Here is a 72,089-nt window from a genome sequence, read left to right on the forward strand (position 1 = left end):
TTTAATTTTACAAAAAGAATTGTTGTAAATAAATTCCCCTTACCTTAAGCCCAAATATAGAAACACGTACGAAACAGTCCAAAATAACGACCCGAGATCCTCAAAACCTAAAAACCACAAAACATTATTTCTCTACAATCTCGACTATTATACAACTACCTAATCGAAATCGAAATCAGATCCTTACCTCGATTTTTGGGAAAACCTAAAAATATTCAAAATGACAATTTGATCCACTAGAACTGTAGAGTTTCCTCCCCCAATCCACGCAAAAAGCTACGTTTGTAGAAACCGACAACAAATGGTGAAGGATCGTAGAGAGAAGAGAGGGAACCCGCTGGTTCTAGAGAGAGAGAGAGCTTTTGGGTTTTCTTAACCCTTAAGCAACTCAAAACGATATTTGTAGGGCCTTTGACTAAGTCAAACTCATCGACGAGGTGGCGCCTTCGTCGACGAGGTGGCACCTTCATTGACGAGCCAGCCACGAAGTTCATCAACAAAGCCATATCTTCGTCGATGAGCCCACTTGGAAAATTCTTTGGCCCGCTCGATATTCCCTCATCGACGACACTCTAAATTTCATCGATGAGGTACTGAAGGAACTTCGTCGACGAACCTTCTACCTTCGTCGACAAACCCTGCTGGAAAACCCCCTTTTTCTTATTTACAGGTTCGGGTCTCTACAATATACTTTAGTTTTCATGGCTTCCATGACTTTCTATCCTTCCGTGCATGCTAAATTTGATCATGTTCACAATCTCAATGCACAGATCAAATACCAAGTGATTTATCATTATCAAAACCGGATTTGACTCATAGAGTCAACATAGCCATTAAGAAAAGCGCTTTTAACATCCATTTGAAATAATTTGAAAATTTTAAAAGCGGCATAAGCAAGTAGCATACAAATGGCTTCCATCCTAGCAATAGGAGCATATGTTTCATCAAAATCAATTCCCTCTTCCTGATTATAACCCTTGGTAACTAGTCTAGCCTTATTCCCAGTTACTACTCCATTCTTATCTTTCTTATTTCCATGTACTCATTTAGTTCCAATAATTATATGATCATTAGGCCTAGGAATTAAGGTCCACACTTTGCTTCTTTCGAATTGATAAAGTTCTTCTTACATGGACATCACCCAAGACTTATCCTCTACGACTTCTTTAATATTTTTAGGTTCTTCTTGAGACAAGAAAGAATAATGACTCACTATGTTCTTCAAGGAAGATCTTATGGCTATACCACGGGATGGTTCACCTATGATTTGATCTATATAATGGTTTCTAATGAATTTCCAATCTCTAGGCAACTCCTGAACTTCATTTTCAGTGTCATTATCTTAAGATGATTTATCATTTATTTCTGAATTTCTACTTGCATTGTTTTCAATAGATAACTTATCTAAGCATTTTCTAATGTCAATATCATCTTCATCATCTTTCTTAGAAAATGGATTAGATTCATCAAATACGACATGAATAAATTCAATGACAGTCAATGTTCTTTTATTGAAAACTCTATATGCTTTACTATTAAGAGCATAGCCTAAGAAAATGCCTTCATTAGATTTAGAATCAAATTTCCCTAGATGTTCATTATCCCTAAGCAAAAAGCATTTACAACCAAAAACATGAAAATAAGAAATATTAGGTTTATGGTTGTTCCACAATTCATAAGGGGTTTTATTAAGTGACGGTCTAATCAACACCCTATGCACGACATAACATGCAGTATTTGTGGCCTAAACCCAAAAATATTTAAGTAGTTTATATTCATTCAACATAGTTCTACCCATTTCTTGTAATGACCTATTTTTTCTTTCTACCACGCCATTTTGTTGAGGGGTCCTAGGTGCACAAAAGTTATGTGATATGGCCTCTAGGTCACAATAATTTTCTATGCCTTCATTTTTAAATTCAGTGCCTCTATCACTTCTTATATGAGTTATCTTATAGCCTTTTTCATTTTGAATTCTCCTGCAAAGCTTAGTAAACTATTCATATTATTCATTTTTATGTGAGGGAAAAAACACTCATGTGAACTTAGAAAAGTCATCAACAATGACAAAAGCATATGATTTACCACCAAGACTTTGCACAAAATTAGGACCAAACAAATCCAAGTGAAGCATTTCAAGTGGTCTGGTAGTAGATATAAATTTCTTTTTCTTAAAACTTGATTTTGTTTGCTTACCCGATTGACATGCATCACAAATTTTATCTTTCACAAATGATGTTTTAGGCAAGCCTTTTACTAAATCTTTTCTTACTTGTTTTGACAATAAGTTCATGCTAGCATGTCCTAAGCGCCTATGTCATAACCAACTAGCTTCATTTATTGCAGAAAAACAAATTACTTGTTGTGAAGTTAAATTGTCAAAAGTAGTAGTATACACATTTTCATGTTAGTATGCAGTGCAAAGAATTTTATGATCTGATTTATTTTCAACTATACATTCATCATTTTCAAATGAAACCTTATATCTTTTATCACACAATTGGTTTATGCTCAATAAATTATGCTTCAACTTATCAACTAATAGAACATTATCGATAACCAAGGAAGGATCCTTACCGACCTTACCTACGCCAATAATGTGTCCCTTTGCATTGTCGCCAAATGCCACATATCCTCCATCCTCGGGAATGATAGACGCAAATTTTGCCTTGTCGGCGGTCATGTGCCATGAGCACTCGCTATCTAGGTACCACCTATCATTGGAGAAGGAAGATCTCAAGCACACCTGCAAGATAGACTAAGTAACTGACGATGGTCTCCAAATTTTGTTGGGTCCACAGGGGTTAGTAACTGGATCACCCTTAACTACCCACACCTTTCTAATTTTTGCATGCTTATTCCTAAGTGAACAATCAAATTGAATATGACCAATTTGTTTGCATTTAAAACATTTCATTCTACATTTAGGATCTTTAGGTGGGACTTGAGATTTTGATTCGTGTGTGAAATGTCCCAAGTAAAGATTAGGTCATCTAACATTTTCAATGCCATTAAAACCTAGACCCTATTTACTTAGAGAATTTATTTGGACACCAAGTAGTTTTTCAAAATTGCGTTTACCCTCGGTGAATTTAAAAACAATTTTGGAGCTATCCTCCATTTTTCTCTCAAGTTCAGCTATAGTCACATCTTTTTCTTTCAAAATTGAAGCATGAGAGGTTTTTACAATTCTAAACAATTTTGACCAATTTTTGTATTTCTTTTCCAAATCATCGTTTTCTTTGGTCATTTTATTCAATAGTTTAGATATACCAACATATTCAAATTGTAATTATCTAAACGTAGGCATGCAATTAGAATCACAATCATTAGACGAATAATATGAAGATAAAAAGCAAGAAGATGATACCTCATCATCATGTGCCATCAAGCACATATTAGAAACCTTTGAGTCGCTGTGGTATGAGTTTGAGTCACTGTTACTTAATTTATCCCATGAAGTGCATGCTTTCATGGCTTTCTTCTTTTTCCTAGCATCCTTTTTCAGTAGTGATCAGTCTGGCTTGATGTGCCCAACTTTGTCGCAATTATAACAAGTGGGAGCATTTAATTTTTCTTTTCTTTTACTAGACTCCCCCTTCTCAGATGCAGACTCCCTATATCTTTTGTAGGGCTTTCTATTCTTCCTAAAGAATCTGCTGAATTTTCTAGTTAGCATGGTCATATCATCCTCAGAGTCAGGTTCGCTACATTCACTAGATGTATTAGTGGAGGTTTTCAATGCAGTCACCTTTTTTGCCCTATTATGTTCATTGAGTCTCTAATTTATAGCTAATTCATAGGTAATTAGGGAACCTATCAATTCATCTAGAGTCAAGGTCTTAAGGTCTCTACCCTTAGAAATGGTCGTAGCCTTAGCTTCCCAAACAGGAGGCCTACCTCTAAGGATCTTCTTAATCATCTTATATGTAGGATAGGTCTTACCTAATGCATGTAGTGAGTTTATAATGTGTGTGAATCTAGTCTACATGCTCTGAATGGACTCACCTACATTCATCCTAAAGGCCTCATATTCACTAGTTAGCATATCTATCCTACTATCTTTCACATCCCTAGTACCTTCATATATGACTTCTAATTTATCCCAAATTTCTTTTGCAGTAGTACATGTCATTACTCTATTAAACTCATTCACATCAGGACCACAATACAAATTATTCATAGTAGTGACATTCAAACTAACAACTTTCATATCATCATCATTATATTCTTCCTCAATTTTAGGGATTCTAGTCTCACCCTGTGCTTTCATAGGAACATATTCTCCCTCAGAGATGATCCTCCACACCTTCCAATCTATATTTTGAAGGTAGATGCGCATCCTCTGTCTCCAGAAGGTGTAATTAACACCACTGAAAATCGGAGGTCGTGTGGAAGATGGTCCTTTAGGGAAAGGGGTCACAGTGCTATAAGTCATCTAAGATCTTTTGAAAAATAACTATTGTGAAACGACCTACTGATAAAATAAAATATTTTTCCCTAATTTTAAATTCAATCATTAACCTAAACAACGAAAGGCCAATCATATAAAATAAAACCGCACATAATACAATACCAAAGTGTCAAATCATCCCACAATGGTACAAACATTACTGTCCTCTCGAAAACTACCCTTATAGATACCAAGAGTTTACAAAACATGCCACTCAAAAATAATACTCACTCTCAAAAGGGCAGTATAATAGCCCCTCTACCTGCGAGCCTGCTCCACTCGCCTAGCTGGTTCACCTGAAAAAAAATTCAACACTGGGATAAGTTAACGCTTAGTAAAACGAAACATGTCATTACTAGGGTGTGGCTATTGAGCTATAGTTTGGTAAAAATAATTTGATTTAAGAATAATATGAATAATTGAATCCAAAAGTGCTGATCTTACATAACATATAATAAAACCATTAACTATATAACTAAACATGCCAATCTGTATGAAATTACTTTTCATATTAATACTACTATTTCTAAAAGTCTGATAATACTCATAATATCTGAGAAATTTCCCTAGATGGTTGTATGTCATGATTTAACCCCTCATAATAAGGTTGTGCGGCTTGAAGGCGGGACCTATCTTGGCTGGCCGATCAGGGTAAGTTAGCTGAACTCTGACAGTCTGATCGGCCCCCTCAATCCATATCTAATGGAGAGCTTGTCCCGACGTGGGCACGATCGACCTCATACCACTTACTGTCTAAGTAAAGTGGTTGCACTCTAAACTGAATATTTGTAGCTACGGTACCGTGCTTTGCTGTCTGATCCATCAGGGTCTGATATAAGTAATTGATATCTGTAATATACTATTTTTATTGTGGTTTCTAAAATAACCATAACCCCATAGAATTTATCTGAAATTCTAAATAAACTGACTGGAAATCTGTTTTCTGTATAACTGAACTACTTTCTAAATATCTGTATATTAGGGCGTTATGATATTGATAAACGTGTTATTCTGTATTTACTGAAAATGCATACTTCTAAGTATACTATACACTGAAAAATCCGCCATTCTATAACATGCAAATATCAGGGTATTTCTGTTAATAACTATAAACTTGGTATTCACAAATTCTATAAATATAGTACTGTTTTGTTAACAACTCAAGCCACACAAATAAATATTAATATTATCAGGTTTTGGAAACTGTAAATATATATAATCGGAATAATAACTTGGTAAAACATATAGTTCGTACTGAAATCATAAAAAGGTTTCCTAGCATAGCATGCTTCCCTTACCTGACAATTGAAAAGTCCTTATGGTATACTGGTCCAACACCCACAAGGCTTCCTAATCAACACCCAAAAAACAACATTTGCCAGAATAGAATATTATTGTTTCTTTGTCTCCATTATTTCCTACAACTACCAAAAGGCTAAAAATTGAATAGAAGGCCTTACCCTGATTTTGGGGAGAAATTCAACTTGATTCCACCGACGATCCGCCTCAATAAATTTGGAGAGAACTTCACCAGGAGTGTTGTGGTGGCCTTAGATCGTTGATCTAGTGACTAACGAGGCCAGAATCGAAGAGAGAAGAGGGAAGGACCATAGAAGAGAGAGAGAGAAAGGAACATTTTCGTTGATTTTTCTGCGATTAAACGAAGTTTAGGGCTATTTATACTACGGCCTTCATCGACGAGTCACGTCATCTCGTCGACGAGTCTAATAAGAAATTCGTCGACGAGCTCTCCCCTTCGTCGATGAAATTTAGAATCGCCCAAAACATTCTCTCGGTATCTTCTCGTCGACGAAACATGCCCTCGTCGATGAGACTCTCTTGTTCCCTCGTCGACGAATCCTCGATGTTTGTCGACGAGGCCATTAGAAAGTTCCTTGGGTTTTTATATCCAAAATGCAATGTCATCGACGAAGTCTATTGTCTCCTTCTATTCCTGTTTCCATTTTCCTTCCTCCTTATTATTTAAATAACATTATTCTTCAGGTCGTTACATATTGAGTCTATGCTACGTGACTCTTATACCAATTATTAGTTTTACCGTAATCCCGAGAGGGGGGGGGGAGAATTGGTATTTTCAAAAATTTATATCCTAGGTCAATACCCTAACTGCAGTATTACACAACCTTATGGTCAATCTAATGCAGAAAAATTAAATCAATTTAAATATGCTAGGGAAACTAAGTAGTGCGATAGAATTAACCAAGCATGCACTAGAAAGTGGTAAATAAGAAATAACTCCCAGAAATGTTATCAAGGTTCGGCAAACTGCCTACGTCCCTGCCTTGGCTAACAAGCATAAGGATTACCATTATAAGGCTCACTTAACAAATGGGGGCGGCACCAAAACAACCAGGTTAATTAGCACATGGCTAACGTCAACCTTTACAAACAATCCTTACCGGGATGGATTACCGCCCCCTTAGGCCACACCTAGAATACAATAGTATTTCTCAATAATGATATTGGTACAGTGATTATGCTTCTCAGTAAAGAAAATATGTACCCAATCTAATCAATACACCCCCGAATGATATAATGAAGTAAGCTCAATATGGTCTAAATGTCTACTCTCAAATATTTATACAAATGTTGCAATCAGTGCGTGAAAGTGAAAATGATGCGATCTTTGTGTCAAAATAATGATTTCAATTATATTGCACAAACAAAGATACTAGCCACACTTCAGATATCTCAACAAATGATTTTTCTCAAAGTATAAGCCTCAAGAGATATTCAGATGTTGTTTATAAAAATGGTTTGATCTTTGTGTTCAAAAGATAATGCTAATCAAGGAATATTGCAACAAAGATCTTTACAGTGTAAAAAAATATCTCTCCAAGTATTTTTCTCAAAATGAAACACACGAGATATTTGAAAATGAATTGAAAATATTTTTAGCAATCAAAATCGAATGAGAACTCCTTAAGATATTGCAATAACAATGTAACACTCAGAAGCTCAAATGAAGTTTTCTTAGGGAAGACTTATTGATAAAGTCTTCTAAGAAAAACTTGAGGTCTTACTCTCAAACAAAATAATCTCAATCAATAAAAAATTGGAGAGAGCAAACCTTTAAAGTAAGATCACTCAATTCACATTTACAAAGAGATTTTTGGCAATATGGCAAGGTAAGTATGAGTGTAGGATACTTGGAAGTGAGTATGAAAGATTTTGGTTTTCAGAGGATTTTCACTAATCAAGTTTGCTAATTTGTGCTAATCTTTTCAAATGAGGGGGTATATATAGACTACCCCATAATTATAACCGTTCAGGACACTTAGGGTATTATTAGTATTGTTTAACACAATCAACCCCGTTTAAAAAATTTAACAGTGGTAAAAATAATTTGCCAACCCAAAAGCACCGGTCAACCGAACTTGAGGTTCGATTGATTAGGTGACAAAGTTTGGTCGATCGGGAGAAATTTGAACTGAACGTTAGGTCGAATGGATTAGGGTTCCCAAAGTCGATTTTTTCATTTCGGTGTGGTTCGATCGACCGTGTGGATTTGAATTGAGTGGTTCAGTTGACCAGGTAGTTGGCTAAACCCACATGGGGATTCGGTCGACCAGGTGGTTGGCTTAAGCATTAAGTGCAGTCAACCGTATGGTCAAACATTTGACCTGGAGGGAGTTTGGTCGACCAGGTGACTTGAACTGGCAGGGTTCAGTCGACCATGTTATGGTCAAACTGTTGACTTGGTGACCGGTTCGGTCGACCGACAGATTTACACTGTGAAAGTACAATCGACCGAACATGCATTTTTAATGCATTTTGATTCTATTTCCTTATGCAATCACCCTATCCATATAAGCATATATGTTTATGCAGCATGAGTGTCCTCGGGTTATTCTAGGTCTTTTTCATTTAAGCTTACCTATCATATCATGCATGTGATGTATTTAATTATTACAACCCAGATCCTATTTACTATTACAGGCCCATATTAAATAATGAATTGAAATACAACACAAATAAAGTCTTTAGGGTCTTCAACCTCTATTTCTTGTGCCATCATTTTGATTTGCCAATTATATTCATGCACATATCCTCAGATAGCCATCAAATACAACAATTATTTGTCATGATCAAAATCGGGTGTGACCTATAAGGTCAATAGATATTCTGGAAGTTTAAATTCCAAAACTTCAATCTTGGATCATTGATCCCTGCAAATTTCATAGAAAAACAATAAAAAAAAAATGGAGGAAGAAAAGAAAAGAGGTGAATTGATAATTTCTTTGGACCTAGCAATCAAGAGGATGACTAACAGGTTGCTAGAATAATACCATGATGAAGGTTAATCAATCACTAAAGGATAAGGAAAGGGTATGCGATTCTTTTCTAGATAAAGAGATTGAAAGAGGTGGATACGAAACTCTGTCCTCCAAAGTGACGACAAATACATGTCTTGAGGGGTGTGTGTGTGTGTGTGTGTGTGTGTGGGAATAAAACCCTAGTGTTGGTGAAAAGAGGTCGACGTGAACTAATATGTGCTCCTTGCATGCCTACAAACTTGTAGAGTAAGCAAAAAAAAAAAAAAAAAAAAACAAAACAAAACAAAAAAAAACAAAACAAAAGTATTCACTATTCATTTAATGGTAAAAAATAAAAAAAGAAAGGGAAAATATATATATGAATTCAATGCTACAACACAAAAATTTGCCAAAAAATGTCGATACTTCAAATCCCAACCTTACTACAAGCAAACTTGTACACAACTCAATTTTGAAGTGGGGCATTTGCAAGATCAATGCTTAAAAATAATTTACTTAGTCAAATTACTACATATGATTAATTCTTTTAAAGAGCCAAATTATTAAAAATTTCTATTGGGCCTTATTGAGAAAGATGGACTTTTGGCTCAACATCTAAATATGAGTATAACTAACTAAATAAGAGTTTTTAGCCCAAGAATTTATGTCCTACACAAAGACATATGTCAAGATATTAAGAGTCCTAGGATTGAGTGAAACGTTAGCCCCTCCTATAAATAGTCTTCTTTGCTCCTAAAAAAGGGGGCTCCCAATAATGAGTTACACATTAACAAATGGATAAAATTCAAGCCTCCACTATTTGAAACTCTCCTAAAATCAAAGCCGCCAACATAATGAAGATTGGCACGTGATCAAAGAATAACAAGTCTATGACTATCCTTCCATGATTGATTCTACATTCAAACACCCACGCTTTGTGATTAAGTTCATGTATGAAGATTGAACACATATCCATCTTCCATCAATTGTTACCACTACCATGTTCGGTAATATGCTTCTTGAGCCCTTGAATCAACAAATCTCTTTAGAGGGATTAAAGATCAAAACAAAACATTATTGAAGATCATCATATTGATCATTTGGAAGATAAACCACCTCTTCATTCAAGAACACGCTCTTCAAGCCCTTAAATAAAAAAAATCTTGTCAAAATAGATTGAAGATCAAACTAATTCATCATCTCTATATGAACAAATTGATCTCTCAAAAGATCCATCACCACTTCATTCGGAAACATGCTCTTTGAGCCCTTGAATCAATAGTGTTGGCCTTACAAGACTTAACATCTTGTTTTGATGCTAACAAACAAGTAGAACTTAACATGCTTTGTTTAAGTGATGTATTTTCAGGACTCAATGATGAATGCAAGGTTAAAGAATTCATGAAAGCTTATATTTCAAAAAATGATGATCAATATGAAGCTTAAAGCATGGATTCAAAAATGGATTTAAAGATAAAGTTTGAAGATCATGAGAGCATGAGGATTAAAGAGAACTTGATGAAAGCTCAAAGAAAGATGAAGCAAGCATAAAGACCTCAAGGAATTCAAGAATTGAAAATTTGAAAGAATTTATAGGAAATTTCATGTAAGTACTTCAAATAATTTCAATATGGATACATGAAGCTCTTAGGTTAATTTATTAAACCTAGATACTTTTTAACATACTTGGAAAATATTTTTATAAGATCAAAAATTATTTCAAAAAAGTTAAAATCATTTTTGGAATGAAAAACACCAAAAATAGGATTTTCCAAATGCTGTTAATTTTTCTACATCCGCATTGAGATGCATTTTTCTCTATCAAAAACTATTTATTTTAAAATGTGTTCAACATAAAAGTTGTATAATTTTCTCTTAACTTTCATTTGAAACCAAGAGCATAAAATTTAGAGTTACATAGAAAAATTTATGACTGAAACACTGAAGGGTACTCGAAGTTGACAACAGCCTGACGGCAACCTGACAGCAGCCTGGGTGGTCAAGCCAGGCTGGCTGGTTGTGTCCTGGCAGGCGACTACCACCCTACTACCCCTGTTGCTCCTTTAAAAATAACATGGCAGGCGACTGCCACGAACATAATTTTAAAAAAAACCTCAACGGAAACATTTTTTAAATGGTTTGCTTGGGGCTTAAACTTTGTGAAAACTTGGGGAATACTCCAAGTCACTTAGGGACCAAGTTACATTCCTTTTAAAATCTATAAATAAGCCTCAAATATCATTGAATCAAAGCACCAAGAATTCAATTAAGCAGAAATTCAAAAATCTCTCTCAGTTGCTCTCAAATTCTCAAGGCTCTCTCTTACTTGCAACTAACACGAATTCAACTGAGTTTTTGCTTATTTTCTTCCATCAAAATTGTGCTACAAATTCTAAATCTTTTAATCATTGAAAGAATTAATCGGTGATATACTTCCTTGAGCTTCAAGTTAAATTTCATATTATTATTTACTTTGAAGTATATTAGTTTCGAAATTGTTGTACTAATCAGCTCTTTGTGTGAGCAAATTTTTGTACACAAATATTTGATTTGTATCTTGTAGATAGACTATTCCAAGGGTTTTTTGGATCATTGGCTAAGTAAGAGGATATTGCTTAGGGAGGCGGACCCTAGCCTAGTTAAGGAGTAACCGAATGAGGGAACATTATTTAGAGAAGGCGGACTCTAGCCTTAACCAAGGAGTGTTGTAAAGGTTTTTTCCGTCCGTTAAAGGAACATGTTTAGTGAATCCTTTGGTGGTTTTCCAATGGTGAGAACGTAGGCTCGATATAAGCTGAACCTCGAAAAAATCTCCGTCTCACTCTTTCTTTCCCTATTCTTTATTTTCAGTACATATTTAAATTGCTTGGATGGTTTAAATTGGCAATCATATATACTACGTATATTTGGGAATCAAGTAAACTTAAAGTTTAAATTTGATTTGGGTTGTGGAAACTGAAAGGGAGTACGTTGGTTAAACTATATCTTATGAAAACCATACGGGAGTACGTTATTTGGTTAAACATCCCAAAGATAAATTAACTGAGAGTTTATTTGGATTTTGAATATTGGGAAGAGTATGAATATTGTGTTGGATTTTATATTACACATCATATTAAGCAAATCAATTAATACAAAGCTTCACATCAGCAAACACAAATTATTATTTACTACAAGGATTAATTCAAATTTATATTTAGGGCTGACAACAAGAGCTATATTGTGATTGAATGGTTTAAAATTTGATATTGAGTGGCTTGTGTTTATATTTCAAAGAGTCTCGAATCTTGTAAATTTCCATCAATCTAAATTGTGCTACAGGTAACTTATGCTTTGCAAATCATTTGGTTGTTTGTTTTCAAATTGTAGATGATTGGCTTGGTTACTTGCATGATTGATTACTTGTTTGGCTAAGCAATAGTGTTGTTGATTGATTAAAGAAGTAAGTTCTTGTGTGATTAGTAAATCAAACAAACAAGTCAAGAATTGGTTAAAAGAAATAAAAGAAATTTAAGGATTCTTAAAAAGAATTAAAAGAAATTTTTATAATTAAATTCACCCCCCCTCTTGGGACTACACCTTGCTTTTCAAACAGATCTTATTAAAAAGATCGATGATCAAACAAATGCATCTTCTGTAGATCGCCAAATCAATTGTTTAAGAGATCCACCACTGTGCCCTCAAATCGACAAATTTTGTTAAATATTAAAAATCAAATTACTCAAATTTCGTAGATTGTAAAGTTGATCGTTCGGAAGATCCAACATCAACTTGTTTAGGAACAACCTCAAGCTCTCAAATTGGTAAATCTCATCAAATAGATCTAAGACTAAACAAATTCACCTTTCATATATCGTCAAATTGATCATTTGAAAGATTCATCACTCACTTTGTTAAACCAAGAGGTCTGGTCAAATTAATCTAAAATCAAGCAACTCCAACATTTGCAGATCATCAAATTAATCCTTCAGCAGATCCACCAGTGTCTTTGGGACACGTTCTTCAAGACCTCGAATCAATGGATCCACTCTTAAGGCAATTAATGAGTGGTATAACATTGAAAGATAAATTAAGAAATGAACATATTCATGGTAAGTTAGGTGTAACTCCTATAGAAGATAAAATAAGAGAGGGACGACTCAAATGATATGAACACTTGCAACGTAGACTGCATAGTGCACCTGTGAGGAAGAATGACTTAATTACTATGAGGGGCAGTAGAAGGAGTGTAAAGGTAGACCTAAAATAACTTAGGAGGAGATAGTGAGTAAAGATTTAATATCCTTGAATCTATCGATAGAAATGGTTGATGAAAGCATAAATTGACAAAAAAAGATTCATATAGCTGACCCCACTTAGTAAGACTAAGGTTTGATTTTGTTGTTGTTGCTATTTCATTGTAAATATACAAAGATTGTACTCATTGTTTCGTTCATTATAAAATTAACATTTGTTTCAATTTTACTGTCATAATTTTCAAGGTACAAATTTTGCCATTACAATGTACTTTTAGTAGATTTTGCGTAACAATATTATTTTAAAAATGGTATAACTTAAGTATATAAAAACTTTACTCTCTGGGGTGGCTCATGTAGTAAACTCAAAGCTCTCATGGTTAAAGGACCATGGTTCAAATCTTGTTGGGGGAGGGGGGGGGGGGTGCAACAACTTATCATTTGAGATAATACCTTAACATTTAAGTTGAGAAGAGTACAGAGGGGTGGATTAGTCGAGTGTTCAAAGGCCTCAGACACCATCGTTTCAAAAAAAAAAAAAATTATGTTTGTTTCATATTAATATATATAATTATAATTTTTTCTTGGATTCAAACTAAATATTTATATGAATGTTATAAAATTTATTTCGTCATTATTATTGAGGAAAGTATTGACATTTCTCAACCATTTTTTTCTTTAATTGTCTTTTTTAATAATGCCACAATGTACAATGTATCTTTATATTTACTAATTATAGATATATTAGTGTATAAATAATTCAAATTATTTTAATCTTTATAACTTCACATTATTTTTTAAACTTCCCATTATTCCCTAAAATATAGCAAGTTTAAAAATGCTAGGCACACATATAGTGTGTGCTTATTTTTTTTTTTTTTGACTGGATATTGGTGTTGTTCTTTGAGAGACCTTTAAAGTTTTGTCTTTTATTTCTCTCATTGATTGTCTTGTAATCACGATATTCCTCCACTAAAAGTGAGGGTTTATCAATAAATAAATGGAGGTGCCGCCCTTCTTTACAAAAAAAAAAAGATATAGTGTGTGCTTACATCTATGTATGAACAATAATATTACATTGAAATGAAATAATATTGTTGTCATAATATATGTATAGTAGCCTCGGGCACATGCGATGGGGATTTGATGCAAGGTACTCTCATTCTCTTAGAAGAAATCCTTTAGTGCATACCATCTTTTCTTTTTAGTGTCACACCATGGGGTCTGAAAAATTTGTTGATGATTGGAGTTTCTATGTAATCATAAAAAAAAAAAAAAGGAATGATGCATTTGATTTTTGGCAAATTAAAAGATAAAGATTGCAGTGAAATCTATAAAATAGTTTTCTTAAAAATAATTTGTATGTAACATTTAATTATAACCTTACTCTACATGTACTATATTTTTGAAATTGAACATCCATGTAGAAAGGAGGAAGGGTTTCGTGGGTATGTTTTGGCCAAAAATATATGAGTTAAAAACTACTTGTGGTCCCTTTGTGCGCACACCTGTGTGTATGTCCATAACACTTCATCCAATTTGATATATTTTTCTAGAAAAAATAAAAATAAAAAGAGAGGATGGAATTAAGGTACTTTATGTTGTTAAGCTTTATAAGGTAGATTATTTGAATTTTGAAAACTATTTGATAAATATAATATTATATATTGATAATTCTTTTTAAGTGAACTCGTAGAATGTTAGGAGCATCGAAAGAGTTTTATGAAAAGATGACTAAAGAAGAAAATATTCTAAACATAATAGGGAGTTAAGAACATCATATAAACTAAATACATTTTTAAAATTTAAATAAGTTTAATTTATTAAATTGCGTATACACTCATAATTTCTAAATAGTTTAAATAAAAATAATTTATGAATTAAGGACAATTTAGGAAGGATGATTGAATTAAAAAAAATGATTGAAAATCGTTTAAATTTTTTATTAGATAATATATATAATTACTAGCAACAATGTAAATAAATTTTTATATTTCTATTTTTAAAAAAACATGCTTGGAAATTATTGTTATTATTTCGACTATTAGTCAAGGAAAATATTGAAAGGTAAAAATATTTTTCCATTCAATTAAAAATTACATAAGTCGGTGTGACATGTATAAATTACATTTTTTTTCATATATTTATTATTTACAATGAAAATAGAATATGATTGTATGTCAATAGTGTTAGGACTAGAGAAGCCCATGGACGAGCATGATATATATGGGTGAACATCAACTTGACCCAAAAATTTAACCTATTGGGCTTTATTAAAAGCCCAAAGTCTAGCCCTTTAGGGTGATAGCCTAAAAGAAGTTATAAAAAGAGAGTGGAGAAGGGAGGAGCCGTCACTTCTCAAAAGAAAGAGAGAAACCGTGATTTTTCTCATGCTGCACAGATTTCATCAAAACTCCGATCCTACTTTGTTTGTGGTGTGATCAAGCTGAAATTTGGAGGAGAGGTTCACGACTCAAGTAGTTACAATTTGAACAGTGGAGATCGGATTTTGAGTTTGAGAGTTGGGATTTTTCCCGGTGAACAGTAACCGTGATTTTGGTATATTCTCTTTAATTTTCTTTGTATTTGCCAAGATTGATGATATTTTGATGAGATATATTTGTAGTCTCTAATTGCGATTAGAGAAGACTTTGTGTGCTCATTATTTAATTGATAGTGAAGATTTCAGTTAGACTAGGTCCCGTGATTTTTCTTCCTCACATTGGGGAAGTTTTCCACGTAAAAAATTGTTTGTGTTCTCGTGACTTGGTGTGATTGATTATTTTTCTTATTATTTTTAACACGTATAAAAATAGAAATACACTATATTTGCTTGCATATAAGGAAAATAATTATTTTACTATGGTTATTTATTGATGTCCCTCCCGACAGATGGTAAGTAATACGTCCATCTTTCGAGCTACATGCTCAAGTCTCCCCGCCCACAAAATTAGCACCTTTAACGGTAGATAAGAAAATTGATCAAAGTTAATCTTCAAGCAACAAAAATTAGAATTAAAACCAAATTAGTCAAACAACCAAATCAAATGGTCATATAAAATCAATTTGAATCAAAAAATTAATTTTAATTTTAGTTCAAAGTTTTCAGTTTTTTTGAGTTAGTTTTTACAAGTTATATGATCTAATTTTAAATTAACACTAAAGCATTATTTAGAACTTACAAAATCTTAGGATAAGGAGAGAAAAATGTAAACGAATTTACCTTTACATATTAGTTATCAGAAAAATAAAAAATAAATAAAAAATATATCAAATCAATCAATAAAAATATAATTTTACACATTATGTACATTTGATTTTTTTTAATTTTTAACCATATTAAAATAATAATAAAAAAATAGTAATGTTTGGTATAGAAGGAAAATAGTGGAAAAAGAGTTTTCTTCCTTTTTTTTTTTTTTTAATTCCTTTCCTTTTTCGAGCTAAAATTTTTTATTTGATTGAATCCTAAAGCAAACAAAAATATTCTCAGTGAACAAAGATCCTATTCTTGCAATAGAATATCCAAAGTCTTTCAAATGAGGCACCAGAAATTCTGCAAACCCAAATGCAACAAAAATATACAAATTACTTTTTTCATGGATTTATTTATTAACCACGTCGATATCAAACACAATATAATTAATTCTCATAACTTAAAAAAGAAGTGGAGGCAATTGTTTTTCAATTATCAATTTGTGTGCTTTCTTTCCCATATTGCTTTTTAGAAAGATTATCCTATCTTCACATATTCATATTTAAAATAAATTTTTTAAATGATAAGTAAAAAATGATAGTCTGGTGCACAACATTCTCGCACTCAAGCAGGGTCAACTCTTCATAATATGGGGCCTTAGGCGAGATTTAATCAGGGACCCTTTATTTCTTATTTAATATATTTCTTTTCTTTCTTCGTTTTTCATATCCGGATTCATATTTTCTTGTTGACATAATTAAATTTCAAAATTAACACTAATTATAAATTGACAAATTATGTAAACAAATAAAAATAAATTTAATAAATCTATAGAAATAATAGATTGAAACAATATAACATGATTATTATTATTATTACAAATCGATCAGCAAACGAGGCTTTAGAGATATTGGATTCTTGTCGGATATAACGTTATAACCTCAAAGCTTTCAAAATCTAAGAAAAAATAGAAAAAAAAAAAATTTAGAGTGAAAATAATAGAAAAATAATGCACAAACATTGAAATCAGAATTAGGATTTAAAATTACAGAGAATCAGAAGGCCGAAGATGATAAACACAATAGCTGAAACAAAAATTATAGAGAGACGGAGAGATGAAAGTGAGAGTGTGAGAGATAGAAAGATTTTTTTAGAGAGGTTGAAAGAGAGAGATGAGAGTAATAGATAGTTAGAAATATAATAAAATTGTTAATTGGGAAGTCAATGAGACTTGAAAAAAAAAAATTAAATTACATTTATTTGTTAGTTGGGAAGTCAATGTATGGGAAGAGAGTATAATAAATAATGTTAACATTATTTAATTAAAAAAAAAATTTGGAGCCCTAAAAATATATTATAATATTAAAAAAAATTTAGGAGCCCCAAAATTTTTGGGGCCCTAGGCAAGCACCTCGGCTGCTAAAGGAAGAGCCGGCCCTGCACTCAAGTCAATCAAATGACTCAAAATGGATCTCCTTGAGATTTTTATATTCCTTTTTCATTTTCTAAGAACTTTCGGTTTTATATTTTACATTATATATTTGACCAGTGCTACTAATGTGAAAACACGATCAGAAAAATATTTTATACTGAGTTTATAGAACACATTTAATAATTTATTTTTTTAATTGCGGTAAGTAAATTTATATACAATATCAAATCTATCATTACATTCTCTTTCGGAGTAATATAATTATTTTGGACTTTTGAAAATTATTCTATTTGTTTATGGCTTGAGCCTTATTTTTATTTTTTTTTTTCCAATGATCAAAGTTAAAAGCAAAGAAAGAATTTGAAACTTTGTCTAACAATATAGATTTTGAACCTTAAATTTGAATTGAGTGAATTTCAACAAATTTCAATACACAATTTTATATTATATCTTATCAAAATCTAATCTAAATCCGAATCCAAAGTCTTTCCAAACATAAAATAAGTATATTTTTAGGTATCAACCTTGAACTAGAATTTAGATGTGAATGAGTTCAAACAAAATTCAATATAATTTTGTACGTCAAAATCCATATAAATCTAAATTCAAAGTCTTCCCAAACATAAATTTAAATTTTTACCACTTTGCCTGGTCAATTTGTGTAAAATTAATATTATGCTTAATAAAATAAATTTGCTTTTTCTTTGTTTAAATTAAATGTTAAATTTGCCGTTATTTGTATGTTGGTAATTTTTTTCTTAATTCTTTTTAAACTATTTGAGTTTTATTTCGTTATCTTTTATCTTTGTTGAAAATATAACTTTTCTTTTAGGATGCATATAGTGCTACAAATGATGCTCAGGCTTGACTTGGTAGAGCTAGAGCTCAGCTCAGGCCAGACTCGACTCAATTCAAGCTCAGAAAGTTGGACTTAAGCTTGGCTCGAAATAAAAAATATTGGCTTGGGCTCGAGCTCGGGCTTGACTTGTTTGTAGGCTTGGTTCAAGCTCATGCTTGGGCTCAGGCTTGAGATGAAATTTTATATATGGTTTAATAATAACAATTTCATCCACCAATTGAATTTCTGTCTTTCTCTTTGACAATTTGGTCTATATTAAATTCTTAGGATTAGGCCAACTTAAAAAGCCCATTAAGGAGCTCATTATTAAGCTCCTAAACGAGTCTAATAAACAAGCCGATTTGAGACAGTTATCAAACTGTTCACAAGTCAAACGAGCTGTGCCCAACAATGCTCACACTTGGATCATTTACAAACAAAACCTAAAAATTAAGCCTAAAACTTGCTCGCTTGTTTGCTAGACGCATATATAGCATAACAAGAAGTTAATTTTTTAGATTGTCACAACACTATATTCTCAATTAAATGTATTTGTGAGATGAAAATAGAAGGATAAAAAAAAAAAAAAGGAAGACCTGATAAACTGCTACAAACATGAACCTTCACTGATTTTTTTGTCCTTCTATTTTTACTTCTTTATAAATAAATATAAGTTGTTCATACATAATTGAAACAATCTAGGAAAAAATACTAATGGTACTTTAGAATAAATACTTTTATTAAAAAAAAAAAGACGTTTGACTTGTATTATAACATACAAGTATTGCGAGTATTTTTTTAAAATCATTTTTTTTCTCTAAAAACTATTTAAGTAAATTTTCAGAAGCAATCTAAAATATGATGTTTTAAAATTCATAATATAAAAACTTTATCCCCATTATTTTTACTCATTGCAAAGCATCCACGCAGTGCCAGTAACATAGAAATCGCTGAGCAGTAGTTTAGGTGAGATTTCAAAACAGGACAATCAACCAAAGTTGCCACTGAAAATGAATTTGTAGCTAATAACATTAAATTAACATAACAAATTGCAGACACAACAGTGAAATTACTATAACCAAACAAATTGCAGACCAGAGGAGAGTTCATTCCAGCATTGTTGAGAACGGCTAGATGAAGTGGAGAACCAGCGCCCAAACAGGATAAACTAGCAGAAGGATTATTCCTACTGTGTTTGATATTCCATGGGTTTGTGTGAAGGAATTTCTGAATCCCCCTGATGCCCGGATGTGCTCTTGCAGCAAATAGCAACCTATAATGAGACATATTAAGACACCGACCCAGCTGTCCCGCAGAGTGTGTGCGAATAAGCTGGGGGCTACGACCACCAGAAGAATCAACGATCCCGGCATCTCCAGCCAGTCTGCACTTGGTCATAATAAAAAATATATAAGATAATCATAACCAATATGTGGTGCGTGTGACTCAACTTGAAGATAGCTATCATGCTAATCAGATGGCAGTTGCAGTTAGTTATTTTCTGTTATGACAGATGGAAAATCCTAACCAAATGGACTGCAGCCATTGGTTCTAAAGAAGGGTAATTCTGTCAGTTACTTGGGCTTGCTGTTTTATATAAGAGGTAAGAAAAAGTCATGTATAATATATACTGTTTTTCTTTCTACGTGAGATCGAAAGAAAATAGAGAGGGCTGGGAAACACTTGAGAGAATTCATTAGAAACTTACGTAGTTTTCTGGGATTGGGATGAGTGTTGCAAAGACCAGTTCTTGTATAGATGTATGCAGTAAACTTGTATTCTGTTACCCTCTTGATCACAATAGTGGATTAAGCTACAGCAGCAACTGATGTAAAGACACATGTTGCGTCTTGAAACAGTATAAATCTGTGTCAATCTTTTAGAGCTTTACAGTTTCTTTTTTACCACAGTTTTCTACTTGTTCCAGTTTGAAAGTTCGTCAAGTTAAGTCTTGGTCATGGCCTGCTGCTCAATGAAAGTGGTATCAGAGCCTCTTGTTGGTAAATCAAGATTGGTGAATAAAGAAAGATCAAGAAATGACAAGATACTTTCAAGAAAATGGCAGTTTCTTCAACAAAGTTTGAAATGGAAAAATTCAATGGCAACGACTTTGCATTATCGAAACTGAAGATGATGACTTTGCTAGGTAATCTTGGGTTAGATGAAGCACTTGTTGGTGAATCAAAGATGCCAACCTCTTACACGGAGGAAAAGAAGAGAGATATTACGAAGAGAGCCAACAACATGCTGATTTTGCGCTTTAGTGACAATGTTCTCTGGGAAGTTAAAAAGATGAAATCTGCAACAGAAATTTGGCTAAGGTTAGAAAGTCTATACATGACCAAGAATCTGTCCAGTAGACTTTATCTCAAAGCCAAATTTTTTACATTTAAAATGCTTGATGGAAAGATCATGAAAGATCACATTTCAGACTTCAATAAACTCTATGTTGACTTGGTAAATATGGGAGTAGAAGATGGAGATGAGGATAAAGCCCTTGTCTTGTTCCATTCACTGACAAAACAAAATGAGACTCTTGTTGATATTCTGAAACATGGTCGGGATACTATTTCTCTAGAAGATGTGGTTGGGGCTTTGAATTCAAAAGAATTACAAAAGAGAAATGATGGAATAGAGCAAACAGCTAAAGGATTGGTAGTAATGTTGGGGTTTTACCGATTGAGTAATTAATGGAGAAAAATAAACAAAGTGCGCACACACCAATATTGACACTAGAGTTACGTGGTTCGGAAAAATTCCGGCCTACATCCACGGGAGCGAAAGATTACTATGTACTGGGAAAAAAATACAGAGGAGGGGGAGTATACAATCACTCAACTCTCACTCAACTCTTACAGCTCTCTCTCTACACAATCTCTCTACTTCACGCAGCTTACACTGCAACACACTCTCTCACACTCTGCATTCTTATGCACGTTGCAACACACCACCACAATACACAACTCCACACACATGTCTATATATATACACAAGGGGAAGCAAAAAATTCAAAGGTCGGTGGCTAAATGTCAGCACGTCCGGCAGAGTAGGTGGAGCAGCAAAGGGTGACGGAGGAGCAGCCGGCGCCAAAGATGTTGAAGGAGCAGCAGCCGTCTGCTTTGACTGGGTATGGATCCATCAATTCTCCCCCTCCATACCCATAGGAGAAGAATAATATGTTAATCTTCAATTGACGTCCATCCCATCTATATCCCTACATAGCTGGAACTTCTCATAAGTTACCCCCTTTGTTAACATATTTGCCGGATTCTCTTTAGTATGAATTTTGACTAGCTTGAACAGTTGTTGTTCCTCGCTTCGCGTATCCAATGATAGCGAATGTCAATATGTTTTGTTCGGGAATGGTACATTGAATTCTTGCTCAAGTCCAGAGCACTCTAACTATCACAATGTACCTTGTATTCTTCCTGTTTGACTCCTAACTCTTGAAGAAACCGCTTTAACCACAACATCTCCTTCCCAGCTTCCGCTGCGGCAATATATTCTGCTTCTGTTGTGGATAGGGCAACACACTTTTGCAATTTTGACTGCCATGATACAGCTCCCCCTGCAAAGGTGAACAAAAAACTTGATGTGGACTTTCTTCCATCAAGATCACCAGCCATGTCTGCATCAGTGTAACCCTCCAAGATTGGTTCAGCTTCCCCGAAACATAAGCATAATCCCGATGTACCTTTCAAGTACTTGAGAATCCATTTCACGGCTTCCCAATGGTCTTTCCCTGGATTGGAAAGAAACCTGCTCACAACCCCTATAGCGTGGGCAATGTTTGGTCTCGTACACACCATTGCGTACATCAAGCTTCCAACTGCTGATGAGTATGGGACTATTGACATTTCTTCCCTTGATGAGTGAGACAACTTCTTGCTTAGCTTGAAATGATTAGCCAATGGAGTACTTACTAGCTTGACACTTTCCATGTTGAACTTTTTGATTACCCGTTCAATATACTTCTCTTGTGATAACCATAATTTTATGGCTTTCCTATTGCGACTGATCCTGATGAATAGGATCTGCTGAGCTGGGCCTAAGTCCTTCATTTCAAATGACTTAGACAACTCCATCTTTAACTTGTTGATCTTACTTGCATCCTGACCAATGATCAACATGTCATCAACATAGAGTAGTAGTATGACAAGACTACCATCCGGAAATATCTAAACATATGCACACTGATCTGCTGCAGTCCTCTTGTATCTGTGACTCACCATGAAAGAGTCAAATTTTCTATACCGTTGTCTCGGTGCTTGCTTAAGGCCGTAGAGACTTTTCTTCAACCTGTAGACTAGGTGTTCCTTCCCTGGAACTTCAAATCCTTTGGGTTGTTCCATGTAGATGTCTTCTTCCAAGTCTCCATGTAGGAAGGCTGTCTTTACATCCATTTTTTCAAACTCTAGATTTAACTTGGCTACTAATCCGAGTATGACTCGAATTGTTGTCATTTTCACTACTGGCGAAAATATCTCGTCAAAGTCAATGTCTTTCTTCTGTTCGAAACCTTTGACAACCAATCTGGCTTTATGCATCACTATGTGTCCACTACCATCTTTCTTAAGCTTGAACACTCATTTATTCCTTAGTGCTCTCTTCCCTTTGGGAAGTCTTACCAACTCATATGTTTGATTCTTATATAAAGAATTCACCTCTGCTTTCATAGCTTCCATCCATTTGGTTTTGTTAGTATGAGACTAGACCTCTTGGAAACTTTCTGGCTCCCCCTCATCAGTGAGTTAAAGATATTCTGATTCTGGATATCTTCTCGACGGAATCAGAACACGACCTCTTTCAGATCTTCTGGGCTCAACTTCTTCTGGAGGAGGAGATACTTCATCATCTGACTGATGTGATGATTTTGTAATTTCTGGTGAAGGGGGTTGTTGCTCCCCCTGCTCAACACTGTCTACATTTGTTTCCAAAGGATCATCCTGCAATTCTCCATGGTTTGTGGGAGAATATGATGGTGTAGGATCTGTTACAATGACTGGAGCACTGGAACTAGGCTGGTTAGACTTTGTTTTCGGTTCAAAGTCCTCAAACACTTGGTTTTCATGGAAAACCACATCTCTCGATCTGATCACCTGCTTCCTCTCTGGATCCCACAATCTGTAGCTGAATTCATCATCTCCATAGCCAATAAAGATACATGGAATGGTCTTCACGTCGAGCTTTTGCCTCTACTCATTAGATATATATGCAAAAGCTTTGCACCCAAACATTCTTAAATGAGTGTAAGAAACTTTTCTTCTAGTCCAATCTTTCTCTAGAATTCCAAAATTAAGTGGTGCTGACGGTGATCTATTGATAAGGTAACATGCAGCACGAATAGCTTCCCCCCAGAATGGCTTAGGTAATTTAGCCATACTGAGCATACTTCTAACTCTCTCCATAATGGTCTGATTCATTCTTTCAGCTACACCATTATGTTGTGGGGTACGTGGGACCGTCTTTTCATGCCTAATACCACGTTTAGTACAGTATGCTCTGAACTCGTTGGAAGTATACTCGCCTCCATTATCTGTATGGAGGCACTTCAATTTCTTCCCTGTTTGCCTCTCCACCATAGCATGAAATTCCTTGAAATATTTAAATACCTGGTCCTTTGTTTTCAGAAAATATACCCACACCTTCCTTGAAGCGTCGTCAATAAAGGTAACAAAATACCTGTTGCCGCCGATTGATTCTACTTCAATGGGTCCGCATACGTCAAAATGTACGAAACTCAATGACTTTGACCTTCTCTTCATAGAGGAACTAAATAAAACTCTATGCTGTTTCCAAAATAAGCAATGATCACATGGGTTCAAGGCAATACCTTTTGTGATTTTGATAAATGTCTTCTTTGCCAGTGTAAGGAGCCCTTTTTCACCCACGTGTCCGAGTCTCTTGTGCCATAAGTTTGGCGATGCTTCATCTTCCACTGCATTGATGGCGTCAGTACAAATCTTCACTTGCGTCTTGTACAATGTGCAGCAAATGCGTCCTCGTGCTATTGTCAAATTACCTTTTAAAAATTTCCAAGCACCTTTCCCAAAGTAGCTTTCATAGCCCTGTTTATCAAGGGATGCCCCAGAAATAAGGTTGAGCCGAAGGTCTGGGACATGTCGAACATCCTTTAGTGTTATGGTGCAACCAATATTGGTCACAATTTGCACATCTCCGATTCCCACGATCTGAGAAGAACTGGTGTTCCCCATCTTTACCGTACCAAAGTCTCCAGATTTATATACCATGAAGAACTCTTTGTGGGGAGTGGCATGGTAGGAGGCTGCTGTGTCTACCACCAATTCAGTGTCGTGGTTCCCAATATGACAACATGCATCTTCATCAATTGAAAATATTGATATATCTTGGGTTAAGGTGACCGAGTTCTCACCTTCCTCCTTCTTTTGTTGCTGGCTACTCTGACCATGATCCCGCCGAAATTTTGGACAATCTTTCTTTATGTGGCCTTTAATGCCACAATAGTAACAAGAGATTTTTCCTCTCTGCCAATTTCTACCATCACTGGATCTGCCGCGATCTTGGGACCTTCCTCTAGATTTACTTCTACCTCTGCCTCTACCTCGACTTCTGGTACTGGTACTTCCTTGAGGTCGGCCTCTGGTTTCAACAACAAAGGCTTGTGACTGATCTGCACCTGTCTCTTTTCTCTTGACCTCTTCGTTGAATAAGGCATCTTTTACCATCGCCATGGTAAGTTTACCGTCAGGAGCTAAATTGCTGAGAGTGATAACCAATGTCTCCCAGCTGTCCGGTAAGGAGCTAAGAAGCAGCAATGCTTCTGCTTCATCGCCAAGATCCATCTTCACAGATGAAAGCTGATTTACTAGGTTTTGAAACTCACTAGTTGATTTAACAAGCTGTCTTATTAACATGGCTTTGTTGCGAGCAGTCTTGGCCTAGTACATGTTTTCCAGCTTCTCCCACAGATTATAAGCATCAGTCTCTTGTGCGACGTGATGATATACCTTATGGTCAATCCATTGTCTGATTTGACCAATGGACTTCTTATTCATTCTTCTCCAATCATCGTCTTTGACGGAATCTGGTTTCATACCTTTATAATCCAAAGGATTTGCCAAATCCTTACAATTAAGGAAATCCTCCATCCGAGACCTCCACAGAGTGTAATTAGAGGTCGTAAGCTTGATCATAGTACCCGAGTCTGACTCCTCCATTGATTTTAAGTAATTAAGCACTAACTTGCTCATACAAAAAAAAAATTGAGGCAAAATCTCAAGAAACCGAATGTACGGTTGCGTCCGAGACGGTCGAAAACCCTAGAAATGGCTTTGAAAAGCCCAGTCAAACTTCAATCAAACTGGTCAACTATGCTGACGTGGCACTGCCTGTGCGGCTGACTAGGCACAGACGAGGCGCGCTGACTGTGCTGTTGACACGGCGCGATGACGTGGCCCGCACTGGCTGACGTGGCGCTGACTCAGCGCTTACGTGGCCGCTGACGTCAGCGTCTTACTCCTTAGAACATGCGCCGGACGTTTGCCAGCGCATGGGCGCGCGTTGAGTGCCTTGTCGACCCTCTACCGGCACGTGGTTGTGCGTGGAAACGTCCCCCGAACATTCACGGCGCGTGTAGGTGCGTGCGGCGTCTTCTGAAGTTGTTTGGAGCTCTAGTTGACACTGTTAGCTTCGTCTGGATGAGAGAAGTTCGGTGGTGGCCTCAAAATTAAATTTTGAGCTACTGAACAGAAGCTCAAAATCCGGGAATTTTCTCCGATCTGGAAAATCTTCTCCAACCAACGCTCTGATACCACTTTGTTGGGGTTTTACGGATCGAGTAATTAATAGAGAAAATAAACAAAGCACACACACACCAATATTGACACCAGAGTTACGTGGTTCAGACAAATTCCGGCTTACGTCCACGGGAGCGAGAGATTACTATGTACTGGGAAAAAAATACAGAGGAGGAGGATACAATCACTCAACTCTTACAGCTCTCTCTCTACACAATCTCTCTACTTCACGCAGCTTACACCGCAACACACTCTCTCACACTCTGCACTCTTATGCACGCTGCAACACACCACCACAATACACAACTCCACACACACGTGTATATATATATACACAAGGGGAAGCAAAAAATTCAAAGGTCGGTGGCTAAATGTCAGCACGTCCGGCGGAGTAGGTGGAGCAGCCGGTGCCGAAGATATTGAAGGAGCAGCAGCCGTCTGCTTTGACTGGGTATGGATCCATCAAGTAAGAGGTAGAACTGATAAAAGAGAAGTCAAACATGCAAGAAGAAAATTTAAATCCAAGTCAAGAAATAGCAAGAAAGTCATAAAATGCCATCACTACCATGAAGAGGGTCATATAAGGAGAAACTGTCCTAAAAGGAGGAAAGTGAATAATAAAGAAAAAGAAACTGGAAAAGGTAATGTTGCTTGTGTTGAAGATGACTATGACAGTGCAGATGTTTTGGTTGTTACTACAAATAAGTCAGAGAAAAACTGGATATTAGATTCTGGCTGTTCTTTCCATATGACCAAATCAAGACTGGTTTGAGATTTATAATCTGTTGATGATGGTCAAGTTCTTCTTGGTAAACAACAAATCATGCAAGATCATAGGGATTGGCTCTGTTAGACTGAAAACTCGTGATGGAGTTGAAAGGTTGTTGACTGAAGTAAGACATATTCCTGAACTGAGAAGAAATTTAATTTCTTTGGAGAGCAGAATGGCTGCTCTTATAAAGGGGAAAATTGAACTCTGAAAGTGTCAAAGGGATCCATGACAGTCATGAAAGGGATTCAAGAAAACGGTCTGTATGTGTTGTTAGGGAGTACGGTTATAAGTGCTACAGCTGCTGTTGCTGAGGATGTAAACATGAAAACTCAAATATGGCACAAAAGACTTGGACACATCAGTGAAAGAGGGTTGCTTAAATTATATTAACAAGGTTTATTGTGTGGAGACAACATAGGGAAACTTGATTTTTGTGAAGTGTGTACAATTGGGAAAGCTACCCGAGAGAAATTTAATGCTCGTTGGCACAAAACCAGTGAGATTCTGAACTATGTCCACTCAGATTTATGGGGACCAGCAAGAAAAGTTTGGGTCTATATTATTAAAAGGAAAGACCAAGTTTTCTCAAAATTCAGAGAATGGAAGAACATGGTAGAATTACAAACAGGGAAGAAGATGAAGAAGCAGCAGACAGACAATGGTCTTGAATATCTGAACTCTTGAGTTTGAAAACTTTTGCAAAAATGAAGGAATAGTAAGACACCACTGTTCCTAATACACCCCAACAGAATGGGCTTGCTGAAAGAATGAACAGGACATTACTGGAAAAGGTCAGATGCATGTTGATTAATGCTGGGCTGCCAAAAGGTTTCTGGGGAGAAGCAGTAACTACAGCAGCCTACCTTATAAACAGGTGTCCTTCAGCTGCTTTAAATTTTAAAACAACAGGACATCCTCCAGATTTCAGCAATCTTAAAGTGTTTGGTTGTGTGGCATATTCACACATCAAACAAGACAAGCTTGAACCCAGAGCTAGGAAGTGTATGTTTGTTGGATATCCACCAGGTATCAAGGGATATAAGCATTGGTTCAAGAATGAAAATCAGTCATGAATGCTTGTAAGCAGGGATGTTGTGTTTAGAGAAACAAAGTTCTATATGAGTTCAGCAAGCAAACAATCAAATGCAGGAAGGCGGTGATGTTGAGCTTCAGGTGGAAATTCAAAGTTTGAAAGGAATGCATCAGGTTCAGAAAGTGCAGACAGCATAATCCCTAAAGAAGAAGACAGTCCTTTATTGATTCAGAAAACCTGAAATCCTATCAGCTTTCAAAATATAGGAGAAGACAAATTAAGCCACCAGACATGTGTGGATATGTTGATCTGATAGCCTATGCTTTAATGGTTGCAGATGATATGAATGAGTTAGTCAAAAGTCATATGAAGAAGACGTGAATTGTTCAGAAAAAACAGAAATGGCTTCAGGCCATGCAGGAGGGAATGGAGTCCTCAGAGAAGAACAAAAACTGGACCCTTGTTGACAAGCCAATATATCAAAAGTTAGTTGGGAGTAAGTGGATTTTTTAAAAAGAAAGAGCCTCTGCAAGGTGAAGGGAAGCCTAGATACAAAGCAAGGCTTGTAGCTAAAGGCTTTACACAGGAGGGCGTTGAATATAATAAGATCTACTCAACTGTGCTGAAACACACCTCTATATGGGTTTTGCTTGCTTTTGTTACACAGTTTGACATGGATCTGGAACAAATGGATGTAAAAACAGCATTTTTGCATGGTAATCTAGAAGAAATAATTCTAATAGTGCAGCTTGAAGGTTTCATCAGAGAAGGAACTGAAGGAAAAGTTTGCTCACTGAAGAAGTCATTGTATGGGTTGAAGCAATCCCCCAGACAATGGTATCTGCGTTTTGATGAGTTTATGGTGAAAAATAAATACCTCAAGAAGCAGGAATGAGAGCTGTGTAAATTATTACTGAAAATCAGATGATATACTTACTCTTGTATGTAGATGATATGCTTATAGCTTCATCTGATAAAGAAGCAATCAAAAGTTTAACGTTTCAGCTCAACAAGGAATTTGAAATGGAGGACTTGGGACCAGCAAAGAAAATTCTTGGGATGGAAATCTACAGAAATCAAACAAAGGGTACATTATTTCTGTCACAAGGCAACTACATTGAAAAGTTGCTGGAGGAGTTTAACATGACAGAATCAAAAACATTTCAAACTCCCTTAGCTGGACACTTAAAGTTATCCTCCAAAGACTCGCCAGAGTTGGATCAAGATAAGCTTGAAATGTCAAAAGTTCCTTATGCAAGTGCTGTTGGAAGTTTGATGTACTCCATGGTATGCACTAGACCTGACTTAGCATATTCAGCAAGCTTAGTCAGCAGATTTATGGCAAATCCAGGGAAGTCTCATTGGAATGCAGTGAAGTGGGTATTCAAATACTTAAAGGGAACATCCAGGTATGGTTTGTTATACAAATCAAAACAAAGTAAAGATAATGCAGTGCTGGTTGGATATGTAGATGCAGATTTTGCAGGGGATCTGGATAAAAGGAAATCTTTGACAGGTTATGTCTTAAATTTGTTTGGCTGCACTATAAGTTGCAAAGCTAGCATACAACATATGGTAGCTTTATCAACAACTGAAGCAGAATATATAGCTGCAACTGAAGTAGTTAAAGAAGCATTATGGCTTCGAGGTCTGATTGGTGAGCTTGGGGTAAATAAAGAAAAAGTAAATGTCTATTGTGAGAATAATCAGAGAGTTCTATACATTCGTCTAAGAACTTGATGTATCATGAAAGAACCAAACATATAGACATTAAGTTTCACTTTATTAGAGATATAAGGCAGCAAGGGAATATATCTCTGGAAAAGATCCATACTAAAGAGAATCCATCAGACATGATTACAAAGGCTGTTACAGCAAGCAAGTTCAAGTTTTGTCTAAACTTGCTTAAAGTCACTGATGATCAGGAAAATTAAGATGTGCGGTTTACTGCTGTGGCTGGGTACTGTGAAGATAATCTACAAGCTTGATCCAAGGTGGAGAAAATGTGGTGCGTGCAAATCAACTTGAAGATAGCTATTGTGCTAGTCAGATGGCAGTTGCAGTTAGTTATTTTCTGGTAAGACAGATGGAAAATCCTAACCAGATGGACTGCAGCCATAGGTTCTAAAGAAGGGTAACTTTTTCAGTTACTTGGGTTTGCTGTTTTATATAAGAGGAAAGAAAAAGTATTGTATAAAATATACTGTTTTTATTTCTACATGAGATTGAAAGAAAATAGAGAGAGCTGGAACACTTGAGAGAATTCATTAGAAACTTGTATAGTTTTCTGGGATGGGGATGAGTGTTGCAAAGACCAGTTCTTGCATAGATGTATGCAGTAAACTTGTACTCTTTAACCTCTTGATTACGATAGTGGATTAAGCTACAGCAGCAACAGGATGTAAAAACACACATTGTGTCTTGAATCAGTATAAATCTCTGTGTCAATCTTTTAGAGCTTTACAGGCTTTTTTTTTTTTCTCCACAGTTTTCTACTTGTTCCAGTTTGACAGTTCGTCAAGTCTCGGTCATGGCCGGCTGCTCAACACAATAGCAACAAACAAACACACAACTCTATTCATCGGTATGTATTATGAAGTGTGGCACGTGAGTATGAGCACATGAATAATGATGCATGCAAAAGTCACAAGCTTCATGACAAGGGAATTGCATGCTCATTCCCTAGTCAGGAATTAATACAAGTAAGAACAGCAAAAGAAAATATTAGAAAACGTTTTTTTAAAATAGAGTCCAGATGAAGTGAAGATGCTTTGCTTAAAGGAGAGACTGACGGTCCCAAATATGCATAATGCAAGTAATTATCCCACATAACACTTTTCGCACATCAAAGGAGTCGAAGCAAGGATGATCAGCATAAGAATCAACATAAAGATGTCATGCTGTTATGGAAAAATAACCCAACTTATAAAAAAAACAAAAAAAGAAAGAAACTGGTCGATGGTGATCATTGAGACAAATAATCAGTTATGATGTCATAAACATCATGTTTGGTTTGCAAAATTGAATGAGATAAAAAAGGAATAGAATGAAAACTTGAATGGAAAGTATGACAAAACCAAGAGATAAATTCAATTACGTTCCTAGATATTCCATTTCATTCCTAAGTACCAAATGTGCAATAAGTCTCTATTCATCAGAACTCAAGAACAGAGGGGCGAAGGGGTTCTGAATGAAATGCATTGTATTACTACTACTGAAGTTCTACTTCACAGAAGCAGCAGATACCTCCAGAAGCAGAACTTCGAATTTCAACATAGTGCTTGCACGATTTCTCAAACACACATGCATTTGTGTGTGTGTGTGTGTGTGTGTGTGTGTGAGAGAGAGAGAGAGAGAGAGAGAGAGAGAGAGAGAGAGAGATGGCTGATTTGGAGAACTGCCAGTCTTTTTGCTGTTTGCACTCAAACCCAAGATGGCAATATAAAATGCTGAGGTCCATTTTTTCAGGTTATTTTGTTTGTTAACATTCAGAGAAAGAGAAACAGGATGGAGAACCACTATATTTGGTGGGACACTTATGGATTCTGGGTAAATAAGGCATCCATAAACTGAAACATATAATAGCTGGAATTTCCATCAGAAGTAGTTTCATTGGCAGGAAAAAATAAGGGTTTGCTAAATATAACAGACATGCTACATACCAAACTTGGGGGAGAGGGAATCATGGAAAGAAATATACTGCCGCATTGAACAGAAAAAAGGCCAACCAACACAGAATGAGGAGCTTACCTGGGAAATGGCGGGGGAAGAAAAGCCTTAGCACAACTGCAATGAAAGCAATCCATTTTCCAACCTCTCCCCTAAACAAAAACGGAAGACAATGGGGTGAAAAAAAAAAGAATATAATATGTGTGTGTGTGTGTTTTATACATAAAAAATAAAGAATACAAAAGTGCAGTATCAGCAGTGTCACCTGAAAAAGTTGAACAATACAGATGGAAAGCTAAAGAAAATGTAAGGAACTAAAAGTGCCGTCAGCATGTTTGTTCTCCAGTTTGTTCGATCCAGTATCAACAAATAACTGCAGTGAACATGACATAATCATTAACCTACTTGAATAACAGCATAACAAAATATGGCAACAGAAAAACACAGGAGCAAGCACAGTTGCTTAAACACACCTCAGACCAAATCCTAACGACCATTTAGATGGGCCATAGCACTGCGCTCACACTTTCAACTATTTCAACAACAAAGTTATTGAGTTACCACTTGATCCAATAGCATAAAATGTTAGAAACTTCCCTTTACACTGTATATCATGATATTCGACACTCCACTCCCAGCTAACCCTGTCTCACATGGCTACATGATAAAATTTAAATCTGTACACAAGCACAAATACAAACAGGCCAAAGTTCACCATAATATACATAGATCATGACTATTAGGAATTCAAACCAACCACGTACATCAAGCTATTTAACAAGGGCAATAAAATAAAGAAAAAATACATAGCTGAAAAAATAGAAACCTAGACCAATAGAGCCACTAAAGAAAATAAAAAAGAATGATTTTTGTAAACTCCATAATGGTGGAGAAATTCTATTACTCTTCTCCCTCATCCTTAATTAATACCCAAATCGAGCATCAAGGGCAAATAGGGTGATGGATTGGAAACAGTCATACTTAATATCCCGTATAACTATTAATGTCTTGAATTGAAATGGATTTGGGAGGAGAACTCATGGATATGTTGGTGACAGAAGGCATTACGTTAATGATTGTAGTGATATGGAGGGGCTGTACTGCAACTATGTTATTGTAGAAATGATGGCAGCGGCAGTGACGGAGGAGGTAGTAATTGTGTTGGTGGCAGTCACCTTTGCCAATACGATGTTAAAAAATAAAGAGCTCTACCCCCAGGAATTTTGAGAACCTGGGCTATTAAAATTTTCCATCATATCTGAAGGAAGACCATTCGTATTTGTTTCTAAATACACTGTATCCAAACAATGAAAGAAATAACTCAAAAGTTTCTTTACAAAGTTACAAGCACTGCTGCTGGAGTGTTTTGCAATTACATGAACAATCAGGCCATATTTTTAATTTCAGATGGGCTTTTTGACCATTTATTTATCCATTTACCGTTTGCTTCTTTATTTTTCGGAACAACCTTCGAATTAAATTTTTTGTCCTGACTCCTGTACCTTCTCCCACTTGGAGGGGAGCCTTGGTGCAATGGTGAAGTTGTTGTCATATGTCTTGGGGGTCACAGGTTCGAGCCTTGGAAACAGCCTCTTGCAAAAAATGTAAGGTAAGGCTGCATATTAATATGTTATAGACCCATAGTGGTCACCGCCTTCCCTGGACTCCACATATGCAGGAGCTTTGAGCACTGGGCTGCCATTTTCTTACCTTCTTTCACTAGGGCAATAACTTGCGCTGGAAAAGCCCAAACAAAACCTGACCTCAGCCTGACTAACAGAAATCTTGGAATAGCTATGCCATAAAAGAAAACTCTAAGGCATTCCTACGATCATGTTTGTTGGAATTTTCTTATGTATATAATGGAGCGAATGAGTTTTGGAGGTGGAGGAGATGAATGTGGAGGTGCCTTTCTATATCTACTGTTTCTATCCTCATTTTTTAATAATAAATTCTTCCAGAGTCTAATGCAAGGTACCCCCTTCCCCTTTTCTTTTTATTTTAGTGATGAAGTTCTCAATAAAAGCTGACTAAAGCAGGGGATCATGGACTTCTTACAGCTTCTTACTCCCGAGACCCGTCCCAATCTCACATCAGTTGTGGTGTAATATTTGTGCGGAGTATTAGCATGTGTAAGCCTACCACAGAAAAAGTTTGTTAGTGGACTTGGCCCAGGGCATAATTAATGGTATCAAAAGCTATCCTGTGGTACTCTACTGATTATTACCCAAGTGGGGAGCTGGACACATTGCACGGAGGCATGGTATTCTGTGGGGAGCTAGACAGTGGTGCAAAGCAGATCCATGTCCCACTCGGATGAGACTAGGCCTGTGACATAGGCATGACACGACGAGGGCATCACCTACTTAATAAAGGAAATTGCGATACCCTACTCACAGTCCTACATTGATTAGGAGATACTTGTGTGATTTAGAATTTATGGAAAGCCAATTACCGAGCAACACAGTTTAAGCATCCAGCCAAAAGTAAAAGTTATTGGGCTGGTTGGCTTTGCCAGGGTTTTAACGAGGCAGCAGTCTCCTTTTGTCTTACTTAGGCCTCCGCCTAGGAGAAATTTCAAGGACAAAGGTAAAAGGGATGGAAAAATTTAAGCAAAAAAAGAGAAAAATATAGTGAGACAGAAGAGGAGTCATCTTCATGAGGAATGCACACACTCATTAAAAGGTACGCCAGTCTAATCTTCTCTCTCTCTCTCTCTCTCTCCGTTTCTTCTCTTCCTGTCACAGCAACACAACCTTTTTTCTCATAGCTTGAACTTTGCATTGAAGTGAGCTTTGTTTATGGGATGATGGCTTGGTACAGAATAAAGAGACTTGGTTGGATGGCTACTAGTTACAAAGCAGAAAGTGGATGGCTGCGACGATGGTATTCAGGGATTACAGTGCGGATGGTGAAGAATCAGGGTTTGCTCAGATGCAAATTCAATTATTTGACATAAAACAGCCAAGGAGAGAGAGAAGGTATGGTGAAACAGACCGACTAGAGAGAGAAACAAAGTAGAGAAAAGGAATAAAGAAAGAAGACGAGAGAAAAGGAAATTCCTTTCGATGGATAAGTTGGGTCTCACTTCCTTTCGTCATTAGTTCAACGTCTCGATTTTTGTTTGGTAGGTTTAGATTTTTTGATTTTGTTTGATTTTATTATTTTTGTTTTTGATAGACCTATTTAGATTTGTTTCTTACTTAACTTTCTTTGGATCTGTAGTCATATTTTGGTTGGTTGTTGGCGTTGTTTTTGGGAGGCCTTTAATTTTTTTATCTGCAATCTTCCAATACTTGTCTTGTAACCACGGTATTCTTTTGCCAAAAGTGAGGACATATTAATAAATAAATGGAGATGCCGCCCTCCTTATTTAAAAAAAGAAAAAAAAAAAAAAGACGAGAGTAGAAAGAGCAAGCAGGCAAGAAGAGGAGGCCAAAGAAAGAAGAAGCATGAGAGAGAGAGAGCTTACAGCAAATTCAATTATCCAAATTAAGTATCCTTGGCATCCAGTTTATAGGCAACTAGCAAACCCTAAAATAAAACAATAAATTTTACAAAATAATATCAAAGTAATAAAAAAAAATCCTAAAATAACCCCAAAAGTAAAAAATAAAAATATCAAAATAAAATCCCAAAATAACTAGAATTTCTGAAATAAGCTAATGTCCCAAACTAATATAAAATCCCTAATATCCCAGACATACGCTTATAAAAAATGTTTAGAAGAGGGCACCAGCGGTCCTTCATAACAGTGTTGTTGGTAGACAGTAGAGCTGCTGTTAATATCTCACCATCAGCACTGTTGAAAAAGCTATTCAAATCTGAACCCAGGCTTAATTCCTTCAGGTGTGTGTGTGTGGCTTCTCTGGCATTTTATCTAAGGCAAAGGAAGAAATCCCAATGGAGCAGAGACTAGGCAAGAGGGCTACCATCTGTGCCTTCTTTGTAGTGGAATCCCCCTCAAGCTACAACACCTTGTTAGGTAGGAAATGGATCCACTCTGACCGTGTGTTCTTCATCACTGAATTAACTTTTAGTATTTTGAAATGATGATGATAAGATTGAAATAATTGCTGCACATGATAAACTTTCCATAACAGCGCCTCCACTGTTGAGGTGAAATGATTTGACATGAGATCTAGGCCCATCAAAAGAATGGGAAATGCCCCGTTGTGGAAGACCTACCACAGCCACAATAATTAAAGAACTAGCCACCTTGGAAGACTAACAAAAATGGGTGTTGTTGTGAAATCAGGCCCTCAGGTTATGCAAACACACAGAAAAATAAGGAAAAATAGAGAAAATAAAAACAGAGAAGAAGAAAAATGAATTTACGTGGTTTGACAATGTGCCTACGGCCCTACGCCCATGGAGCCTTTGTACAATTTCCACTATCATCAAAACAAAAACTGCCTTAGGGTTTCAACCTTCAGCTACAATATGTATATGTAACCCCATATAAAAACCTCAAAATACCCTCATATGATAATACAATTACATTACGCCTGGTTCAAACGTATTGTAGCATGCTCCACCGCTCCCTCACTAGGCTTGGTTTAAGTATACAAGGAGGTTTCGTGCATTGAGGGCTCAAGGAGCCCTGTCGCCCCCCACATCCTCTATGCAAAGTCTCCCACTTGTAACAGACTTTAAGTAGATAACTCCTTTGAAAGTGACCCATAACTCAATAGGTGTGTTAGGAGCTATCCATGCCGTTTGTTAGAAGGGCCTGCAGCTGCTGACAAGCTGAGTGATTAGATGTTTCATAGACCACCAAGATGCATGCTAAAAAAAGCTGCCATTCACATGGCCCTTCAAAGGTCGATGGGGCATTTAATAGAGAACAGGGCCATGATCCACGCTCTTGAGTCATTCAAATGTATTATGGAGGCTAATCAAAATCCTACTCTGGTTAAAAATGAAGGTAAACTCGGCCAAGTAGAAAAGCTTGAAAGCAAAAGTCCAAGACCCTTCGCCTGAAGTGAATTAAGGGAAAGGCAATAGTGTTGAACGACAGGGAAAGGCAATAGATACCCTCGCAGAGTTTAGAGATTAGCCTAGACCTAGAAACAAATGCCAGGACTTGATTGGCATCTAGTTGAACACAAATGGCCAATCAAAGAAGGATTGAAGCTACACCAATAACCTTGAAGGAGAATGTCTTTCAAGGCAACTCGTAAGGTCAAAGAAGAAATTAAACGCATCTTAAGGGCTAGGTTCATTTGAATAGCCAGCTACATAGATTGGTTATTTACTGTAATCTTAATGATTAAAAAGAAGAATTGAAAACTCAGGGTGTGAATTGACTATAGAAATTTGAATGGAGACACTCAAAAAAATGAATAGCCCATCCGAATTGCAGATGTGTTCTCAGAGCATGAGCTTTTATAGATGGGCATTCAATTTATTAATTATATTTTAAGTTGAACAAGGCATCCATTAAACAACCTTCCAATGCCCTATTTCAATTGGAATATTCAAATTACTAATGGTGCCTTTTGGGTTAAAAAAAGCTGGGACCACTCGTCAAAGAGCCGTGAATGTAATTTTTGCACATGTAGAGATATTTATGAAGGTATACATACACATAGACGAAGTGGTGGTAATGTCTCACACTTTGACAGCCATTCACAACACCTAGTAGCACATTTCAAACAGATGAGGCAACATAGTTTAAAAATGAATCTATTGAAATGTGTGTTTTTTTTTTGGATAAGCATGGAAATGTGCTTTTGATGTTAGTGCAAGCAAATTCCTTGGCTTTTTAATCCACACCAGGGAAATCAAAGTGCAAAAGAACAAAGTCAAGGAAAGATCAATCCTCCCCCTGCTAAAAGGAAAGAGCTACAAGGATTTTTGGGACAAGTAAATTTCTTACACTGATTGATTTCAACTAGAGAAACCAAAGATGTTGTGCCTGGGAGAGACTTAAGTGACTTAATTCCCATTAAAATTCAAATGGAAAAGGCAACATTAGGACTTGTTTGAGAACACGGGCTATCTTTCAAAACCCGCAATCTTACTAACAAATAGTTATGGAAAATCACTAAAGTTATACATTTCTGCAATAGTGTTTTCAGTAGGATGCCTACTTGTCATGACAATGCTAAAGGCAAAAGAAAACAGTAGGGTATTTGAGTAGGACTATGAATGGCATGGAATGTAGATATTCCTGAATGGAAAATTTTTGTTTATTTCTTTATTTTTCCGTGACAAATTAAGACATTACTTTATCTTCTTCAATGATGTATGCCATATCATAAACTGATTGGTGAAGTATGTGCCATCGTGTCCTGTATTAAGAGGAAGAATGAGTAAATGGAGACACTTTTAATGGGTTTTTAGATATTTTCTGTCCCACAAAAACAACTGGGGCAAGCCTTGGTCAATTTTGTGGTGAGCCATCCTTCACTTGAAATAACCAAACCCAACGGGACAAATTATTTGTTGGTCTAGCCCCTTGGAAATTAACTTGATGGTTCTCATATACCATTTTGTAGCACTTAGAAAAGTGCTTATAGCACTTATCAGTGTTATCACTTAAAATTAGTGCTTTTGTAAATGAGTGCTGTTTGGCATGCTCCCAAAAAATTGCTTAACAAGAAAGTGTTGAAACAAAACCACTTTTCTAGGTGGATTTTAAGAAGCAAAGGAAGATTGCTATTTGCCACTTAAAAGTGAGCATTGTCCATGCATGGTCAGAAAATAATAGTGATGAATTATATTAATTAGAAAAATACTAATTAAAACTGTCAATTTAATTAATAATAATATTATTAACATAAATTAATAATCATATACCATTTTAATATTTATAATAATATACTATTGTTAATTAGAAGATAATAATGACAAATATTATAAATTAAAAAATGTTAATTAAACTGTTAGTTTAATGAATAATATCATTATTATGACAGATTAATGACTCATAGATTAGTTTATTATGCAGTATTATTTTTAAATTGAAGATAATAATGATGAATAATATTAATTAGAAAAGATTAACTAAAACTGTTAATTTAATTGATAATATTACTAAAATTAAAAAACAATTATATATTACTTCATTTGTATTATAATATATTATTGTTGATTATAAACTAATAGTTAATGATGAATTATAATTTTTTTTAATAATCAAAACTTATTTTTAGACTCAACCAAACAGTACTCATGACTTTCAACAGTTTTCCATTTCAATACTTATTATGAGCACTTATCAACTTAAGCACCGAAAAATTTAGCACTTCTCTAAAAAGAGTTCAGTGCTTTTCCATGAGTGATTCCAAACAGAAAGTGATGGTGAACAATGTACTCGTATAAATGTTCTGAAATGTGGTACATTTTCATTTCTAATGCTAAATTCAACAATCCTAAGATTCAATTCAATATTTTTTTACAGTATATATTTTTCTATTAGTTAAGATAGAGAATTATAACATTATACTTCCATCCTAATTTGTTTTTATGTATTATGAGCACTTGTCAACCTAAGCAATGAAAAATTAAGCACTTCCTTTTTCTAAGAAAAAAATATTTAGCACTTTTCCATAAGTGGTTCTAGACCATAGTTACCAGAGAGTGTGAGTGAACCATGTACTAGAACAAACGTTCTAAAACATGGTACATTTTTATTTTGGGATGCTAAATTCAACAATCCTAAGTTTTGTTTGATATTTTTTCACATAACTTATCGAGTTAAAATGGAGAATTATAACATTATAATTCCATCCTAATTTGTTATTCATGTATTTCACAAAAGAAAATCTATTATATTTTCAAACACTTCAACATCCTCCCTGAATTTATGTATTTTTCACCAATATATCGATATAAATGTACCCCTAGTGTTCGCATTTTAAAGCACTTTCCATAACACGATCCCATTCCCATTTCATGAATGGAAATGTTATGCGTCCTAGGTAACATTTTTCCAAAAGATCCCTTCAACTCCTTTGAGGATGGATGTTCGGATCAACAATGAATCCCCAAAAGGCTACTCAACAAAATTGAACTTCAAATTAAGTGGCAACCCAACCCATAATGAGGCAGAGTATTAGGTATCATAGAGCTAGAAATATCAAAGAAAGAATGGGATATCAATAGTGAATATACACGATGAGTCACAGTTGGTAATAAAGCAATTATCAAAGGAATATCAAGAGCTAATAAATTCGTTTAAGTCCAAGCACGATCATCGGAGACTTCGTCTTAGCTTGGTAGCATGGGGATTTTCTGTCACAATGAAGACCTTGTTGCAAGTCTTGAGGGCAAAAACCAAAGCAAGCAGGATGCAAGCTGCAATGACATCTAGATTAAGATGATTTAGAACCTTTAAAAGGAACATAAATAAGGGAAGTCGCTTTTTTCACCTTACGGGCCTGAGAGAAGAGACGCTCACCCTCAGGTTGGGAAACGAAGGCACAGATTTTGTCCATAGGGGGTTAAGGAGTTTCATAAGTTGTTGCAGGGGATGGCTTTGGAGGCTTCAATGCATTGATCTGCAATGAGCAGTGCTCGAGTATACAAGGAATTAGAGTTTGGAAAAGAAAGATAAGGAATAGAAACTGAAATTCTTTTATATATATGGCTTTCAAATTTTTGCTATATGCATATAGGGGCAATTATAGAAGCTTCCCAGAAATTTATCACCAAAAACCGGTGTGCTACGTGTGCTATGTGGCAAAAGTAGCTGACAGTGGGAGGGAAGTTCCCCAATTCAAATGTCAAAAGGGTTGGGAAATGTTGCAAAATTAACCAATGCCACTCTTTAACACGAAGAGAGACCCTTGGCTTGTGGTCATGAAATGGAGTGGAAGTTATCAAGGATGAAGAAAGTGGGAAGGTGCTCAATAACGAAGGGACCAAAGGCCTATTCCCTGTAGATTGCTAGATTTATGTTATCCAGATAGGAGTAGAATTTAGGATGTAGATTAGAATTTGTTCAAAGTAGGTAGCAACTAGCAACTGATTCGAGGCTGAATTTAGGCGCAACCCCGTCGTAGCTGGAGTTTGCCGAATGCCTATTAATTGAATATTTAAATCGCTTCTCTGGTAATGAAATGAAAAGTCATGTTCACTGAGGCACGACAGGACCCACCATTTTGTCCAAGTAACCAGCTAAAGCGCCCACAAAGGCAGAGAAAGAAGGAGAGCATTAAAAGATTATTAATACATAAGGAATATGACAGAGAAATGACATGATTTAAAAAAAATAATAATTTTGACATTGATAAAAGGATCAAGAATGATGAGTCATCAATTCAAGATCGTTACGATTTCAATATATATATATATATATAGAAATCATATCATATATATATATGTCCTTCTTTCTCCCCAGCATGTAAATTTCCGGTCAATTACTAAACAGTGCTGATTATTGAAGATCAGCAATACGTCACAAATCACACGCACAAGATGGAGCTGACAACAATTACAAAGGCAAATAACCACAAATTTGAGCAGAGAAAACTCACATAGCAGCGAAAGAGGCCACCCATTTGAGAAATGAAGTACCGAACCCTAGGCCTCCAAGCTTGGTGGCATGATTGATGAGGTTCCTGGCAGCAATTTTCAGGTCATTGATGTCCGAACTGATCAAATCGGCAGCCGCTGGATCAGTTTTCATGGCCAAGTACTCCGACCTCCCCATTTTCCTCGCAGATCCGAACAGAGAACGAAGGAGCGGATCGAGGAGAGACGTAATTATGGAGAAAAAAACAGAGAGAGAGAAGAAGAGAGAGCCCACTCGGCAGCTGTCGTAATTCAAATGACAGTCACTCGCGTGTCTATATATATATAAAATACTTTAATACGTTGAGCGATAACAGTAACGATAACGACATTGTTCCGGAATGTGCATCTGGTGGGGCCCCTACCTTCCAGCCGGGTCTCAGTGCATTTAAAACCGGGTCTGTTGACATCGGGGCTCCGTTGGCCCCCCGGCGCGTGGACACGCGAGGCTCGCTAATGTGCCGCGTGGATCATGAGCTGGGGCACTTCATTCTCTTATTTTATTTTATTTTATTTATTCTATTTTATATTTTTAATACACCCTCAGATTTCGCATTCAACATTATCGTTGAAATGAATACTGTTTTTATTTATTTATATAGAATTAAATACTTTTTGTAATTAACTAGGACGGTACGTGTTTTAAGGTTTTTCATTTTTTAAATTTTATAAAAAATAATAAAAATTAAGAAAATTAATATTTTTACATTTTTTAAGAATGATTAAACATGAATTAGGATCTATTTTTTATACTTATATTCTTAAGTGTTTATTTTTTTAATAAATAAAATATATTTTACATAAAATAAATTTTAAATTTAGAAAGACAGATAAAAATTTAAATATTACCATAAGCTATTGAGCAAGATATTTTAATTTGAAATAATAAAAAAATAATATCAAATTATTAATAATTAAGCAGGCGGGAGATTTTGAAGTGTCTTCCGGCGCAAGTTTGGACTCTCAGCTAACGTGCACTGTTACAACGGCAGATGCATCAAATTCGTCGTAGTCTCTTCCGTGAATTCTCTCTAGTTGCAGCAAAACCTTTGGATTTTGTGTTGACCTGCCACTAATGTTGCTAGCAATTGATATAGATACTTGTTTCCTTGCCATTTTCATCAGGTGTTAGGTTCTATTGTTCTTGATTTTTGCAAGAACTGTCTTCAAATACAGAAAGTTCAACATATTTGCTTGGCTGTTAATCTGAAAAACGCGGAATCGCTATTTGTAGATTCGCAGAAGGTAGTAGAAGAATCTCTCTGTTCGTGATCTAATGCTGTTCCCGAAAAGAATCGAGCTAATTTCATCCTACAAAAGCAATTTACAAAATGGGGTCAGCTTGAAGAATGTTAGTTTCGACAAACAGATATTAAGTTAGAGGAACTTTCCAATCAGAGAAGTAGAGATTCTGTAGATCCTTCAAAAGAAATTTTTGATGGTAGAACCCATAAATGGAAGGACTCTGTCGTAGGTAGGTCACTGGGGAAGCCAGCTCCATACTCATGTCTGCGACGTGATTGATAAAATGTGGGAAAGAGCAGGTGGTGTGAATACTTTTACAGTTCTTGGTGAAACAGTGAGGAAAATAAGCTATGGATTTTGTAGGGTGGTCCTTGCTTCATCAGAACCCCCTTATTTTTGTCTCCTGGGGATCATGTGACAAAAATGCATCAAGCAACTTGGAAAAATACCACTTTGGATGAAGTTTTATGATATGGCATTAGTCTACTGAAACAACAGATTGAGCTATGTGGCAAGCTCAGAGGGATACTTTATGCGTGGATACATACACTAAAATAATGAAAAGCACGAAATGCTCTCATGTTTTTGTTGAGATGGATCAAAGAGGATCTACCAGAAGTTGTGGATATAGAGAGACGCCCTTTGGAAGGACCCAACTCTTTTGCTGTTTTGGATTATGAAAATGATGGTTCTGCTTCTAAAAACGATTGGACTGTATTTTCTCTGCTGATGAGGACAATCTTGACTTGATCATATTGTAAACGGGAAGTTGTATGTAGTTCCGATGTTAGTGGAAGCCATCAACAAAGAAAAGCTTTTGGAAGAAGAAGAAACAACTCCTAAAAAAAAAGATAATGCTTCTGCAACTAGTAAAACTAAAACCTCCCAAGATCCTCGTTCTGGTAATATGAATGCTAGTTCTAAGATTGCAGGACATGATAAAAAGATCAATGATCAATGCTCAAACATAGCATGAGCGATCTGCAAAGCAAATATTCTAAAAGAAATAAGATGAAGAAAATGTTGTGTTGGGCGCCCCACTTATGTCAAATGTCAATACTACAACTATTACTATTAAATATATAAGAAATTAAAGTAATGCAGAAACTAATAATAAAACAGTAAAAAGAACAAGATAAGAAATTTACAAGGTTCGGTATAGAATTACCTACGTTCTCGGGCGTCGATGATATTTAATAGCAACCAACAAAGCAAAAGGTTTAGTATGAATAGTACGTACCAATCATGTCTACTTTGTTTTATCCTATGAAATTCCACTTTGACCAGGCCGACCTCCAGGGAGCGATTGAGCCACAATGGTCTCTGAGCACTTACTTAGACAAGGAATTTCCTAGACATCAAACGTGGAATCAAGGATCCTAACAGAGGAATACCTCCATATCATCACTATTCAACCTAGCTCTAATACCAACAACACTTGCATAAGGAATCTGTGACATATACTTACGTTCCTCATCTGATTTAGGAGATAAAGCCGTACTAAATATGAAATGAGGAACAAGAGGAGTGCTTACTAGTTTTGATTGCTCAGGCATGCCAAAACTCTATATTACCTTCTTCAAATACTGTTTCTGAGAAAAACTAACTCTTCCTCTCATTCTGTCTCTATGAATCTCCATGTCAAGTATCCTCTTTGCTTCACCAAGATCTTTCATCTTAAACTCTTTAATTTAACTGACTTTTCAACTTGTTGATTTCTTCCCTATTCTTTGAAACTATCAACATATCATCAACATACAAGAGTAAATATATAAAAGATCCATTTTGTAGTCTGCGAAAATAAACACAATGATCATATTTATTTCTGATGTACTTCTGACCCATCATAAACTGATGAAATCTATTGTACCACTGTCTTGGAGACTGTTTTAAATCATACAACAATTTACCCAGTTTACATACCCAATTTTATTTTCCAGCAACCTGAAATCCATCTAGCTGAGTCATATAGATTTTCTCTTCCAAATCACCATGTAAAAATGCAGTTTTTACATCAAGCTTAACTAGTTCAAGATCAAATTGTGCTACCAAAGCTAACAAAATTCGAATGGAAAAATGTTTAACAACTGGAGAAAATACCTCATTATAATCAATGCCTTCCTTCTGTGCGTAGCCCTTAACTACCAATCTAACTTTAAAGCGAACATTATTTGCATCTAGAAATCCTTCTTTCTTTACATAAACTCATTTGCAACCAATTGCTTTCTTACCATTGGGCAGCTGGGCTAGCTCTCAAGTTTGATTCTGATGAAGAGATTGCATTTCTTCATCCATTGCTCTTTTCCACTTGTCTGATTTAGAGTTCCTCATTACTTCTTTGAAAGTGTAAGGAATATTATCATCCACAACTGGAAGTGCATAGGCTACCATATCAGTATATCGAGCAGGTTTTCGAATTTCTCATCTTGGCCTTTGAGAAACAATTGATTTTTGTCACTGTGAAGATTCTCGAATTGAAATCTCCTCTTCTTGTACACTATTCCCCACCGTAACTGGAGAGTTACCTTATGTAGTCTCATTTCTCACTAGGTTTCCCAAAATTGTCTCAACCTCCACCTGTTGTTGAGTACCACCGGTCTTCTCTACAACTTGTGACTCATTGCGTATTGTTTTCTTCATCATCGCAAGTTCATCAAAAGTCACATCCCTACTTAAAATCATTTTTTTCGTCTCTAGACACCAAAGTCGATATCCTTTGACTCTTACACTTATCCCCAAGAATATTGTTTTCTTAGCTCTTGGATCTAACTTAGATTCTTTAACATGATAATAAGCCATAGTACCAAATACATGTAAAGAATCATAATCACTAGCAGGCTTTCCAGACCATATCTCATAGGGTGTTTTTCCCCCTATTGTAGATGATGGTAGATGATTGATGAGATGACACGCATATCTAACAGCCTCAGCCCAAAACCTTTTGTCTAACCCAACATTAGATAACATACATTGAACTTTTTCCAGCAAAGTCCGATTCATGTGCTTTGCCACCTCATTCTGCTGTGGTGTATTTCGAACTGTGAAGTGTCGAACAATACCTTCCACTTAAGGAAAATATCACACACTTCATTTTTATACTTCATAGAATACACCCAAACTCTTCTAAAAAAATCATCAACAAAAGTGACAAAATAATGTATACCACCCAACGAAGCCGTTTTTGTGGGCCCCCATACATCTGTATGGATGTAGTCTAAAATACCTCCAGTTTGATGGATTGTTGTGCCAAATTTCATTCTAGTTTGTTTTCCCAAAATGCAATGTTCACAAAATTCAAGTTTGCATACCTTTGCACCCTTTAACAAACCTCGCTTAGTTAATTGTTGTAGAGATTTTTTTCCTGCATGTGCTAATCGCATATGCCATAACCTGGTTGTATCTAAACCTGCATCTTTTTCAGAAACAACAGCTGCTGAGCCAATAACTGTACTACCTTGTAAATAATACAAGTTATTTTTCCTTATTCCTTTCATTACCACCAGCGCACCTGATTTAATCTTTAAAGTTCCATCTTTCAAAGTGATAATGAACCCTTTAGATTTCAAGGCATCCAATGAAATCAGATTCTTCTTTAGGCTTGGAACTTACCTAACATCAGTTAAGGTCTTAATAGTTCCATCTTGACATTTCAACTGTATTGATCCTATTCTAGTTCAAACATTGTTTGGACTTTATTAATATCCTGCAAGTCCGAATATTTTTGGAAGGCGCCAATGATGTGGAACTCTAGAAAATGTTGGTGACTGAAAAATTTGTTGAATTTATTGTCAAGATGGAGATTTGTTATTTTTTGTCCCACATTGGTAGAATAGTTCTACATTAGTATAAAATGTCGTTTTGAATTTTTATATTATTTGTCTTACATTGGAGAGAAGTGTTTTTTGAACTTGAGGTTGAAGCTATATAAAGAGCTCAACTCTTCATTTGTAAAACACACCTAAAAGTTGTACTTTGTCAAGAAGTAGTGGATTGATCATAAGTGCCTAAGGACTTAAATTTCGATTTCGATGGAAATTTGGATGGTCTCAATTTACTGAAATTTCGATTTTGATTTTGATTTAAAGAAATTACGAAAATTTATAGTAAATGATGGAAATTTACAATAAAACTTTAGGAAATATTAGAATAGATGATTATGTTTAATATGGTATCAAAATACATTAAAAAAATGCATATATAACAAGTTTCTAGTGTGTAGGATATTAAACTGCATATCGCGAAACAAACTATGAACTGAAGAACATTCAAATGATTATAAAGTTTTGAAGCTATTCCTTTAAGATTTAAGACAACAAATTATCATTTAAACAACTACATTTTCAATAAAAAATATACATTTAATGATCTAATACCACATGGACTTTCTTGGTGGCTCAAAGTCATCTCTTCTATCCCTATCATTAGGATTTCAAGATGACATATATTGTTACAATAATCACTCCATGTCATATAATTTCCAAAATATTGAGTATAGATGTACATGTGTTGTTCATACTCCTCCGTAGTCATCTGACTCATGGCAGTTTCTACTCGGCCAGAAGATCTTCATGTGCTAGGATTTCTTTTTGCAGGTTCTACTTGTTGTGTATGTCCATAGGATTGTTTTGCATTTGCATACCGGTCATACTCATACCCATATTCTTGACCTGTTTGTCCATACCCATAGACATGTGGTTGCCAATTTCCATATTGTTGTGCCTGCTCATTTGCATGTGAAAACGGTTGGCCATATGTAGATTGTGAGGAGCTATTCTATGTAGATTCATAACCACCATAACTATTAGAGTTGTGCTCTGTTCCTATACTCATAGATTCCACACTAAGGGAAAATGTATCCTCTTCTATTTGATGCATCTTTCCTTTTCCTTTTCTACGACTATACTGCCTATCAACTGGACGTGTTTCTCTTTGTAGACCCTCATCTTCTAGTTGGGAAGGACATGTATATTCCACTTCTGGTCTATAATATTGTCATCCTTCATTTCCTCCATAGTCCCCACCATCACCACCCTGCCCACTTCTACCGTCGGGGTTAGATCCATCACTACCAGCATCATCGTCGTCATTATCATCATCACAACCAGAGGGCATAGTGGATGAATTTCCATATCTAGATCCAAGATTCATTTGAGAATCATCAATACTAGATATTACTTCTTCTACCATTACCTGATTAACATCAATGTCAAAGTCATCTTATGCATGCTTGGCCATTTGTGGATGGGGACTTCCGTCTCGTTCATCAAGATGGGATGGCCTAATCCATTGAAAAAGTGGATACTCATCCTCATCACCCAATTCAACTGATATGTCAAGAAGGTCCAGGGGATCTTGTTCAGCCACTTTGTCCATTTCGGCCTCCATACCTCTTATTCGAAGCTTCATATTGTAATAACAAAAAACAAGTTGCTGAAGTCTACTGTAGGCTAGTCTATTTCTTTGCTTTGTGTGAGTGAGTGCAAATGTGTTCCAATTTTGTTCACAAGCTGATGAAGATGCGGTTTGTGACAAAATGCACAATGCTAGCTTTCTTAAGATTGGAGCACTTGATCCATACATCATCGACCAATCAGCTGTGCAAGATGTTTTAAGAACACAAGTTAGTATTTACTACTTAGTAGATTGTACTTGAAGTTTGTAACTTTGTATTGTACATTTATATAAAAATACTTACCAGGTGTCATGGTTGCCCTAGCTGCTTTAGCAGCTGCTTCTCCAAAGCTTCTTTTAGCATCTCTAAATATAATAATCTAAAAAAAAAAAATATTGTTATTGAATAATTAAACATGGATTAAGACTTATTTTATTTCAATTTTATTTTAAAAATATACCTCATTTCCAATTTGATCCAGGCCCGAGGAATGTGGCTCAAGGGTGTTAAAAACTTTTTGAACTGCATCAAGAAAATAAGGATCTTCCCCAACACCTTCTTTGTATTGACATTTTGGATTCAAGAAATAAGCTGCCAGTCAAATAAAGTAAAATATAAATATGTAATAAGTATTTTGATATATGAATTTCTTAAAATTTATAAATATTTTATACCTACTGCATGAAGAGGATGTTCAAGGGTTCTTTCCCACCAATCATTGATGACTTTGAGAACCCATCTTACACTTCTTGCACCTATTTCAATGGCCTCTTTTCATCACTCTTATTGCTTCAAACACAACTCCTAATGTTGGCCACACTTCATTGTCAACTATACGCAATACTCGATATATAGGCTCATAAATGTTACAAACTTTTGCCACTATCCCAAAATTGATGGTTAAGGACTGTACTTTCAATTTCTCTACCCATTTTTGTTTGACTAAGAGCATGCTCAGCCCATTCATCAGATGTGAATAAATATTTTAAACCTACTTTTTTTTTTTGTAGGCTATCAAGTGCAATGTAGTTTGTAACAAATCGTGTGGCCCCTAGATGCACAATATCCCCTTGACAATGCTCCCTTATTTTAGCAAGCAACCATCCATGATTATATGTAAAATTAGTGATATATCTCCCCTGCAAGATCACTATGCTTATTGCCTCTCTTTTTCCAATCTCTTCAAAAATGAGATCAATACAATGAGCTACGCAAGGAGTCCAATACAAGTTGAATTTTTTCATTAATTTTAGACCTGCTTTCTTGTAGGCACTACCATTATCTGTCACCACTTGGACAACATGTTGCTTTCTTACCTCTTGCACAACATGTTTTAATAAGGAATATATGTATTCATGGTCTTTTATTTTGTCAGAAGCATCTACCGACTTCAAAAAAATTGTGCTTCCTTTCGAGTAAATCATGAAATTTATGATGGATAATTTTGTAGGGCCTGTCCATCCATCACACATTACAGTGCAACCATACGTAACCCACTTTTTCTTCACTTGTTATACGTGATCTTCCATTTCTTTTACCTCTAAATCAAGGTATTTTGTTCTGATTTCATAGGGTCTCGGTGGATCAACTCTCGTTCTAGCTGATTGGCAACCCCATACCATGTTTTTAAAATGAGGTGAATTTGCCTTCTCAGGTGAAACATTATCATATATAAAAAACTTTGAAATCAACCTATTCATTTCTTCTTTTATTTTACCTCATTTGAATAAATTTTTCAAGTTTCTTTGTTTTGCTGCATCTGACTTGTAATATTGAGAAGATTTTGAAATATATGGCTCTATTTTTTGCTCTCTCAAACTTTGAGATCGCCTCATCGGAGGTTGCCCTGCATCACTACCAGCCCTTGAACTACCTCCTTGTTGGCTACCTGCAAACCTACGAGATTGGTCTCTTTCCCATTCCGTCTGTTTTGAAGCATAGAATGTTTGATGATATACAGACCTTTCATAGGAAGAAATGTCAGGTGGGTATGCAATATCGTCAACATCATCAACTTCATCAATTTGTTGTGATTGCATCAAGTTCCCACGCAATTCATTTTTTATTTGATCCATTCTTTCTAATTTTTTGGCCTTAACTGTTGTTTTTCTTTCTAAAACAATTCTCATTTCCTACTAAACTTCTGGAGGTACTTTGTCGCAGAATTTTATATTATGCTGCAGGTCGTAATTTGTTAGGTGCATATTTAATCTTGTTGCACCACCACTCTTCATTTGTATTCCGCAGTATTTGCAAATAAATCCATTCTTAACATTGGGCATCGGGTATCCATGTTCCCATGCTGGATCTTGTTTTCTTCCTTCAGACATTTTTGTACATAATTTTACTTTCCTACAAGGTAACAATGAATCAATAATTAGGTGTTAAATTAGTCAACAATTTTAAGAGAAAATTATTTGAGATGTTTTATTATCAATATAATATTAATAAATAAGACAAACATTAAAATATCAAATTAAATTTACAAAATTTAATGATAATGTACAAAATTACCAATAAATTATGGAAATTAAATTAGTCAAATAAATGAAATAATATAAACTATATTAAGCTAATAAGTACTTTAATTTATTTAATTACTAGGCTATACTGATTAGGTGTTAAATTACTCTAAATTTGTAAAAAAAAAAAAATTTATTTGGATGTTACTCTATAATTTTAAAATAAAAAATATTTAGATGCTAAATAAAGATAAATTAATTACTAAGAGAAATATTAAATTATTAAATTAAAATTACAAAATTAATGATAAGTTTTAGAAAATTATTATTAAGTAATAAATTTTTAAAATGAATATATTTAAATAAATGAAATAATTTATTAATTTATACTATAATAAGACAATAATAGTAAATTATTCTAATTTTATTTAGTTATTAAATTTACTAGTTATTAACTAATTATTTATTATACATTTATACTAACTTATTATTTAGTATACTAGTAAAGTAGTAAGTAGTAACTAGTAAGTTAGTAACATTAACTAAGGGGTAAATAGTAAATGGGAGAGGAGGACATTGCTGTAAATATATTGGGGGTAAGGGGGATTTTGAGTAAATAAAAAAACTTAAAATTTAAAACATGTTATTTAAAATATAAACCAGCCTTTAGTTTGCAGCCCTTTTATTTTTTGGAACTGTTGCTGCTCGTGGAGGGAGGAACGACAGTGGCTCCAGACTTTTGTCCCTTGTTTCTCGTCTCTCTTCTCTCGGTTTCTTGCTCATAGCTATGCGAGAGCCTCGACAAAAAGGAAAATTGCAGGTTGGAGTTCTTGCGGCTGGCTGCGACTGTGTGCGACGCTAACAACGATGAAGGTGGAGGGTGAAGCTGAAGGTTAGAGGCAGAGGCTCGAAGGGCCGGCAGGAGGAGATTCGAAGGCTAGGGCTGGAGTTCGAACTTCAAAGGTGGAGGCAGGAGGCAGCAGAAATTTGGAATCTAGGGTTTTTTTTTTTAAGTTTGAAGATGGAAGAAGAAGAAGGCTTTGAGAGTTTGAGCTTGAGATATGTATCCGAATGCATGTTAATTTATACAAATAATTTGTGTAGTGGTCGGTGGAATTATTGGGTTGAATAATGGATCTACAGAGTGCAAAGTATCTCTGCGAGATTTTTCTTTTTCACTGTATAAGCTCACAGGTTTCACAACGTGCACAATCAAGTGGGAAAAGCAAAAAAAAAAATCTGAGAATACTCAAAATAGCGCTGAAATTCCTCCCTCCAATTTTTTTTTTTCTTCCACATGATTTCCAGAAAATTTCGGAAAAACAGCCGAAATTTTCGAAATTTCGAATAAAATTTGCCGAAAGCTCGAAATTTCGGTCAAATTTTTTCAAAATCAAATCTGTCTCTCAATTTCCTTTCAGGATCCCTCGAAATTCGAGATTTCGGTCGAAATTTTGACATTCCAACCGATATTTAAGTCCTTGTCGACGCCCGAGGACGTAGGTAATTCTATACCGAACCTCGTAAATTTCTTGTCCTGTTATTTTTACTGTTTTATTATTAGTTTCTGCATTACTTTAATTTCTTATATATTCAATATCAATAGTTGTAGTATTGGTGTTTGGCATAAATGGGGTGCCTAACATAAAAGAGGTACAACTCCAAAAGTTCTAGTTAAACCTAATAGAAAGCAACAGCATTAAGTCAAATTGCACTTTTTCTTGCTAGGGCATTGGGGGCCTAAATGACCCTACTAAACAAGAGGAGGCTGTGAAAATAATCACTCATTCATGCAAATGATTGCTACGTGAAACCAGAGTTAAGGTTGCAAACTTCACCTCAGTTACAAGGGCTATTCAGAAGGATTGTATTTTCGTGCACAACTATGAAAGGTATTGAACTCATGGTAGAATTTATGTTGGCTAGAACCATCATATTTTCAATGCCACTGACATAATCAGAAAACCTTAACGTATCTCACTAAAAATTTCCCAATGGAACTGCTAGGTAACTTTTGCTTGTGCTTCCAGCAGTGAAGAAGAAAGGACAATCCTTTGGTCTGATCCTTTGGCTCTAGTTAAAGTTGTTTCAAATGATCCTTGGATTTTGATATAAGATATTTCAACATAGTTAGGGAAGTTTCTAATGCCAGTTTTCTTTTATCAAACTTGCAGTTATTCTGGCATGATGGATTTCAAAGAATTTTTGTCTAAATCAGGATTTGAGGATATTCCTCTCATTGGTCCTACCAACACCAGGATTAATAAAAGAGAAAATGGTTTCATAGCCAAGAAACTTAATGGCCCTTCCTACATTTAACTGCATGTTTGGTACATAGGAATAGAATGGAATCGAATTTATCACTTAATTTCGTCATGCTCTCCATTCATATTTTCATTCCATTCTGCAAATCAAACATGACGTGCTCTTCCTCCCTAATACTACCATTAATTTCCTTCCCCCAGGAATATTTGATCACTATCCTACTCTGATTAAGATTAATAACAAAAGGGAGAAAAGTGGCTCAAAATTATATCAAAATTCTTGAATGGATGGGTTAAGCATCCCCAGGCTATGGACACTGTCAAAGGAGCTTGGAGTATACCTTTCCACAGCACACCTATGTGTGTGTTATGCCAGAAGCTTAAATATCTAAAGCTAGTTCCGAAAGAATTTCCCAAAAATCACTCTCTAATGTTATTTGTAGAATTATTGCTATTAGAGATCAATTAGCACAAAGCTCAACTACTGGTGTATTCTTCCATTTCTCTAAAGATGTGCTGCACACATAAGATATGAAATATCAGAACTGTTGAGTGTAGAAGAAGAAATTTTGAGTCAAAGATCAAATTTCCAAAGATTTTCTTGATCACTTTGAAAAGCTTCTAGGGAGGAGAAAGAATAAAGAGACAATTGCTTGCAATTTTACTTTCCTTGACAAAATACTTAATTTTACCTTGGATGTATAGTGCCAGAGTCGTGCTGGGCAAAGAAGTAGACAACACAGAGACCAAAGTTGCCTTTTGCTCCTTCTTTGATAGTCTGATGACAAAGCTCGAGGCCGGGAAGGCTCAATGCTTGTTGGACGATTTTGGGAGACGAGTTTCTAAAGCTATTTTATCCTTCTTGTGTGATTCAAAACTTTTGAAGCTAGTTAATGCAACTCTCCTGATTCTTATCCCCAAAGTCAAGAATCCCAGCATGCTTGGTGACTTTAGACCTATATCCTGCTGCAACCTCATTTATAAATGCATTACCAAGATCATGGCGAGCAGGTTACAGCAAATTTTGGCCCATTTTGTCAATCCCAACAAAATACCTTCATAAAAGGTAGATGTATTCAGGACAATATCCCGCTGGCTTGAGTTATTGCATCAATATCACATTATCACCTCAAGTATCCCTAACTTTACTCTGAAGGTAGACCTTCAAAAGTATTTTGACTTGTGAGCTAGGGGTTCATTCTATAGATCTACAAGAGCATTGTTACACCTCATATTTTCATTGTTTGGCTTAAAGAATGCTTAACCTCTCCTTCATTCCACCACTGTTACTAATGGTTCTGATGAAGGTTTTTTAAAAGGTCAAGTTGGTGTTAGACAAGGGATCCAATCTCTCCTTACTGTTTGTTATGATAATGAGCGTCCTTACTAAACTTCTTCACTAAGTTGCCATTAATGGAGATTTATCTTGTCGAAGCAAATTCAATGAATTGGGGATAAAAAAATCTATGTTTTGCTGATGCCCCACTAAAATTTTCCTGCGGAGACCTAAAATCAGCAGCAAGTGTCAAGTATACATTGTAACGCTTTGTTGTGTTTGGTGGCTCATTTCTTGGAATGGTTGAAATACACAAGGAGGAGAACATAGTTAATATCGGCAATTTGGGGGAAACCGTGACGGTTTGACTGAAATCTCATAAATTTGCTCTTGATAACCTTCCGTTGAGCAACCGTCGCATGGGTCTCTGAAACCGTCGATGGTTTTGTTCTGTGCAGTGAGGCTGATGTCAAATTTTGAATATGAACATTAAGTTGGTTGGTTTTGGGGGGGAAACCTCCAATGGAAACTTTATTTATACACTTGTTTGAGTGTATTTAGATAAGAAGATCATTGTGTATTATATTGTATTGTCTCCTTTGACATTTATATAGTGAAAACCTTTGTTGATTGTTCCCGTGGCTGTAGGCATTGCCGAACCACGTAAATATACATGTTGTTGTTCTTGCTTTCAGATATACTACGTGTGTATTCCATATTTGTTCTTCATTGTTTCTGCGTTTAGATTTCTCTGTGCAAATATGAGTTTATTTACAACAATTAGTGTTAGAGCATTGTTGTTATGACTTTGGGCACTTCATCTGCAAAATTTGATATTGTCAAATTTGATGGAACCGGAAACTTCGGTTTGTGGAAGAGGAGAGTGAAAGATTTTCTTGTGCAATAAGGGATGGTGAAGTGTGATTATGTGAGTCCACTGGAGTTTCCCTGAATTTCCTATCTGCAATTTCCGGTCCCAATCAACTTCCGATTAGTTCACTGTCGTCGTGCTACAACCGTTGCGGAGTAATTGACGCCGTTGTCTTCCTTTGGTTGATTTAAATGATTGATCTGGGATATTCTAAATATTGATTCTATTTCATTTTCCTTGGTGTATTCCCGGCTTCTTGGCGTATTCCTAGTTTGCTTTACTCAAACATCTTAGAAATTGATCAGTGCAGTGGTCCTGAATTTTGAACCCAAGAAGATAAGAGTATTGATGTATAGTAGGTCGTCTTGCGTGGAGGACACTGCATCTTAATATGCACGCACACGTGTGTTTTCAGTGTATTTAAAATTGTAAATTGCAGTGGGCTGTAATTGATCACCTAGTGCCTGGAATTGCCCAATTAAGTGGGAGTGGAGGTGGGATATTGAACGACAGAAAGGATTGAAAGTTCTTCTGTGAGGATAATTTATTGCTTTTCGCTTTAGGGGTTTTTTTGTTATATTTTGTTAGGTGCTTCCGTATCTATTTGTGAGTTTGGGGTACTGATTGAATGTAATGGGCGTTTCAACTTCGGTGATTCACTATCCTCGGCATAGTAAACAATTTATTGATTAGTAATTAATCTGGTTGTATGGGACAAGCATTTGACATTGCTAGGAAGTGGGGCTTTTGATTTGTATATTTGGACTTTCTGAGTTTGATTTGTGAGAGTCAAATCATCTGACAAAATAAAAAGTGTTTGCAGTTTTGTTTCTGAATTTACTATTTGTTTTGTTCTGTGGGAAATTGAGCAATTGAGAATTCTTTGTATTTAAAGATGGTTGTTGATTTAGTTAGTGAATTAATGCCAAAGAAAGTGTCTCAAGTCACATGTGGGTAAAGGTCTTTTCCAAGTTTCTACTCAAACTGTTTAGGCTGTCTCATCTAAGCAATCTTCCAATGGTCAAAATCAACGTCAGGAAGTTGCCATTGATGAGTGTAGTTATTGTAAGTAGAAAGGTCTTTGGAAAGCTCAATGTCCTTTATTATTAAAGGACAACAACAGACTTTGAAGCCTAGACATTATCACACTACAACCACTACATCATCATAAGAGGTGTCTCCCACCGTGCCTACACTATCTATTATTGCAAAGAAATTGCATAAGCTTCTTTCTACATCAAAACCTAATGTGTTATCTATTTCTCTCTCCATAGGTTTGTCCTCCTCATCCACTTCAAGTATATCTTTGTCCAATTGGGTATTTGATTCAGGTGCTACTCATCATATGTCAAATAACATTTCTCTATTTACATCAATATCTTCTACCTTGACACCTTCATCCGTTTTAATTGCCAATGGTACCCTAATACTATTGGTGGGTACTGGTTCCATCATTTCATCCACTTTGTGTCTTTATGATGTTTATTGTATTCCTTAACATTCATTTAATTTGATTTCTATTAATCAACTATGTGATTTTGGATACTGTGTTTCCTTTACTCCAATCTCATGTTTTGTGTAAGATCCACATTCCAAGAAGCTGATTGGGATGGGCCGTAGGAAGGGGGGATTGTATGTGTTAGAAGAGCTTCAGGTCAAAGTATTTGCTAGTTCTAGTATTGATTTCTCTTCTCATTTTGTTTGAGTTCCAATTCTTCTAATTTTTATTTATGGTATTTACACCTTGGATAAGTTTCTAGTTCTCGACTGAGATTTTTGGCTTCCACAGGAATATTGGGAAATGTATCTTCTTATGACCTTTTTGATTGTAGTGGTTGTAAGCTTGTAAAATTCTTTGTTTTGCCCTTTAATAAAAGTATATCAGTGTCTCTTGCACCCTTTGATCTAATCCATTCTGATGTTTGGAGGCCAGCTCCTACTACCTCAAAGGGGGGGTCCCGATATTATGTTTCTTTCATTAATGATTATACTCATTTCACTTGGATATATCTTATGAAGAAACTTTCTGATTAATTAGCATCTATAAAATATTTCATGCTTTAGTTCAAACTCAACATTCATCTGTCATTAAGTGTTTCAGGTGTGATTTAGAGGGTTGGGGGGGGGGGGGATAGAATTCTATTGAGTTTTCTACCCTACTCACCTCTGATGGCACCATACATCAATTATCGTGCACAGACACTCCTAAGCAAAATGGTGTGGCTACAAGAAAATATAGGCACATCATTGAGATAGCTCGATCCATTCTCCTTTTCTAGTAATGTTCCCAAAGTCTTTTGAAGAGAAGCAGTTCTTATGGCCATATATTTGATTAACAAAATTCCTATTGCTCTAACTTTGGGAATCTTTCCTTATGAGAAATTGTACCACAATGCTCTAGAATATTTGGTTGCACATGCTTTGCCCTTCATCCTCATACTGAGCATTATAAGTTGTCTGCACAATCCTCTATGTGTGTGTTTCTTGGTTATGGTGATGGAAAAAAAAATATCATTGTTATGATCCAAAAACATAAAAAAATTTATGTTTCTCGTCATGTCATTTTCTTGAACACATTCCTTTCTTCTCTATTCCAATGAGTTCTAGTATCTTAAATGAGTTTGACCTTGTAAATATTGATCCATTTACTTATGATATTGATTCAAAGTCTTCCCCAGTTGCTCCCATTTTTGCTACTTGTTCTTCATTTTCTTCTGCAGGTACAAATCCCCTATCCTCCTTGGTGGACTCCTATTCATCTTTCGATAATGTGGACCATGCATCTTCTCGTCATCCAACGCGACTTCATAAGCCACTTTCTCATCTTGATTCATATGTTCTTGCATTTAATTCTTGTTATTATTCTATTTTTGCTACTTTTTTAGTTTCTCTTCATTCCCATTGTGAGCCTGCTTCCTATAAAGAGGCAACTCTTGACCCTCTTTGGCAACAAATTATGAATCAAGAACTTGTTGCTTTGCATAAGACCCGCACGTGGGAGCTGGTATCTCTTCCTCCTGGTAAAACGATAGTGGGATGTCGCTAGGTCTATAAGATCAAAACTAAGTTTGATGGTTCTGTTGAAAGATATAAGACTCGTTTGGTTGCAAAAGGGTTTACTCAAAAAGTTGGTTTTGATTCTGATGAGACATTTGCACCAGTTGCTAAGATGACATATGTACGTACTTTGATTGCAGTAGCTTCTATTAACCAATGGAACCTCTCACAATTAGATATAAAGAATGTCTTCCTAAATGAGAATCTCAAAGAGGAAGTTTATGTCTCCACCCGCTGGTATTCCTTATCATCCAAGGGAGGTCTATAGACTGAAAAAAACTTTGTATGGTCTTAAACAACCTCCCAGGGCTTGGTTTGAGAAGTTATTTGAAATGCTTTTTTCTTTTGGCTTCCGCTCAAGTGATCATGATTCTGCCTTATTTACTCATTCTAAATCTGCTAGACATATTATTCTCCTTTTTTATGTAGATGATATGATTTTAACTAGAGATGATATAGATGGGATTGCAAAGTTGATAACAGAGCTGCACCACCATTTTGAAATGAAAGATTTGAGACCCATGAGATAGTTTCTTGACATTGAGGTGACCTATTCTCTTAGAGATTATCTTCTCTCTCAATTTATATGTAGTAGATGTTATTTAAAAAGTCTGTCTGCACTGCACTTCTTGATTTCAAATTGTAAACACTAATTGATTTCAAGCAACATGAAGCTGCGAAGGTGACGACGGTGATCGAAGGCCGCAAAGGCTTCACGACCACTATGTTCAAAAGTTCAAAAATTGAAATGCGCGTGTAACGTAGGTAGCGCTGTCAAACTTTCAAGTCTGCAGCATTTGAAAACCATATGGAAATGAAAAGAGAATACATTTTCCATTTACAGAAACAAACGAGTAGAAGGAAGACAATTCTCCTAAAGAAAATATTTTCCTCCCAACCAAAGGAACCCAAGTCCAAGCGTCAAATGCACAATTGTGAGAACAGGAACGAGGGTTCCGAGAACCCAATTTCATATCTCCGCAACCCAAAGCAATTGCTTAAACCCGCTAAAGTGTCTCCAAGCTCTGAAACATTTTTCGAAAAGAGAGAGAAGTAGAAAACCCAGATTCCTCTGCCAGATTCGTACGATTCGGTGATTCGAACTGGCCCAGTCCTTTGATTATGCCGATACCCTTTACAATCAAAATATCTGTGGTCTGGCTGAGGCTGAGCATGATGACGAAGGTGGTGAAGAGTTTGGTATAGGAGGCATCAGTGCCGACGACGGTGAGGTTGTGGTTGGCAATGGTGAAGAATAGTTTTTGGTTGAGGGCAGAATAGACGACGCGGAGGAGGTTGGTCTCACCAGAGTCCATCGGGATGATGACTGTATTTGATTTCAGAAGTGACGCCGAGGTTGCTTTAGCTGTGCGAAGGGCAAAGGAGACGACCAAGTGTCCTGTGACGGTGACGGAGGCCCAACGATGCACGCGGCAACTACTCGCGATGGTGGTGGCAACTCAATGATGCCCACAGCAGCCCAACGGGGATTTAGCCTGCTCTGATACCATGATAACATTCACAATCAAGATTCAATACAAAAGAGAGGGAGAAGGAGATTGCAAAGAGGGAGGGAGAGAAGCCGCACGCAGGCCGGCCAAGGTTCTGTATTCCAGTAGTATAATACAAAGACAAAAATACATAATAAAATAAACCTAAACCTAATATATGTATATAGATTAAAATGCCCCTAGTTAAATATATATTATTTAACAAAAGGATGGTGGCTGGAAGGTGGTGTTTGAAAAAATGTAGACAAGGCTGGAATTTTCAGTTTTGAAAGTGTAGAACTGTGTTGTTTATGGTGTGACTCTTATACTTGGGGTTTCATAAACAAAGATAGGAATAAAAGCATAAGGGTGTAGTGCAGCATGGAGTCGTCGACGAGTGCCCTGTGCTCGTTGACGAGTAGATCCCGAGAGCAAGGAAAACTTAGAGGTTCTGAGATACCAAGAGCAGAAAAAAGGGCTCGTTAACGAGTTATCTGATTAGTCGATGAGTGTCCTTCTTTGTTTCGTCAATGAGTGCTCTGTTCTCATCGACGAGTGCATCTGGACTGCGAGAAAATATTTGAATTTTGAATTGGAATATTAGGGTGGTTGGGAATTTAGAGGGAAACTTTTGAGGGAGTCTTGTTTATGTTCTTTTGGGCATGTATTGACAGGAGAGAGAGAGAGAGATCATTGTAAAGTGTATTGTGTATTTTGAAATTTCTTAGTGAAATTCTTGTGCCGATTGCTTCTGTGGATATATACTTTGCTGAACCACGTAAACCTTGTGTTGATTCTTGTTTGTTTCTTAATCTTTTGGTTGTGTTTCATTTGCTTGTTGTTGATTTACTTATTCCATTGTACATCCTATATTCGATCATTATACAACAAATTGGTATCAAAGCGATTATTGTCATGGCATCGGGATCATCTTCTGCAAGATTTGATGTTGTAAAATTCGATGGAACCGAAAAGTTCGGTCGATGGCAAAGGAGAGTTAAGGATATACTTGTGCAACAAGGAATGGGAAAGGCTTTACTTGGCATTCAACCGGATGGAATGGACGAGTCAACATAGGGAGAATTGCAAGCAAAGGCCGTTTTAACAATACGCTTGTGTTTGGCCGATGAAGTGCTCTATCGTGTGATGGAGGAGGATTTTCAAGCGGCTATATGGTGAAAATTAAAAAGCTGGTATATGTCCAAATCACTCAATAATAAACTTTTTCTTAAAACAATATGCTTGTGTTTGGCCGTCAAAGTGCTCTATTGTGTGATGGAGGAGGATTCTCCAATAGCTATATGGCGAAAGTTAGAAAGCCGGCATATGTCCAAATCACTCAATAATAAATTTTTTCTTAAGCAACATTTTTATTGGCTTAAGATGGTTGAAGGATTAAATTTAGATCAACATATCAATGCTTTTAATCAAATCATTAGTGATTTGATGAGAGTTGATGTTAAGTTTGATGAAGATGATATGACTTTGATATTACTAAATTGCTTGTCATTGACTCATACCTATGACAATCTAGTTACCACTCTTACATGGGGAAAAGAAACTCTTGATTTAGAAGAGGTAATAAGTGCCTTGCTGAATTTTCATCAAAGGTTAAAAATATGTGATGAAAAAGAAGGACTTGTGGTAAAAGGTAACAATGAGCATGGCAAAGGAAAGTTCAAAAGTGGGTCAAATCAGAAATCCCACACTCAATCCAAGAAGAAAAAGGAAATCAGGTGTTATGAATGCAGTAAAAAGGGGCATGTTAAACCGGAGTATCCGGATTGGAAGAAAGGGAATGCTGAAAAGCATGAGGGGATTTAGAAATCAGGGAATATGGCTCAAGAAGGAGGTTCAATTTGTAGTGATGGTGATGTTCTTTCAGTTTCATTAGGGTCGGATTACCTTACAAACTCTTGGATACTTGACTCGGCATGTTATTACCATATGACTCCAAAGAAGGAGTGGTTCAACACTTATAGATTAGTGAATTTTGGTTAAGTTCTTATGGGTAATGATGTTTCTTGTAAGATCATTGGCATAGGAAATGTTAAAATAAAAATGTTTGATGGTGCTGTGAGAACCTTGAGCAATGTAAGACATTTTCCGGAGTTAAGAAAGAGTTTGATATCACTTGGCACCTTGGATTGTAATGGTTTCAATTACAAGTCCGAAGGTGGAGTTATGAAAGTATGGAAAGGAAATTTGATGGTGATGAAAGGGTAAAAGCTAGATGGGAATATCTACACATTGCAAGGAACTACTGTTGTAGGTGGAGCTGCAGTTGTAGATGCTGAATCTAATGAAACCGTCTTGTGGCATATGCGTATCGGGCATGTAGGGGAACATGGTATGAAGCAATTACACAAGAGTAAACTCTTGATTGATTTTTGCAAGATTTGTGTTATTGCAAAACAAAATAGGGCAAAATTCAAGTCAGCTATTCTCAAGATGAAGGGTATTCTTGATTATGTGCATTTTGATGTTTGGGGCCCGGTTAAAGTAGCATCAAGAGGTGGACATGTGTATTGTGTGAGTTTTATTGACGATTACTCTTGAAAAGTTTGGATATACTTCAAGTGGCACAAGTCTAATACGTTTGTGAGGTTCAAGTTGTGGAAGGTCGAAGTGGAAAACTAGACAGGGAGGAGAATCAAATATCTAAGGTCGGACAATGGGACCGAGTATGCTGATTCTCGGTTTATGGAGCTTTGTGAGCAGCAGGGCATTAAGAGACATTTTATCATTCGCCGAACACCTCAACAAAACGGTGTGGCTGAAAGGATGAATCAAACTTTAGCTGAAAGAGCTTGGTGTCTCATACTTAGTACAGGGCTACCGAAGAACTTCTGGGTTGAGGCAGTTAGTATGACTTGTTTTTTGATAACCCGATCACCAAGGTCGTCACTAGAGGGTAAAGTGGTAGAAGAAGTATGGACGAGAAGTGCAATAGACTACTCTAGATTGAAAGTATTCAGGTGTCGAACCTATGTTCACGTGTCTAGCGAGGAGAGGTCTAAGTTTGACCTAAAGTCTCGTTGTTGCATCTTTTTGGGATATCAAAAGGGTGTGAAGGGGTACAAGTTGTGGGATCCAGTGGCAAACAAGGTGATAATTAGTAGGGATGCAGTCTTTGATGAGAAGGCTATTGTAAAAACCCCAAAAAAGAGATATAAAAGATTGGAGGATTGATTTCCAAAAAAAAAAAAAAAAGAAATCAGATTAGTGGATTGATTTCAAAATAAATAAATTATTATTATTATTATTATTATTAATTAATTAATTAATTAATCGAAGTTAAAAGAAAAAGGAAACAAAAATTTAATTAATTAAAATTTATTTTTATTTTTTTAATAAAATATATTATTAATATTAATTAAATATATTATTATTATATTAATATATATATATATATATATATATATATATATATATATATATATATATATATATATATATATATATGTCAAACCACCTGAAGCTAAGCTTCTGGTGGATTCTATTTTAATTTCAACCCCCCCCCCCTTATCATTTATCTTCTTCTTCTTCTTCTTCTTCTCCATTCTTTTCTTTTCTTTTCTTTTCTTTTCTTTCTCTGTAACTCTCTGAGCTCTCTCTCTCTCCTCACGTTCTCTCTCCCTCTCTCCTCGATTTCGCGACGGATTTTCGTCCGATCGAAAATCCGAAGATACCACTGGACTCCATTCGCTGCTGCCGTCATTTCTACCGAAGTGGATCGGTGATAGGAGCGGCGTAGGCATATTCCCTGGGGTAAGCCATTTCCCCCTTTTTCTTTAATTTCTTGCAAAATATAAGCCCAATTAACGAACGGACGCCACCACGAGAATCTATGGATGATTCTCTACAAGTCTAGTGGGACGGAATTCTCATGGGGGTGTCGGGCCAAAACTCCAAATTTGGGGTGCGGCGATTATTAAGGGGCTTATTTTTAATTAATTAGCATTAATTTAGAAATGCTAAAATATTAAGCATCTGCGACTGAAATAGGATTTCCGAAATTTAGGGCTCGGGTGAGCGCCGCGGGTGTAATTTTGGGACCCGCAGGCAAAATTTGAAAAATTAAGTAGGGATATTAAATAATAGTTTAAATATTAATTTGAGGTATATGGAGCCTAAGGAAGGCTAGATGAATATTATTTTGGAGAAATAGATTAATTAATCTGGGGAAAAATGTAAATTGTAGGAATTAAATTTCGGGCGCCAAGGGCGTGAAATTTTGGGTCCTAAGGAATTTCTTAATAGTCAGGTAAGGGAATAAACTAAAGCAGTAATTTTTCATACAAATTATTATTGATTATGAGTAAATTTATTTTCAGAAAAGCATATGTTATATTGTGTATTACGCATGAAATGTACGATTGAGAAAAATACTGCTATGATGATTAAAATGTATATGTATGTATGAGATGTAAATAATTCACGTTTTTAGAATATGAAGTATGACTTTTAACAGCATATGTGTGGCATGAATATTATTTTATGTGAAATGTATTATGATGTGAAAGATTTTACGAACCAAGCATGATTTCAGGCATTTATGAAAATATGAGTTATGTTGTGATGGTTTTGACGATTGTGTGATAAATGAGGTATTTTCAGTATATATATACCTGAAACAATTTTGGCGCGAGGCCATATATTTATGTTATCGGCACGAGGCCGTATTTATGTTTTTGGCGCGAGACCATATATTTATGTTATCGGCACGAGGCCGTATTTATGTTATCGGCACGAGGCCGTATTTATGTTATTGGCGCGAGGCCACGTATTTATATTTTCGGCACGAGGCCGTATCTATGTTTTTGGCACGAGGCCGTAATGATGTTACGTATGATCATGTATTATATGTTTTCACAACCAGGATGTTAGTTTAGTTCAGACCAGGAGCTCGGTACCGTAGCTATGGGTTCATTTTGGCACGAGGCCTTATTAGTGCTACCGTCCCACGAGGGGATGGGAGATGGATAGTCGATGTGGCTTTCAGTAGAGTGTGGACGTCCACCTGGCAGTCCGGACCAGGGTGTGGCGGGCTCATCGTACTTACAGACATATTTGATTCGGCAGTGGTCGGCCAGCCATTGTCGGGTCCCGCCTTCGGGCTGCACAACCCGTCATGGGGGGTAATACATGACACCAGCTAGCTAGTCATCCTGTGTTTATTTTTAGTACTACAGTTATAACAAATGATTTTATGTATGATATGAATTATTAACAGATGTGAAAATATATGTTTACCCAGTACGATATGATGATGTTTATGGAATTATGAAATGTACTATATACGTATAAATGCATTAAATATTCATGTTGCTACACAGCTGTATTTAGTTTATTTTCCCTTACTGAGAAGTGTCTCACCCCCAAACTTAATTAATTTTTCAGGAGCTCTTGAGAGACTGGCGGGTCAGGGCCGCCGTTGAGCTAGTGAGATTACCCTGTGAGAAGGGTAAGATTTTGTACTAGGGTTAGAATTATTTTGTGTTTGACCCTAGAGATATTTGGATGTATGTGAGGATGTATAGAATGCTCTGGTATTATATTTTATGACTGGATGTTTGAGATTTTATGTGTACTGCTGCTAGGTTTTCCGCTGTGTATGACAGGTGTCCCCGCTACCCACGGGTTCGGGTTGACCATTTTATTTATTATGTGATATTTTATATTAAGAAATTGAGGGACGTTACATTTGGTATCAGAGCCTAGGATACTAGGTTCTGTAGACTCTAGAGTGCAGCAGTAATAATACCAGAGTATAGGATATGAGGATTTGAGGTCTGGTTTTGTAGTCTAGATGCAGGACTTCCGTGGTGGTTTGTATGATTTTCCTGGGGTGACGATTTCAGGAAATTCATTGTAAACTATCATCAGGTCGGGTATCTAGGTTGCAGGATTGAACCTTGAAATAAGATCAAGAGTGACGAGTTAATTAGGAAAATATACCATATGAGCTGAGTGATATGTATAGAGAAAGAGGTTTTGAGTTAAGTTATTTCTTCTTTTAGGATGGACCACGGTGGAAATAGTGCCCACGCCAGTGGGAGTGAGGGTGCTGGACCCTCAGGCGCTGCGGGTAGTGATTCAGATGCAGTCTTACGCAGCGTAGCACAACAGGTTATGGCAGAAATTGCCAGGAGTTTGAGAGAACAGGGTGGTCCGTCTGTAGGCCACGGTTGTACGATTGAGAAGTTCATAAAGATGAATCCTCCAGCTTTCTCAGGAGGAACGGACCCTGCAGTTGCTGAGAATTGGGTGCAGGAGATGGAGAAAATATTTGCAGTACTACAGTGTTCAGAGGAGCAGAAGGTGCTGTTTGCCACCTACAGACTGACTGGAGAGGCCGAGAGGTGGTGGTCAGCGATGAGAGTATTAGAGCAGCAGAGGACTATACCTGTAGAGATGACTTGGGAGCGATTTAGAGAGATATTCTTCAACAGGTATTTTCCAGCCTCTTTCAGGGAGGCTAAGATTACGGAGTTCCTGAATCTGAAGCAGGGACAGCTGTCAGTACAGCAGTACGCGGCGAGGTTCATCGAGCTATCTCGCTTTGCCCCGTATATTATTCCAGATGAGACGAAGAAGGTACGACAGTTTGAAAGAGGCTTGAGGAGAGAAATTTACAAGCAAGTATCGATATTGAAGTTGCAGGACTTCACCGAGTTGGTTGACCGAGCCACTATAGCAGAGATTGGTGAGCGATTGGAGGCTGAGGAGCAGAGGCAGAAGAAGAGATCCATACCTTCTGATTTCCAGCAGGGAGCTGACCGTGCTGCATGGAAGAAAGGTGGCTATTATAGGGACCGGAGACAGAGGACAGGGAATCGCGGTTTCCAGGGTGCACAGCCATCTCTCGTTTGCCCTTCTTGCGGGAAGAGACACCTGGGAGAGTGTCGTGCTGGGCGAGGTGTCTGCTACAGGTGCGGGGAGCCAGGACATATGATGAGGGAGTGTCCGACACAGATTGGTATTGTTCCTAGACCTGCACGAGGAGGTTACCAGGCACCACGAGGAGGCCAGCAGAGGAATACGGCCCCAGCCAGAGTTTTTGCTTTGACACCGGGCGACGCTGAGGCGGCAGAAGATGTGGTGACAGGTACTGTTTCAATACTGTCATTTAAAGCTACTGTTTTGTTTGATTCTGGGGCGACGCATTCATTTATCGCCTGGGATTATGTTAAATTGTGTGGGTTTGAGCCTCAGCAGTTAGAAATTAGTTTGTCTGTTGCTACGCCAACTGGGACCGTAGGGGTATGTAGGAAGGTACTCAGGGACTGTCCAGTGGATATTCAAGGGAGGTATTTGTTAGCTAATTTGGTGATTTTAGACATGCATGGGTTTGAGGTGATCTTGGGCATGGATTGGCTAGCTGCCCACTATGCTAGCATTGATTGCCGTCAGAGAGTGGTAGTGTTTAGACTTCCAGAGGGACATGAGTACAGATTTGTGGGATCACATGTGCGCACCCCACCTCAGTTATTATCGGCTATCCAGGCGTATAGATTGCTATCAGAAGGTTGTCAGGGATATTTAGCCTATGTGAAGGCTGTATCAGAAGGCGAACTGAGGGTGGAGGATATCCCAGTGGTGAGAGATTTCCCTGATGTATTTCCAGAAGATTTGCCGGGACTACCTCCTGATCGTGAGGTAGAGTTTGTTATTGATCTGGTTCCGGGGACAGCACCGATTTCGAAGGCGCCGTATAGAATGGCACCGGCAGAGCTGAAAGAATTGAAAGAGCAGTTGCAGGAGCTGTTAGATAAGGGTTTCATTCGGCCCAGTGTGTCACCCTGGGGAGCACCAGTTTTGTTTGTGAGGAAGAAGGATGGCTCGATGAGATTGTGCATCGACTATCGAGAAATAAATAAAGTAACTATCAAGAATAAATACCCGCTCCCGCGTATTGATGATTTGTTTGACCAGTTACAGGGGACACAGATCTTTTCGAAGATAGATTTACGCTCCGGGTACCATCAGGTGAAAGTCAGGGTGGAAGATGTTCTGAAGACGGCATTTAGAACACGGTATGGTCACTATGAATTTCTAGTTATGCCGTTTGGGTTGACGAATGCTCCTGCGGTGTTTATGGATCTTATGAACAGGGTTTTTCACCAGTATTTGGATCAGTTTGTGGTAGTATTTATTGATGATATACTGGTATATTCGAAGAGTACAGAGGAGCATGAGGAGCATTTGAGTATAGTGTTGCAGGTGCTGCGAGAGAAGAAGCTATATGCAAAACTCAAGAAGTGTGAGTTCTGGCTGGAACAGGTTACCTTCCTTGGACACGTTGTATCCAAGGGTGGTATTTCTGTTGATCCGAGTAAGATTGAGGCGGTAGTTGACTGGGTACGACCAAAGAATGTGCACGAGATCAGGAGTTTCCTAGGATTGGCTGGGTACTACCGCAGGTTTGTTGAGGGCTTTTCTCGATTGTCAGGCCCGTTGACCAGATTGACTAGGAAAGGAGCGAAGTTTGAGTGGTCTGATGAATGTGAGCAGAGCTTCCAGGAGTTGAAGCAGCGACTCATCACTGCGCCTGTGTTGACGATTCCTTTAGGAGAAGAGGGGTTCATAATTTACAGTGATGCGTCCCATAAAGGGCTCGGATGCGTGTTGATGCAGCGGGGGAGAGTGATAGCCTATGCCTCACGACAGTTGAAAGAATATGAGAAGAACTACCCTACCCACGATCTGGAGTTGGCGGCGGTTGTTTACGCGCTGAAGATTTGGAGGCATTATCTATATGGGGGTAGGTGTGAGATATTTACTGACCATAAGAGTTTAAAGTATTTCTTCACGCAGAAGGAATTGAATATGAGGCAGAGGAGATGGTTGGAGCTAATAAAGGATTACGACTGCACTATTAGCTACCACCCGGGAAAGGCTAATGTGGTTGCTGATGCTTTGAGTCGGAAATCAGTGGAATCATCTGTATCTACAAGGGAGATTCAGCATCCGATTCAGATGGACTTGGAGAGGCTTGGTGTGGAGCTGGTAGAGGGCGATCACCAGGTGTTTATTGCTGACTTGGTTTTGCAGCCGACTCTACAGGAGAGGATTAAAGCAGCTCAAAGGAATGATGTAGAACTAGTAGAGCTTATGGGAAAGGTACAGGATGGTCAGGAATCAGAGTTCAGCATTTCAGATGATGGAGCCCTGAGATTCCATACCAGGTTATGTGTTCCTGCCGATCCTGAGATCAAGAAAGTCATTCTGGAGGAAGCACATCGATCCCTATATACTGTACATCCGGGTAGCACTAAAATGTACAGGGATCTCCGAGAGTCCTTCTGGTGGAGCAACATGAAAAGGGAGATAGCTCAGTTTGTGGGTCAGTGTTTGACGTGCCAGCAAGTGAAGGCTGAGCATCAGAGACCGGCGGGATCGTTGCAGCCACTCCACATTCCTGAGTGGAAGTGGGAGCATATAGCGATGGATTTTGTCTCAGGATTACCGCCAGCATTGCATGGACAGGACGCTATTTGGGTAGTGGTGGATCGATTGACGAAAACTGCCCACTTTTTGCCGATCAGAGTTAGCTACTCCATGGATAGATTGGCTGAGTTATACATCCAGGAGATAGTTAGACTCCACGGCGTCCCAGTGTCCATAGTTTCAGATAGAGACCCACGGTTTACATCTCGTTTTTGGAAGAGTCTGCAAGGGGCCATGGGTTCTCAGTTGTCGTTTAGCACAACTTTTCATCCTCAGACAGATGGACAGACAGAGAGGACGATACAGATTTTAGAGGATATGCTACGAGCATGTGTGCTGGATTTTGGAGGTCGTTGGATACAGTATTTGCCACTGGTTGAGTTTGCGTATAACAACAGCTACCAGGCCAGCATTGGGATGGCACCGTATGAGGCACTGTATGGCAGGAGGTGCCGATCCCCATTGTACTGGGATGAGGTTGGTGAGAGACAGGTATTGGGGCCAGAGTTGATACAGCAGACTCAGGATAAAGTCAGACTCATCAGAGACAGGATCAGGACAGCGCAGAGCCGGCAGAAAAGTTATGCTGATACTCGTCGGCGAGAATTGGAGTTTGACACAGGAGATCACGTGTTCCTGAAGGTGGCACCGCTGAAGGGTGTTATGAGGTTCGGGAGGAAGGGTAAGCTGAGCCCTAGGTATATTGGACCATTCGAGATTCTTGAGAGAGTGGGTCCAGTTGCCTATCGTTTGGCATTACCACCGGTCCTATCTAGGATCCATGACGTATTCCACGTTTCTATGCTGAGGAAATACGTCCCAGACCCCTCCCATGTGATTAGATATGAAGCACTGGAATTGGGCGATACTTTAGTTTATGAGGAAGTGCCAGTGCAGATTCTTGACTGGAAGGAACAGGAGTTACGTACGAAGAAGATTCCACTGGTAAAAGTTCTGTGGCGCAACCATGCCATTGAGGAGGCTTCTTGGGAACTAGAGGATCAGATGCGCCAGAGATATCCGCACTTATTCAGTGGAGTTTAGCCAGTCAAGTGAATGAAATATTGTGTAGTTTTTATTTGTATAGTGTAACGTAAGATAGATAGAGTTTTTAGTTTTAAAATGTGAATGGTTTTAGGAGAATTTTGAATAGTTGTAATCTCCTAGAGCCCTTGTTGTAACCACGGTATTCCTCCGTCATAAGTGAGGGTAATCAATAAAAATAAGAAGTGTTTTCGCTAAAAAAGGGAAATAAGGGAATGGCAAATTTCGAGGACGAAATTTTTATAAGGAGGGGAGAATGTAAAAACCCCAAAAAAGAGATATAAAAGATTGGAGGATTGATTTCCAAAAAAAAAAAAAAAAGAAATCAGATTAGTGGATTGATTTCAAAATAAATAAATTATTATTATTATTATTATTATTAATTAATTAATTAATTAATCGAAGTTAAAAGAAAAAGGAAACAAAAATTTAATTAATTAAAATTTATTTTTATTTTTTTTAATAAAATATATTATTAATATTAATTAAATATATTATTATTATATTAATATATATATATATATATATATATATATATATATATATATATATATATATATATATATATATGTCAAACCACCTGAAGCTAAGCTTCAGGTGGATTCTATTTTAAATTCAACCCCCCCCCCCCCCGTATCAGTTATCGTGTTCTTCTTCTTCTTCGTATCCATTCTTTTCTTTTCTTTTCTTTTCTTTTCTTTCTCTGTAACTCTCTGAGCTCTCTCTCTCTCTCCTCACGTTCTCTCTCCCTCTCTCCTCGATTTCGCGACGGATTTTCGTCCGATCGAAAATCCGAAGATACCACTGGACTCCATTCGCTGCTGCCGTCATTTCTACCGAAGTGGATCGGTGATAGGAGCGGCGTAGGCATATTCCCTGGGGTAAGCCATTTCCCCCTTTTTCTTTAATTTCTTGCAAAATATAAGCCCAATTAACGAACGGACGCCACCACGAGAATCTATGGATGATTCTCTACAAGTCTAGTGGGACGGAATTCTCATGGGGGTGTCGGGCCAAAACTCCAAATTTGGGGTGCGGCGATTATTAAGGGGCTTATTTTTAATTAATTAGCATTAATTTAGAAATGCTAAAATATTAAGCATCTGCGACTGAAATAGGATTTCCGAAATTTAGGGCTCGGGTGAGCGCCGCGGGTGTAATTTTGGGACCCGCAGGCAAAATTTGAAAAATTAAGTAGGGATATTAAATAATAGTTTAAATATTAATTTGAGGTATATGGAGCCTAAGGAAGGCTAGATGAATATTATTTTGGAGAAATAGATTAATTAATCTGGGGAAAAATGTAAATTGTAGGAATTAAATTTCGGGCGCCAAGGGCGTGAAATTTTGGGTCCTAAGGAATTTCTTAATAGTCAGGTAAGGGAATAAACTAAAGCAGTAATTTTTCATACAAATTATTATTGATTATGAGTAAATTTATTTTCAGAAAAGCATATGTTATATTGTGTATTACGCATGAAATGTACGATTGAGAAAAATACTGCTATGATGATTAAAATGTATATGTATGTATGAGATGTAAATAATTCACGTTTTTAGAATATGAAGTATGACTTTTAACAGCATATGTGTGGCATGAATATTATTTTATGTGAAATGTATTATGATGTGAAAGATTTTACGAACCAAGCATGATTTCAGGCATTTATGAAAATATGAGTTATGTTGTGATGGTTTTGACGATTGTGTGATAAATGAGGTATTTTCAGTATATATATACCTGAAACAATTTTGGCGCGAGGCCATATATTTATGTTATCGGCACGAGGCCGTATTTATGTTTTTGGCGCGAGACCATATATTTATGTTATCGGCACGAGGCCGTATTTATGTTATCGGCACGAGGCCGTATTTATGTTATTGGCGCGAGGCCACGTATTTATATTTTCGGCACGAGGCCGTATCTATGTTTTTGGCACGAGGCCGTAATGATGTTACGTATGATCATGTATTATATGTTTTCACAACCAGGATGTTAGTTTAGTTCAGACCAGGAGCTCGGTACCGTAGCTATGGGTTCATTTTGGCACGAGGCCTTATTAGTGCTACCGTCCCACGAGGGGATGGGAGATGGATAGTCGATGTGGCTTTCAGTAGAGTGTGGACGTCCACCTGGCAGTCCGGACCAGGGTGTGGCGGGCTCATCGTACTTACAGACATATTTGATTCGGCAGTGGTCGGCCAGCCATTGTCGGGTCCCGCCTTCGGGCTGCACAACCCGTCATGGGGGGTAATACATGACACCAGCTAGCTAGTCATCCTGTGTTTATTTTTAGTACTACAGTTATAACAAATGATTTTATGTATGA

General features: G+C 36.7%; 1 protein-coding gene across 1 annotated transcript; it reads right to left on the bottom strand.

Moving 5' to 3' along the window:
- Nucleotides 1-19,367: 19,367 nt before the first annotated feature.
- Nucleotides 19,368-42,905, bottom strand: LOC131152402 (cold-regulated 413 plasma membrane protein 2-like). Its single transcript, XM_058104265.1, has 4 exons — nucleotides 41,169-42,905; nucleotides 31,949-32,056; nucleotides 31,765-31,835; nucleotides 19,368-19,815 (listed from the first exon to the last, which is right to left on the bottom strand). The coding sequence occupies exons 1-4, from the start codon at nucleotides 41,342-41,344 to the stop codon at nucleotides 19,562-19,564; spliced, it is 609 nt and encodes a 202-aa protein (XP_057960248.1). The 5' UTR covers nucleotides 41,345-42,905; the 3' UTR covers nucleotides 19,368-19,561.
- Nucleotides 42,906-72,089: the final 29,184 nt, after the last annotated feature.

This window comes from Malania oleifera, chromosome 1 (assembly GCF_029873635.1).
Source record: "Malania oleifera isolate guangnan ecotype guangnan chromosome 1, ASM2987363v1, whole genome shotgun sequence".
Classification (NCBI taxonomy): Eukaryota; Viridiplantae; Streptophyta; class Magnoliopsida; order Santalales; family Ximeniaceae; genus Malania; species Malania oleifera.

Bases quoted from the DNA above. Each gene is read 5' to 3' on its own strand.
- LOC131152402 (XM_058104265.1), bottom strand. From the start codon at position 41,344: ATGGGGAGGTCGGAGTACTTGGCCATGAAAACTGATCCAGCGGCTGCC. The intron at 32,057-41,168 runs GTGAGTTTTCTC...TGTTCACTGCAG, and splicing joins GTGGCCTCTTTCGCTGCTAT to TTATTTGTTGATACTGGATC. The intron at 19,816-31,764 runs GTAAGCTCCTCA...GACCAAGTGCAG, and splicing joins CTTCCCCCGCCATTTCCCAG to ACTGGCTGGAGATGCCGGGA.